Source organism: Stegodyphus dumicola, chromosome 1 (genome assembly GCF_044657685.1).
Source record: "Stegodyphus dumicola isolate Sdum_Otavi_A_Nest chromosome 1, ASM4465768v1".
Lineage (NCBI taxonomy): Eukaryota > Metazoa > Arthropoda > Arachnida > Araneae > Eresidae > Stegodyphus > Stegodyphus dumicola.
Window position 1 is genome coordinate 113,068,329 of NC_140768.1, and position 72,089 is coordinate 113,140,417.

A 72,089-nucleotide genomic window follows, 5' to 3' on the forward strand; every position below is an offset into this window, starting at 1 on the left:
AGTAAAAAGGTTTTAATTTAATTAACAAATTTTGTTTTGTTAAAAAGTAAATCCCAATTTAAAAAAAAAAATTGTAGCATTTACCTGTGTGCAATGTAAGTTTGAGACCACTGCTGTAAAGTATGTTTATGTAATATGCCTTCTTGCATTGTAGCAGAGTGCTATGAAATTCACTGAAATGAGAAAGATAGTGATATTATATTTCATATTTTCCAAAGGACAATTTGCTTTTGGCAAAAAAATGGATACTTGTGTCGAAGACAGGATTAATATGAAAAATGCAAGAAATAGCAGTGCAGATAAAAATTGCAGATAGTAGAATTATCTATGCAGTGATTGTGAAGATGATATAAAAAATGGCTTGCCGCAAAAGAAACTGTTAAAATTCAATACTGTCCCGAGAAAAGAAAAATAATGCAGAGTACTTTTGAAAGATTACACAAATCAGAGTTGAAAAAAATTCATTTTGAAACCGATTACGAAATGATGATAGAAATAATAAATCAAATACGAATGATTTTAAAATAGAACTCACAAATGATGATGTAAATATTGCTGAATGCTGTAACTGTAAAAATAAACAAGAATGCATTGATAATTTTTTAAAAACATAGTTACCTCGGCATTTTAGGTAATTTATAAATGTATAAAACATCAAAGTAATTTTGCATAAAGAAGAGTTTCCTCCTTCGCCCTACTTTTGAAAGATTAAGTAATTCTCTTTAGATACTGTGAGCAAAATTGTTTAGTCAAACTTTAGACAACAATCTTGTATTTATTTAATGTTATGTAATGTATGTGTATAAATGTCAGTCAGGCAATTATTTTTACAACAGATGTTATTCTATCAAATCGGAAGAGAAACATGCCAATGTACAAATATAATTAGGTCAAAAAAGCAATCTCAGATTAGATTAAATTTTTAATAAAACTATTGATTTCAAGGGCAATGAAACACAGATTTCTCATCTTTAGCTGCAGGAACAAAAATTGACATATTTATTCAAACTAAGCCAAACTAAGGTATTTTTTTAGGCCCGACGTTAAAGAGCTGTTATTACAGTTATCTTAAAAAGAGTAAAAGAATTCCCCCCACTTAGTATGCAGATTAAGAAAAGATAATGAATGCGTAGTTTTTTTCCTTCATCATTTAAAAATAAAAGCATGGGGGGGGGGACCTACAACTTTTAAGAAAACATAGCATACTTTACCTATTATTTTTTAATTAATAAATAAGTATTATTAATGTTTTTAACATTATAAATGCTAATGGTAAAGACATGTTCTCTTCTGAATTAAAAAAGCTATTTTTTCACACACAGTATTTTTAAGGCTCTTTTTTTTCAAGTTTAAACATACCTTTCCTTGCTGCGAATTGTGTCTTTGGAATCAGTGTCAACATGACCATATGACCATATCATGACTCCTCACTTCCTGTTTCAGGGGGTAAAGCTGTATGAACCAGCACTTCTCTTCTGAGTACTGCTTGGATATGTGTTTTGCTGATACATATTTATGCCTATATTTCTGCATGCATTTCCATACTGAATTATATGCAATATCATGAGTATTATAAACATATAATAAAACTAGCATTTACAGTGAATGACAAAAATTCTCTCACTGCTTATGAAATATGACATATACATTATTTCAAATTATTTTTCAGTATATCTTAGTCAGTAGAGGCAGCATTAATGATATTACCAGAGTTTCATGCAAATTTAGCTAATTTTTGCATATGAACAATTATATATCTCAATGTATACATGTAAGATGAGAAGCACATTAAAACAGTCTTATTTTGAGCCAGATTTAATTCAACAGAATCAGGAAAATCAATAAAAATGCATTATATGTGAATAAAAAATGCATATTTAGAATCCGTATAAAGAAATAAGAAAAACTAAAATAGCCATAAACTAAAATCATATACAAAAAATCAATGCACAAACCTAAAGTTATTTAATTGTCAACTTATAGTAAAGTGACATATGCAAAACTCAATCCACAAGCTGTGTTTTCTACAACACATTAGTTAACATTTTCTTTAACCCGGGAGCACGCGCGCTATTTTGAGTTACATGAGCGTGCGCCCTGGGTTTAAAAGACTCGGCTCATGTTTTTTTGAAGAAAAAAACTGTTACTCTTCAGGTAAAAGTGTTACAGTTATGCTAAAATTTTATGATCAAACTTAAAAAATATTCAAACTATAAAAATTAAAATTTTATTTCAATTTCTATAATATTTTTATAAAATAAAATTTTTTAAAGAAATAGAAAAATTCATATTAATATTTAATTTATTAGGAATTCATTATACTATTCAGATTATTCAGGAATTATTATTCATGTTTATTTATCAGGAATATACTGTTTAAAAGAACATTTTCCTCGGAAGGCTCCAAATTTTTCATTAATTGTTATGAACTCACCGACAGTGTCATATTTCTGGCAGTTATTCACAAAATCTTCAAAAAACTCTCTTATAGGTGCAAGTTTATCTGATTCTTTCTTGACGACGCGAGTTTCTATGTTATCAAAACGCAAACATCTTGATAAAAATGAAAACGGTTAATCTTTGATTTATGGTAACTTGGCGATTTTTTGACGAAAATTTGGCGACCAACCCTGCTACAGCAACCTGCAAGTTTTTGTTTGGACGCCATTTTGTTTTCACAAAGTAAAGGCATTTTTTTTTTTTTTTCTCTCAGCATTTTTTTCCAACAATCTGCTAACCAAATTACGCTTATGCTAGAACTTTTGTGGAACAAAAGTGCTTAATCATGACGAAGATTAGGCCCACTGCTTACCGCATCTTCAAGAATTGCACATACACAGTATCATCCATGTACACATCGACCTATTTTCACTTAAAAAAAAATCCCAGAATTGCACAAAAATGGCATTGCACACACTCTTTACTTTATCCATGTACACTGCTAAAGTCCTAGCTAGTAACCTTTATCGCCTTACCAAAATGTCGCCAAACTACCTGTTACCATATTCCAAAGATTAGCCATGTAAACATTTGTAGGACATAGTTTTGTAGAAAATTTCCAAGCCGATTCTGTCTGTTGCCTGTAGATCCCACACATTTACATGAGATGAGGGTACTATTCAGTTTCGAGGGCCGTAAAATGTCGCCAAACTATTGTTGATGCCAATGCTGCCAAAAATAATTGCGGCAACCCTAATAATTGCGGCAAGAAAGGAGGCATAATAGTAAATAACTATCTAAAGATTGATGTTTTAATTTAGATGAAAGGTTAATTTCATATAATACTTTTTATTATTATAATTTATATGAAAAAGGCTAAACATTACTGAATGGAAGCATAAGAGTAAATAACTATTTCAAATCATTATTATGATTTATATAAAAATTGTTAAACATAACTGCTGCATCGCTATTTCGCTACCGACTTATCGCTAAAGCATAATTTCATCTCGTTGGTTGTTCAGACGTAATTTTCTATAATGAATGATGCTTTTTCTTTGAAAATATTCTCGGTAAAGTGCAGAATCGCTAACTTATTTGTTTGCCGCTTTTTACAAGGGTAAAAACAATTGGATTTTTGTCAATTTTCTTTTACTTTTTAAGTGAAAATAGGTCGATGTGTACATAGATAAAGCCAAGGGTGTGCGCAGTGCCATTTTTGTGCAATTCTGGGATTTTTTTTAAAGTGAAAATAGGTCGATGTGCACATTGATACCGAGTATGTGCAATTCTTAAAAACGCGTCAAACAGTGGGTGATTCTGCACTTTACCCAAAATTCTATTTCCAACTTTTCGTCATGGGCAATTCCCAAATTGTTAAATCCATGGGATATTAAAAAAGGATTTAAATTCAAAAAAGGATTAAAAAATTAAACTAGTATTTCAGTGGCTTCGTAAGAAATATAGAACTATATAAACTTACGTAATCTGAAATCAGCGCGTACGCTAGATTTGGAGCGCTGTTAAATGGGCACGTTTGCTAGATTTGGCGCTTTTGCGCATACATTTTCGCTGCAATTTTTTACGGTCCTCGAAACGGAATAGTACCGAGATGAGTTATGTCACAAAAATAAAAAAGACCTATAAAAGTGTGAATTTCAGTTAGAATTGTGTTACGAACATATTTTTCTCTCTTTGAAAGCTGTCACAAATAGATGCAATATAAATATTTGTATAACTGATGACTTTCAGCAACATTTTTTCACTTAGTTCCCACGATTCATTTGGGGTCTGCACATATTTTGCCTTGCCGATGTTTCCAGGCAATTTAGTAATAATATTATGAGCAGGAGTTCTAACATCAGCTTTAGGAATTTTTTTTTTTTTTTTTTTTTTTTACCATTGAGCCTTTTCCAATAAAGCAATAAATGTCATTCTCATTTTTGTTTTCAGAATGCATCTCGATTTCTGAATCAGTATCATGAGAACTAAAAAATTCATTATAACTTTCATCATCAGTTTCTTCAATTGAGTCTTCAACAGTTGATATATTTAATAATTTTTGCAAACGTAACATTTCTTCCTTATAGGATAAATTATGCGACATGTTTGCAGCTTTGTGTGCTACCAGAAATGAACTATCTTACCGAATAGGCGCGCTGGGTCTAAATGACCCGATCCGATTAAAACAAAACTTTGAATAAAATTTCCGGCGAAAAACGTCGGACACATAAGGAGAATGGCCTTGGAAGAGACTACACTGAACCACAACCACTTGGGAAAAATAGGGGCGCTTTTAGAAAGGTTTATTTAATCGGGCGGGTCTATTCATTGCACGCTCGTGGGTTAAATCTTGATAAATTTTTCAAGGAAGTTAAAAACTATTTAAAATATGCAATTTCAAATATTTATATAAAAATTTTTGTAAAAGTTTATAATAGTGTGCCTTTGATATTTTTGGTGATTTTTTTAGGATGCCATGAATGGCTTAACCCTTTTGCTTTAAATCATGGGAGGAAAAAAGAGCACTTATCTTCCCAAATGTATTTTTTCATGGAAGTTATGGGATATTGATTAATTTGAACTAGCCAGCAAACAAAAATCAAAGTTCAATTAACAGCAATTAAAATTCTAATAACTCAAAATATGTGATTTACAGTACATGATACATGTACTACAAATCATGTAGCCTCGATCACTTTGCACCACTGAGAGGGCTTCTGACCTAAGATGATACCTAATGAAAAAAGCCCACCCAGTGGAAATTATTCATTGAGAAGATCATTCTTACAATGAATATTTTTACATGACAGTGAAAGTTATTAACAGTCTTCTTTGCATTTACATGCTACATTGAGCTAAATTTTGATATACATTTCAATTTGATTTTAATAAATTTCATTAGTTCAAGATTAAGTGAAAGTTCTATAGCTGAATAAAGTTTAATAGATTAAAAGTTTCCAAGAGTTCTAATCAGATTCAATAAGAAGTTCTACTCAGATTAAACTTAAGAAGAATATTGGCAGATAACAATAAAATGGCTGCCATATTGTTGGGGAAACTGATTCGATTTTGGATTACCTGAAAACTGGTAGCATTGTCGTAGCACCAAATCAAAAGGCCTTCTTTTGTACACTGAAACAATATTTTTTAAAAGAATACCTTCAAATTTCAATATTATAAACATATTTAACTTTTTTATGATTATAATTATATAATATTCATTTATTATGACATTATTTTAAGAAAATAAGATTTAATCAATAAAAATATTATAAAATACATGCAAAATTACTGCAATGAATACTATACATATGCAATAAAGCTAGGAATAAGACTGATTTTAATACAACACACAAGGCTAGACAATGAATACTGACTATTACATAAAAACATTTAAGAGTCACAAGGAAGAGGGAAAAGAACTTGTATTTCCTCAATCTGTATATTATTATTGTGGCACAACCTGAAACTGACTTTTTAACCATAACTTTGACGTTGCAATATCCAATTTATGGATAATTTAATGTACATATGCATACATATTTAGTATACATATGTACACTGCACAAAAGAAAAATGGGACAGTTCTGTATCGCCCGTTCTACTGGGCTTATTGACGAAATTCAAATTGCGTTTTCCATGTCTCAAAAGCACGACTTAGGATATATATTATATTTGCACATAGCATTATTCTAACATAGGTATTTTGACACAAAATTAGACTTTTCCTGAAATAATACATAACTTTTTTTCCATATTTCAATTCTACAACTCAAATTATGCCTAGATATTAAATTTGGTACTATTCGGTTTTGAGGGCCATAAAAAATAGCCAAACTATTCTTGATGCCAATGCTGCCAAAAATAATTGCGGCAAGAAAGGAAGTATAATAGTAAATAACTATCTAAGATTGATATTTTAATTTAGATGAAAGGTTAATTTCATATACTACTTTTTTATTATTATAATTTATGTGAAAAAGGCTAAACACGACTGAATGGAAGCATAAGAGTAAATAACTACTTCAGATCATTATTATAATTTATATAAAAATTGCTAAACATAACTGAATGGATGCCTGCATCGCTATTTTGCTACTGACTTACCGCTAAAGCATAATTTCATCTCGTTGGTTGTTCAAACGTAATTTTCTATAATGAATGATGCCTTTTCTTTGAAAACATTATCGGTAAAGTGCAGAATCGCTCACTTATTTGTTTGCCGCTTTTTACAAGAGTAAAAAAAATTTGATTTTTCTCAATTTTCTTTTATTTTTTAAGTGGAAATAAGTCGATGTGTACATAAATAAAGAAAAGGGTGTGCGCAGTGCCATTTTTGTGCAACTCTAGGTTTTCTTTTTAAGTGAAAATAGGTCGATGTGCACATGGATACTGAGTATGTGCAATTCTTAAAAATGCGTCAAGCAGTGGGTGACTCTGCACTTTACCCAAAATTTTATTGCCGACTTTTCGTCATGACAATTCCCAAATTGTTAAATCCATAGGATATCAAAAAAGGATTTAAAAATTAAATTAGTATTTCAATGGCTTCTAAGAAATACAGAACTATCTAAACTTACGCAATCTGAAATCAGCGCGTACGCTAGATTTGGCTCGCTGTTAAATGGGCCCGTTTGCTAGATTTGGTGCTTTTGCGCATACATTTTCGCTGCAATTTTTTTACGGCCCTCAAAACGGAATAGTACCTTAAATTTTTGTGAGAAATTTATGGCAAAATTTCAAAATTTATCTTGGCAGATTTTTTTTAGTTTGCACCAAGAATAATTCACTTGGCGGAATTCTTAATTTATAGTAACCTTACTTTCCTCATTTTTAATTGATGCATGAAAGGAATAGAGGTCCATCATTCATTCTTTCAAATAATCTTATTCATATTTTAAGTGCATAAACCACATTTTCGTTATTATTCGCTTATATTAAATACCCCAAATTTCAAAACGCGCCAAAATGTAAATTCGCGTACTATCTCAGGGAATTTTGAATATAAAACTCTAATTTTTTTATAGATACGCTTAGAAATACATGTACTTTAAGATGATATTAAAAATTTTATAGGTCAAAACAAAACAAAACGTTTTTGAAAAATTTATAAAAAATACAAATTTTTATAATAAAAAATTAAAAATGTATGAATTATATTTGGATTAAGCCTAAATTTCAAATTCTGGAAGAAGGAATCAAGTACATTTGATAAAATAAGAGATAGTAATAAATATATATCAAATTCAATTAACACCGAGGAGCTAAAATTTTTAAAGCTAATTTTTAAAAAAACTACTTACAAAATTTGGTATAATTTGAGTCGTAAAATCGAAATATGGAAAAAAAGGAGCATGTCATTTCAGAAAAAATCCGATTTTGTGTCAAAGTACCTATATTAAAACAATGCTATATATAAATCTAATACATATCCCCATTTCATGCTTTCGAGACATGAAAAACGCAATTTGAATTTGGCCCAGTAGAACGGGAGATACAGAACTGTCCCTTTTTTTGTGTGTGCAATGTATATGCATTAATTCAAATTATGTTCTGTGTAAAGAAGTGTGTCTATCCCAATTCTCCCGATCAAATGAATGATTACAAACATAAACTATTTGCTCTTTATCCTGTACAAGTAAGCACTTATTTGTTTAAATCCTTCTTATATCTAAAGGCTTGCTATATACTTATACATATGAGATTTATTTTAAGTGTCGTTTTTGTCGTAATTAAGTTTTGCAACCAAGCACAATGCAGTGTCCAAACATCCTGCATTCAAATAAGCTATTAGAAAGAAATATTTTAGTCAAAATAAAGAATTCCTAATATTCTATACGAAACAAATACTCAAAACAATGCTATGTAAAATGTGCAAACTAGAGTAAATGCATTCGATGTTTAAACGAATACGGATGAATATGGAAATCTAGCACGCAAAACTATATAATGTACTATTACATAAAATTAATATTGTATAAAGCTTAAGTTATTAAAATCACTTAGAATAGCAAAAGTAACTACTTATTAACACTATTAGTAAAAAATATTTTAAAAAATCCAGGACCACGCATTCACAAAAACACACTGCCACTAAAAGATGATTACAAATATAAACTATGTGCTCCTCCTGTACAGTAAGTATATGTTAGTTTAAATCCCTCTTGTATCTAAGCTATATACCTGCACACAAGAGATTTATCTTAAGTGTGCACAACCATGTGTCTGTTTAAATGACTCTTTCGTGAAAATGCCTTGTTACATAACTCACACACATGAGGTTTCTCTCCTGTATGGACAAGCACATGCTTGTTTAAAGTACTGTTTTCTCTAAATGACTTTGCACATAATTCACATGAATAAGGTTTCTCTCCTGTGTGAAGACGAATATGTTTGTTTAAACTACCCTTATGTGAAAATGACTTGCTACACACTTCACATACATGAGTTTTCACTCCAGTGTGGATGAGCATGTGTGCTTTTAAACCATTTTTTTGTCGAAATGCTTTGTTACATACCTTGCACACATGAGGTTTCTCTCCTGTATGAACAAGCATATGCTCGCTTAAACTACGTTTACGTCTAAATGAAGTATTACATACTTCACACAGATAAATTTTCTCTCCAGCATGGATAAACCTATGTGTCTTTAATGCACTCTTCTCTGTAAATGACATATTACAGACATCACACACAACAGATTTCTGTTCTGTGTGGATATGCATATGAGAATTTAATTGCATTTTCAGCCTAAAGGATTTATTACATACTTCACATGAATGTGGTTTCTCTCCCGTGTGAAGAAGCATATGTACGTTTAAATCATACTTTTGCCTAAATGACTTATTACAAATATCACAGACATGAGGCTTCTCTCTGGTATGAATAAGCACATGCATATTTAAAACTCGCTTTAGTCTGAATGACTTGTCACATACCTCACACACAAAAGATTCTTTCAAGTGAATATGCTCATAAGAATTCGAATCACATTTTACATTACATGACTTCTCACTCACATGAGACTTTTTTGTGTGAATAAGCACATGCAAATTTAAATCATGTTTTAGACTAAATGACATGTTACATACCTCACACACATGTCGTTTGTCTAACATGTGAACAAACATATGCTGGTTTAACTGATCCTTTCGTGAGAATGAATTTTTACATACATCACACATATGAGGTGTCTGCCCTGTGTGAATAAGTAGATGCTTCTGTAAATGACCCTTTTGTCTAAATGACTTATTGCACACATCACAAACATGAGGCTTCAATCCAGTATGGATAAGCATATGATCATTTAACTGACCTTTTAGTTTAAAGGATTTGTTACATACTTCACACACATGAGGTTTCCTTTCTGTGTGAATTAGGATATGTGTCTTTAAATTACACTTAAACCTAAAATACTTGTTGCATATATCACACGCATAAGACTTCACCCCTGTGTGAATAAGCATATGCTGCTTTAAATTACGCTTTGATTTAAACGACCGTTTGCATTCCTCACACACATGCGATTTCTCTCCCAAGTCGATATCCATAAGCTCTTTTAAATCTTCTTCTTTCCAAATAACTTCTTACATAATGTTTCCTATATATATAGGTAAGTAGCCTTAATATCATACAAATTTCAGTAGTAACACTTTATGAAAACAAATTTTCAAACAGCAAATTTACTTTCTGCTGGAACATGGGGGATAGCTTTTATTATCAAATTAGGCAATTAAGTTATTAGGTAAATTAGGTTTTACAATTTGATTAAATTTTGCTTTATCTAGATCTGTGAGGCAACTGACACATTGTATTTTGAAGAAGGTATTAGTATAAAACTACTACACGGATTCAGACAGACGAACTAGACAGATCCAAAGATTGTCTATGTACATATTCTGAATCTGTCTGATATCTGAGTCCCGACGAAGGAGGTTTACCCGGATATTTACCGGCCTCAGGGCAAATACTCTCGACACACGAGTGCTACTGACGAATGAAGGGTTATTGTAATTGGCTATTTATCGCCGTACTGGTTATTTTTTGTTATCATACTTACCAATATCATATCATACCAACCAATGCGTATGTTGCAAATGCTATGTGAATGGGTTTGGGGAAGTTTTTACAAAATATTTACGACTCTTCTCTTTAGTGTTATAGTATAGTAGCAAGAACTTATGATTATCGTTGTACATATGCGTGCATTAAAACTAATCAGTCTACTCAAAAAATGAATTAGATATGTGATTTTACTCATGCATTATTTCTTCGTACATACACAAATAGAAATATATATTTCTGGCATATATGTATATAATATTTGGAGTGTGCAGTAATTTTTAAAATGCATGATATTTATGAAATCAGATTGAAATCTGTGTTGTATTTTGTTATCTATTTAATGGAGAGATACTTATTACTTATTTATTATTGAATTAATGGAGAGAGACGTTTTATTATATTACGTTTTTATTGTCAAGTGGAGTAATCTTTGAAATATTATAAAAACTGTATAATGGATTGTTTTGCTAAGCAAGTTTTTTCCGAACATTACGCTCTGTTAACTCTTTGTTGAATATGTCCACTGTATTAGGAAAAGAAACCTGACATTGTATTAAAAACATATTTCCCTAAAAGATTTAAGGAAAGCAATTATTATTCATTTTCTCAAATATTTGTTTTTATATATTATGTAATGAATGTGGAATTTTTAAAATTCCGCATAAAAATTCCACATTCATTACATACATAAAAATTCCACATTCATTACATAATATATAAAAAAATCAAAAATAAATATTTAGGTCAAAAGAAAAATCAAAAATAAATATTTTTTTTGATAAATTTATTTGAAATTAATCAAAAATAAATATTTAAGTCAAAAGAATTGTGTATGTAAAAAAACTTGTCCACATATGTATTTTCATGTTAACAGAATTTGTTTTTATGTATAATGAACAATTATGTCAGAGTTCATCAATGCAGAGATTCTGTGTTGATTTCTACAATATTTGTCCTTACAATCATAAAACTGCATATTTGCAAAAAGTATAGATATATTTTCTTTGAAAATAAAAATAAGACTGTTAAGTAGTGTCTTAGATATCAATTGTTTTATCTTTATTTACAAATTAGGGCGTAATCGGCAGATTACTGAGAAAATTTAGATGACTGAAAACTAAAGAATTTTGAGTGCGAGAATGTTAGATAATTTTAGATACAGGTTTTATTGCTTATTACTATATTTAACTACACTTATTATTGCAGCTTATGTAAAATTTACTGTTTCTGGTTAAAAAGTTGTTCTTTTTTACATCTTTTCACTTTTATGAAGAAAGTTGGAAAGCAGAATTATGGTGCAACATTTATTTCATATAATGCCTGCAGAGGACCAATTATAATGTAACAGGAAAAACAAGGAAACCAACAATTTTAAGAAAGTATCTGCAGATATCAATTTTAACAGCTAGGTATATTATCCTAAACATTAGTCAAAGTGTAACAAATTTTTAACTTTTTGACCCATTTGGGCACCTAAATTATAGACATAGTGATCTTATGGATTCAAATACTTAGATATTAATAAGTGGTCTTCAGCCTGTCTCCTATATCTTGCACAACCAGATATTTCACAACTCACTTTACATTTTCACTGCCATCTCCTTTACAGTTTCCAATGGACTCATTTTTTTTACACCGAATATACATGTACTTCTATCTACATAATCTATGTATTCATCATATGATTGTTTCTTTTATTTATGTTTTATTTCTTAAGAAATTAATATGATTTTAAAAAAGGACAACATTTATATTATAAGAAAATGATTTAATGAAGGTGACCCTTTTCTTTTTACAATGAAAAAGAGGACAAAAAGCGAACAAAGCAGGACATTTGCGTCTTCACAAAATTTTTTTAAAGCAGTCACACGAACCGTAAAACGACTAAAATACAAATAAATTGTTGTTATTATTACTTCTACATCAAATGGCATGGCAGATGATGCCATGTTTATTGTATTTGACAAAATATGTGTATTACAACCTATGCCTAGTGTCTTTTAGAGTAAATCTGGTCATAGACATTATTTACTCCTTTTGCATCTTTTCCCACCAAAATTTATATTTGTATTATCTGCTGTTAGTGCAACAACTTTATATTTCAAATTGTTTTCATTTATTACTCTGTATAGATGGTTCACCAAAATTTCTTCGCCCTCAATAGATTTTAAATTAAAAATTCTTATGTGAGTGCCCTTGTTAACATTATAATATCTTACTAGTATTGAATACAATTTTGTTTCATTATGATTCGATGCCTCAGATAAAACTGTTACAAATACTGCATTTTTCAAGTCTTCTGCAAGTATATTGTCACAATTATTATATTCAGAGTATAATAATTATACAGTGAAAGGAAATTTGTATTTGCATCAGATGTAAATGCGAACTATAATATTATAGACACATTAAAATAAAGTGCGCAAAAATGCGAGGGTAAAGTGTGCAAAAATTTGAGGGTGCATGACAAGTGTGGCTGCGTGATGTTTTGATATGCCCAGAATGTTCTGTCTGTGCATTTTATAATCATGTTTTTTCGAACTGCACCATCACATGACCATTGATGTGTAACATTTCAAAGCAGCATCTTAAACTAATACAGAGATAAACAGATTAGTTTAAAATATTGAAAAGGAAGACAGTTGGGAGGACACTTCTTGAAGAAGGACAGAGTCTACCAAAGGAGGACAATTGGTCACCTTAATTTAATTAATGCATGGTGGTTCACATGTCACATTCTTTTCATTGTTACCTCCTGGGGCATAGCTAGAGGGGAGTGAGGGTGGATATCTGTCCCTTGCCCCCCCCAGGGGAGCCAAACTGATGTTACTAAATTTTAAAATTAAATATTTTCCGTTCTTAGCAAACAAAAGGGGGTGCGAGAACTTCAGCTGGGCACTGAAAACCTTACCTATGACTTTGGTTACATTATCAGCTTTAAGATTTTCCCCAGGCAGATTATTATAATTCTCATACTGTCTTCGGACTAGTTGTAAGACATTTTAGCTCTGCATATTCCTAAGCATTCATGATTTCATTTGTGATAAAATTTTCGTGGTGAATCATTTCCATAAGTTTCTTCAGAGTATCAGGTATGAGCCAACATTTCAGACATTAGCATCATATTCTGAAACACAAGCACAGAAGCTAACCATACAGAAATAAATGCCAATGATGATTTAATAGCTGTCCTTTTTTTTTAAAAAAAAGGATTCTGTATAATATCCTTTAATAAAGATTAATTTTTCTATATAAATTCACCTTAGCTGCTTTATTACTTTTTACCATTTTGTCTTATTAAAGATTTTACAGCAGTGCTGTTCTTTTGCAAAGTGGAGATCTGTATTAAATTTATATTTTTTTAGAATATTTAACAGAAATTCAATTATCCTTCATCCTCTCAACATCAGTTTTTACTATTCACTTATATATTCTGATGGACAGAATGAAACCCCTAAAAGGCGAAAAATAAAAATAAGTGCTAATAATAAAAAAAAAAAAAAATTAAAAAAAAAAGGGGGGATTTAAAATAAACCATATTGTGATAAATATGATTATTTTGTCATTTTATTTATAATAAAGGAATAAAATACTGTTTTAAAAACAAAACAGTACTATGGAATAAAATTACATAGAAAAACATTTTTATAAAAAATGACAAATGGTCAAATCAATAGTCGTGTTTTTCCTGAATATATAAACCTTCATATTCAGCATATAAAATTTTAATAGAAATTTCTATCCAGCAGTAAGAAATAATATTGACCTAACATGGCGAGGATGAGTCATGTTAAAGATGTTTGATATTTATTGTATTTTGTGTAACGATTGTAAGTTATATATTTCTTAAATGCAACTGACTTTTATCATAAGAGCTTGCTTTTGTTTGCATAAAGGCACAAATCCACATACTATTGAAATTTCACCTTGATAACAAATTCAGATTTTACACGTACATCCATTTTGATGTTTTCAATGAAAGCAAAAATACCAATCTGCAGTTTGAAAAATTAATCTGGCATTTAATTATGATCTGTACATTACTTATAATAAGTATAACAAAGTTAACATATAACACATATGAAATTTTATTATTGTACAAAATCTTTGGTAAAACAATGTTGGAAACTTCTGAAAGTTAACAGTAATTCTGAGAACATAAAAAAGCGGTACTTATGTATTATCGCAACCAGGTTGGCGCGATTTGTGAGTTTGAGTAAAAAAGTTTGAATAGAAAGAAAATGTACATTTATTAATTACAGATAATTTTTAATACAGTTTTTTATATTATTTTGTTTTAAAATATAAAATAGCAATTAAACCCTTCCGGTTTCGAATTTGAATAAGTTGCAGAATTATTTTTTCAGCGGAAATCTTTTGGCTATTGCTTTTAGCACTGATTGAAAACCGTCTTCGCCATTAACAGCTTGAGCTTGGTGCCATATAAATTCGATAAGGTATGAGTCAAGATGATGATGGGCTGTTCCTCACTGTTGCGCGCCATTTGGCTGAGCCCCACATGCGCTCTACATGTTGTGTGTGAACGCCCGTGTTGGGATCCACAAAGTTATATTTGTGATTAACAGTTCCATGCAGAAATCCAGCATTTTCGAACTCACTTGTATTGTATCTTTTCCAGCAATCCGAATAAATGATGCTTCCTTCCTTGATATTTTTGCAAATTTTTTCCATGAGGGTAACGGCGCTTCTGTTAGGTACAGTAACCAAAAAAAGTCTCTTTCTTTTCTCGGCAAATTCCGCCGAAAACCCATTGCTGTGGTAGTACACGCCAAGTGTTATTTTTTCTTTTTACAAATAAACTTTCGTCTAAACACGTAGGGTTGCCGTAAGTAGGGTCGCCAAATTTGGCGATTTATGCGAATTTCGGCCTGGTTGCGTTAATAAAGTACCAAAAAAGCTTTATTATTGGGCATTAGTAATAGTTATTCTCTTGTTTGAGCAATCTAAAAGCTATTAAAAGAAACAGAAATTGAAAAATCATCAGGAATCATATATGGTCATCTTAGGGAGATTTCATTACATTTAATATAACTTATGTAATAGTTTAATATTTATATATGTATATGTGCTATTTCATCACTGTGTGCTAACATAAGTTGTCAATAACAATTATTAAATGCAGTGGTTTGTGAAATGGGCAGAAGTTTTGATTTTACTGCTTACTTATTTATAATTATTGATCATTTTTAACAGGTACAGTGAAATCATTGGGGCAACCACTTACTTCCTGAAAATGAGTAATGTTTCTAAGATCATAAATCAAACTTCACAGAATTCATTTTTAAATATTAAACTTTAAATATCTCTAGAAGGTGATGGATTTTATGAAAGATAAGAGCCATGGATGCCCTTCTTGCAGATATTTAGTTATTGCTATTTCACTACTCATTATTTGCTTCTGCTCTCTCACATAAACTATATGCATGATGCTTAAAAGGTTTTCAGAAATATGTTTAATAAAAATTTATAATTTTAATTCAATAGTATATATTATTACATTTTTTCACATTTCAGAAATGTTTAATATGGAATTTTTATTTACTTTCTCAAAAGGGAAAAAACTTAGCATCATGATGTGTTAATGAAATAAACATCCTGAATTTTTTATTCGTACATAATTTGTCGATGCATGATCTCATAAAAAAAGTTTTCAGATTTAATATTTAAAAATTATGGAAATTTTTAACTTTTTTTAAAATATAAATTCTTGTTTTTAATGTAATGAATCTCATTGCTAATGTTGGAAATAAAGATAAAATTGTACCTAACAGATGGGAGATTTCACTGATATAAAGTTATGGCATTAAAAATTACTCCTGTCAGTATAGAGCTTCTGATAATAGTATTCAGACTTACTAATACTATTTCTAATATCTAATAGTTTGAAAAGACAATAGAACTTTGTTAATTCAAAATTTGTGATAATTTAAATTTAGATATCTCTTTCCCTGATGAGTTGTTTTAAAAATGGATACTATTTTTTCTTCATAAATCAAACATAACTTTGATAATTTAAATTCCTCTTTCCCTGATGAGTTTGTAGAGGCATTAAGTTATTTTAAAACAGGAGACATGAAAAATGAGCAATGCCCTCGTCGGGAATCGAACCACGGACCTCTCGAATACCTGCCAAGCATGCAGACCACTAAACCACGAAGGCACGCTAAGAAGCTGGGAGAAATACGTTGTATACTCCACCTTTTAAAGGGCACTGGGGATTAAGGGATCCAATCGCCAAATTCTGATGGTGGCGAATCGTCATCAACCATCATTTTTAGTTCAAGCAGCACTGTAGATATATATATTATAAATTTCTTTTCTTTTTTTTTTAAAAAATGCAGGAGAAGTGAAAAATTAGCAATGCCTTCACAGGGAATCGAACCACGTACCTCTGGAATACGCGCCCAGCGTGCTGACCACTACACTACGAAAGCATGTTAAGAAGCTGGGAGAATTACCTTATACACTCCCCCTTTTAAAAGGTGACTGAGGTTTTATGGGACCCACTCGCCAAATCCTGGGTGTGGAGAATCATCATCCACCACTCTTTTAGTTTGAGCACCACTTTAGAGACATTATGTATTTTTTTGGAAGCAGAAAAGATGAAAAATGAGCAATGCTCTCGCCGGGAATCCAACCACGGACCTCTGGAATACGCGCCCAGTGTGTAGACCATTACATCATGAAGGCATGCCAAGAAAGTCGGAGAAATACCTTAAAAGTTTTATCAAAAATGGATACTAACTTTTCTTAATAAGTCAAATTTCCTTGGATGCTGTAATCAAATTTTCAATTTACTCAAAATTCAGAATTTTGAGTAAGTTTATTTTTCCCCCTACTTTTTCCTATTTATCCTAAATTCATAGAAGTTGTTCTAACTTCTCAGGAGATTCTAATCTATTTAGATTGAAACCTGGAATGTTAACAAATATGTAGAAGTCTTCGGTAAAAAGTGAACTTCCCCTTTTCGTCCTGACAAGCAACTAAAATATTGTAACATGAATACAAGCCTCTATCTCAAAAATTCTCCACAAAAGCATCCCTTCCATTAGCAGATGTCCCTTACACACTTTAAGTTAAATGAAACACTTCGAAAAACTTAAATTACCTCGGTATGTAATTTAAGTTTTTCGATGGCAGTGTTTCGTAAATATTCAAATTTTTTACACATAACAGTAATATTTGTAATAAATATTTAGAGATATCATGTATCATACAGCATTATTTATTAGGAAAGAACACAGTTCTTGGTTTGAGGATGCTAGCATATGAGAACACTGCAGTTTGGTTTCCTTGATCAATGCTATATCTTTTGGTACCTCTAAATTTTAATAGTAAATTATTAGTGCTGTGTAACTCTTGATCACCTTGGCATTAATTAAATCACACTGTTTCCTTTGCTTGGTCTTAATACTTATATAATGTGCCGTATATGACTTCAGAAAAAAAATCCAAGCTGTTGTCAAACTGAAATGAGAAGCAATGATAGAAGCATGATTGCCAGTGCCCGACTTAGTCTAAATGGGGACTTTACCAAAAACTTTTTTGGGACCCTCCTATGCTTCACTGCTTCAGTAATAAACACGCGAACTTTTTAGATATATTTAAATTTTTATAGTAATAAACTTTCTAGTCGATTAAGGGCGCTTCTGTGATGTGGGGGCCTGGGGCAGCTGCTCCGTATGTCCTTGCCTTAGTCAGGATCTGATGATTACATAACCTTCAAAGTACATATTTGAGGACTATATTTCCCACCTATTTGAGTCCCTACTGTCATACTTTGCTTTCTTCCTTGAAATTGGTATTATACTGCTAGCTGCTAAACTTGCTATACCATGACTGCGGCATGCAACAAATGTCAAATTTGCCTAAAGTACTACATGGTGGGATGTGCAAATAGTTAATGATCAGCATTCTAGCGCATGCACACAAAGCAGGTATGCATAACATCTGCATTGTGTATAATTGTAAAGTCACACAGCGATTTTCGTTTAGAAATCAAAACTGAACATCGGTCGTTTGAGTATTACGCCTACATATTATAAACGAAAAACTCCTAGCAGCACCTGTCAGAATTCGACTGCTCCAGGATTGGAGGGTTTATCGGTCCACTAGCACCCAGAGGACAGCCATATCATCTCGGCTTTTGTGGGATTGTACAGTCACTTCACGTGCCCGAGTCAGGAATTTGGCTCCTCATGTTCAGGACTACAAGTGCCTGCACAGACCGCGCTATGACGTCTGCAGCACCACGAACTGTTAGGACTGCAACCGTTACTGCGGGTTTCAATTGATGACGCAGCAGAGACAGGCGTACGTACCAGTAGATTGACGAACGACGATATTGGACACAAGAGTGCCACCACATCCTCTTTGTAGAGGTTCTGCTTCAACATCATGATGAAACTCGGTTCTGCGTCAGCCATCATGATGGACGTATCCATATATGGAAGTGTAGCAATTTTAACGCCCAAAAGCAGAGTACTTTAACCATCAGCTGTGTGCATTTAGAAAAATTATATGATCATCATGAAACATGCAAGAGGAATGAGAATACAGAAATGAAAATACGATGGAAGCCTATGAGTCTACTCTTAGTCACCATGCATGATTGGTTTCAAATTGATTGAAGAGCATACTTCGGAACACAAACTACACTCTTTTGCAAAAAATCCAAGCACCATGAAGGAAGTGGTTGTTTTTGATGAAATTGAATATATGTATAACTCATACACAGGTAATAAACTGATTAAAAGGTCAAGGTTATAGTACCTGTTAATGGCTCACAATCACCCATTGAGTGTTCAAGTTAGTAGTTGGTCGAATCTCCTCTGGCGGCAATGCATGTTTGAATTCGTCGAGGCAAGGAATGGTAGAGGTTCCTAATGTCATCCTGCGACACATTCTGCCAAGCATTCATCAGTTGTCGCTCCAGATCTGCGATATTTTGTTCTGCCCGAATTTGGCGGCCTACCATGCCATAAAGATTAAAATATTTCCGACCCAGCAATAAGCCATACAGTATTGAATGCTGTGACACCAAAGGGTGTCTAAAAACTATTTAGTAATCACTCAGCCCGAGTCAGACCTTGGTAGTATCATTACGAATCCCTACCGCGCCTGAGCGCGCACTGAACAGAACGGTGCTTCTAGTCCTGTGAAGGCCGCTAATTTTCTCCATATTCCACTCCCAACGTATGCGCAGAATAAGTGAGCAGCGTGGGGATGGTCAGGTCCGATTAACTCGCATAAGTAGAGCAGCCAACTCATGCATTGCCGCCTCTTCCCTACGTCGACGAAGGACTCACGGAGAGGTACTGATAAACATAGCCCAAGAGCCCTAAAAGTGAACTCCTGACGATTGAAAAAAAGACAACTGTAAAAGAGACAACTATTCACTGACGGCAATGAAATTATGCTCTCGGAAATATCTCTCTGCAGTACAGTGTTTTCTTGATAAGTCTGAAAACAGCTATTAGCACTACAGCTTATCACAATATCGCTGCCGATCACATTCACTCAGGACCAGGATCGGAGCCTGTGTAGCCGTACCGGGCGGTAGCACTTAGGGAAGACAAATTTTTTAGAATTTTGGGAGTCACTGGGTGGCAGAAGTTAAGACAGCAAAGACTGCCCCGTGCGGCAAAGAACCTACCATTGGCCCTGCGTACACTCCTTCATTGATGCTATTCCACCAGATGCTAATGTTAACTTTCAAGAGAACGATAGTCACCGTGCATAATTGATCTCATATTGGCTGAAGAGCATATTTTGGAACACAGTTTCCGTGCCAACTCAATTCTTTGGTTTCAATCCTATAAGCACTTTGAGAAACAAAACTGAAACATAATTTCGAAACTTGCTGACAAGAGTTTTTAATTGTTGATCAGGTTTATGCGCGTTGTCAAATGGTTGTAACTGTCGTCCTAACACGCCTCATGCATATCACTTTTGGGAAAAAAACTGAAGATCTGGCAAGCAAAAGGGAGGTTGTTGGCAATATAGAAGTTGGCAGGATCTTGTCCATAAATCACTGGGCTCTTAAAGTGCTGCGAAAGATCAGTAAAAATTTGGTTATTATAGAATTTGGCTGCCTAGATAATAATGCCAGTATATACAGAGGTATGGTTGTTTTACGTTGACAAAGGGTACACAGCTCACTGGGACTTCTATGCTGAATTAAGGTAAGCCAATCTTCTTTCACGTATGAATCCAAAGCTAACGAAAATCATAATTCATCGCAGAACATGATCCAGTTCTAAACCGATACATTTGAAAATTATCAGCCGCAACACCAGAATAAACGTTGCTCTCAATGCCCCCTCTCCGGGAATCTACGTCAGAAAATCGGGAAGCTACTGTCTAAGATCTATACATAGGCATTTTCGGCCACATATAATCAGTCTTTACAGGACTAGAACCTACGTTCATTCAGAGGATGGTTCAGGACCATATGGCACCATTCAGGACCTGCAGGGACCATATGGCACTGTCTTGTCTGCCTATTGACTGTAGGTAGCAACATGGTTAGATATGAGGCGTTTTCATTGGGTCATTGGCTCTTCGGTCCTCTGGTGCACTTAGTAGATGGAACAACACATCAAATATAATCATTGCAACCAGACTGGTACCCAGTTGGAACTTTTATTGACTGAGCGTTATCTTTCCTCCAATGTTATATATATAAAGCCCGTAGGAGACCGCGGGAGTTACGTCCGCTTGAATAGTCTCCTGCAGATCTGAGGATTTTTTCTGAAAGTTAATCCAGGGCAGGAGTTCGTCTCCAGTGTTCTGTTCTGCTCTCCATGCCTCCTCTGTTGCAATATCCATAACAATAGAGTTATACCTGACTTACGCAACCTGAAGTTACATGTTTTTTTAAATCATTTTTTAAACTCCAATATATGCGTACAACCAATGATTGCATAAGAACTCTGATGGACAAGTGGTATAAGCAAAGTACTAACTTACATTTCACAAAAATTTAGACCAGATTTTATGACAGCAATATAACTAAGAATGCTTTAAATGTATGGAAAAAATTGAATGCTGTAAAGAGCAAAATGATTTTGTTTCCCAGTTGCTTAATGATTTCACTCCTATATATACATATGCCAGTATTGGGCTCAAACACTACTCCTGCATATACATGCAGGAGTAATGTCTACATGAGAGTGGAGTAGGTCAAACACTACTCCTGCATGTATATTTAGTTTATTAAATGAAAACTTTAGTTATCTTCCCTTTTTTAAGTGTATTATGTAAATATAAATAAATATATATATATTCAGAAACAGGTTTGAAACATATTCACATAGATATTAGATTTTTTTTATATGAGGAAAAAGAAAACAGTTATGTAATCAAATTTTAATAATAAACAAAAATAAAACATGGAACTAAAAAAATATTACAAAATTTAATATTTGCATAAATTTTTCAAAACAATAATTAATAACTATTTCTGTTCCTCTGTATTGGATATTTTTTTTTGTCAAATTATGACACTTTATTGTTAATAGCAATTCGCATATCTGCTTGTGCATCCAAGTGATTTCTGAATTTTGTTTTGATTGACAAAAGAGCATACTTCACAAAGAATTACTTCACATGCAGAAAGGCATCTTTTTCTTTTGTGATTGTTTTCATGTCTTCACAGAACAAGGCATCTTCCATTATAGCAACACTATGCTGTAGCACCCAGACAGGATAGTAGTTAATGACGCTGCCTACCATACCAAAAGGTTCGAGTTCAAATCCCAAAGAAGGCATGGATGTTGTAATGTAAGTGTGTAATGGTTGTTTAGCAAGGAGCACTAAAAGCAGAAGGTGAGGCAAAATCCTTGAGAAGTTGGTGGTAGGAGACTTTCTGACCAAATTCAGAGCATTCTTCTTCAAAATTCCATTTTGGTGGAAGCTTAGTACTTAGAAAGGCCCAGCAATACCTAAAGTACCCACTTAGATACACAGGTGCTGGTTTTCCTTCAATCTGTCAGGTACTAAAACAAGCTTATTTTTGTTGCCCATCAGTTATTATGAAGGGACAAACAAACATAAGCTTGATTTAGGTAATTCTGATTATAGATGTTAAAATATACATTATGAACATAAACTCTTTAGAACAAAACAATTTCAATAAATAACTATTTGATTTGAATATATTCAAACATCATATATACTAATATTTTCAGATTTTTTACCATACAATGTTTACAAGAGAAGGATTCGCGAGACAATTAAAAATTATTATTATTTTACAAATCTCTGAAAGCTTTTTATCAGTTTCAAATTATTTGAATGAAACTATTTTGAATTTACTTAAAAAGCCATATTTTCATCCTTTAACTGAGATGCTCGCATGTATGTATTCTGACTCAACACAAATTCAAACATTAAAATAAAAATAACATCAGAAACATATATTATAAAATTTAATTCAATCTAATACATTATTACTAGATGTAAATTAAAGAGTATAAAATTCTAAAATACACATGCAAAATCTGATGTGCACATCACATTACTTATTAAATTCTACAAAAACTGCAGATTTTGAAATTTAAACACTGCTCAGTCTTTGTCACATGGGAGTCAAACTTCTTATAATTTCATTTTTTATAATGAGTATAAAAATGTCCCAAATATTTTTGCAGACATAAGGAAGCTGGAGATCGCATTAAAATAGATTTCGTTATTCGTCAAAAATAATTTTAAAAAAAAAGTTTTACATTGCAAAAACACAACTATTTTCATCATTTAAAGCATTTCAATGATAATTGGGAGTATAGACTAGGACCAATGATTGTGAAAATTAAGGCTAGGTAAAGGTGTGTGTGTGTATACATACACATTTGGTTCTGGCAATTACAATAAAAAGAGAGATGCACAACTATAGCAGTTCCGTATACAACAAACATTCTATAGCTAATCTTTTTTAGTTATGTGAGATAAATACATACACTGGTGTGCAAAAATTAAGGACGAGACGGTTTTTTCAATATAACTTTGTACAAAAGCTTTCCAAATCAACACATTTAATACCGTAAGATCCCCAATACTTAAGGACATGAGTAATATAAGCAACACTTACTAAAAGAGAAATCAGAGGGATAAAAAGAAGCTTTATTGAAAAAGTAGCATGGAGCGCAATGCGTCTGAAAGCCGAAACATCCTGTGATGGGTGTCCAGAAAGAAACATCTGGTCTTTAATAGGGGATATGATCTCCCCTGACTGCTAGGCAGGTTTCACAGCGTCTGCCCATGCTGAGAATGAGGGTGTCAATGAGTTGTTGAGGCATTGCTGCCCATTCGTCTTGCAGCGCCAATCAAAGCTCCGGAATCGTTACTGGTGGTAAGGTACGAGCTGCCAAGCATCTGCCTAGAAAATCCCATACATGCTCGATGGGATTGAGATCCGGAGATCGTGCCGGACAATCCATACGTTCAATATCCTCACTCTCTAAGAGCTGTTTGGCAGCTACTGTGCGATGACATGGTGCATTGTCGTCCATGAAAACGAACTGCGGACCCATAGCGCCTCTAAAAAGATGCACATATGGAAGAAGAATCTCGTTACAATAACGGGTCCCGTTGACTGAACCTGCGTCGAAGATGTGAAGGTCTGTACGACCACCAAGCATGATGCCTCCTCAAAAGAGAACACCGCAACCTCCATACCTGTCCCTTTCAATGATGTTCGAGGGATGATTGCGGCTTCCCCGCTCTCTCCAGATGAGTATGCGATAAGAATCGCTACTCAGACTGAATCTGCTCTCATCTGTAAAGAGTACTCGTCCCCATTCATTGTCTCTCCAATTCCGGTGTTCCTGGCACCACAGATAACGCCTTCTCCGATGGGCAGGCGTTAGAGGTACACACCATACAGGGCGTCGTGCAAACAGACCACCACCGTGCAGTATTCTGGCCACGGTAAAACGCGATATCGGTCGTCCAGTCGCCTGTGTCGTGTGTATAGCGATTTCTCCCGCTGTCTGCCGCCTGTTTCTTCTGGCCTGTAAGGCAATATACCGGTCATCTGCGAGTGTGGTTCCTCGTGGACGACCACTACAAACCCCCCCCCCGGATAGCTTTTCCTGTAGTTTGAAATTATCTCCAAAGTCGTGAAGCATTGTTGTGAGCAATTCCGAACTCTGCAGCCACACTTGTCACACTGCGGCCTTCCTCCAACTTCCCAATGATTCGACCTCGGGTAAAAGCATCCAGATGTCGTCTAACAGATTGATTATTCGCCATTTCTCGCTGAGGCAGCAACTCGGTGTGATTTTTAACTGCTATACGGCGTGTAATCTCTTTGCCAGAAATACTGATCTTACACCGACAACATGCTTTATACTACTCAGACACTCCCCCATTACGTCTACCTGCATATCTGCGCATGTGCTACCGTACATCACCTTACTTAATCTCCTGATTGGTCTTCCTGTCTGCTCTGCCTCTTCGTTCAGCTGATATGCTAATTTTTCAACTTCGTCCTTAATTTTTGCACACCAGTGTATGTATGTACAGACATCATTGAAAAAATTCCTTTTGGAAAAGAAGTCGTTTATTCTGTGCGTATATACAGATGTTATGCAAAATTATGCATGACTGTTTGCCAGGAAATGCTCCAACGGTTGAATGTTGATCTGAACTTTCTGGAGAAAAAGGTGACTGGTGATGAGACCTGGGTCTATGAGTATGATCCTGAGTCGAAGTGTCAAAGCTCAGAATAACACACTGCTTCCTCTCCGAAGCCCAAGAAAGCTCGCATGAGCAAGTCGCGTGTGAAGTGCCTGATTGTTTTTTTTTATGGTGAAGGAGTGATTCAAAAGGGTTTGTTGCTCGTGGACAGACTGTCACAGGTGACATTTACGTTGGAGTGCTCCGCCGCTTGAGGGATCGAGTCCGACTGGCATCTGGATTCTGCACCCGCCAACGTTTGGGGCAAGTTCAATGTGACAACACTGACGCAGCCACCCTACAGTCCCGACTTGGCTCCAAGTGACTTCTTCCTCTTTCCCCGAATCAAGACAGTCCTAAAAGGAAAGCGATTCGACCCCATCCAACAGGCTTCGACGAGAGCCCTTCACAGCATGACACTCGAGGCCTTCCAGAAGGGCTACGAACAGTGGAAGGCACGCTGTGTTGATGCTGAAGTATTATATTTTGAAGAATTTTAGTCCGCTGTACTTAAATATCCAATAAATTTCTATTTTGAGGTAAGTCTTTAAACTTTTGATTCACACCCTGTATAATGATTGCATTACATTAAGATATATATATATTTCTTACTTTGAGCTAAGTGGGTCATCAGCAGAAAACTGAATATTGAACTGAGCTGCCCAATATTCAGCCGGGACCAATCCATTAAAATGGATTCCCACATGCCAGCTCTAACAACATTTTTCAGTCCCTTTTTCTGAAAATGTGTTTGGTTACTTGTGTGCTTTCCTAATTTATAACATTAAATATGGTGTATTATATTTTTAAAATTTATTTAACTTTATGATAACTCTTATGTATGCTCTAACTTTTAAACTCTTATGACAATGCATAGATCGGCAGAAATTTTAAATAAAACTATTAATTTTTTGGGAATATGACACAGGAGCTAAAAAAATTTTTTTTAGACAGTAATGGTCAAAAGTAGTTTTATTTAAATTTTCTGTTAAAGGTTGTTCTCAAATTTTGTATTTTCTTAATACAATATTTTGATTTACAGTATAAAATGGGTCTATAACCAGAACATTTTAAAGTTTTTAGTCACTCTCAGTTTTACTTGGGACAACAAATTAACAAATGATATTTATTAAAAAAAAATGTCATTGTAACTTTTTAAGTTTATTTTTTAACAGTTTTAAGATATTAATATATATTTATTTGGTTTAATAAAAAGATACAGTTTAATTTAAATATTACAAAAGCCTGATGAACAAAACTGAATTAAGAGTATTAATGAACTATTAAAGCAACAGATTAATAACATATTTAATTTTATAGCATACTTCATTTAAAATCTTTCCTAAAGCAGTTTTGAATAATGAGAATAAATATGGCACTAGTTTCAATTCACTCAGCATCATCAATTTAAAATTTTTTCTCTCACAGTTTTCCTCAAAGCAGCTGTTTTACATAATAGGAATAATTATGCCTATGAACCTATTGGCCTTTCTATACATCTAACTTTTTTAATCTATTTTAAAAGGGTCAACTTTGTGGAAAACTTCTGACTCGTATTCACGTTACACATGAGGAAAACCACAAAAACCTCATGCAGCCAGTATTTTCAATCCCTAAGAAGACTATTTGGGTTAAACTACAAATATTCTGTAGCCACTGATTAGCTTTCCTACATTACAGTTAACTTCTTATAGGAAATAAGTTTTCAATTTTTTTGAGGGGGTAAGATGTGTTGAACAAAGATACACACAACAAACTTTTTTATTAATATTTTATTACATCATATAAATAAATTAATGATACTGATATTACATAAATATATGAAAACTGCATAAAAAACTACCCTTGCATTACTAAGATAACAATTTTTTTAAAACATTTAATTTTAAGAATAATAAAATAAAAAGTTTTTAACAAGCTAAATTTTCAGGATATGACTTGCATTCTGACACTTCAAAGCAACTTTTTTGTAAATTATTACTGGAATTTATTATATATTTTTAGCTTTGGTATTATAATGCTAGTTAACAGAATTTCTCACTTATTCAGGGTCCATATCAACTCAAACACCTCCTAATTATTATCTATCATTTTGCTCATACTTGCATAAATAATTTTCTAAAATTGCATGAATTGAAATTTTCACTTACATCTAAACCCTTCAGAATCTGATAAGCAAAATAGCAAATAAACACACCACAGCTCATGCTGTCATCTTGGCTTGTGTGTTTAGGGAAGGAGATTCTCCAATTGTCAGTTACATTTAAAATATTGTTAAGTAAATTTTTCCATAATGAAATTAACATTCTGTCCAGAATGTACATCTAATGGATCATAAAACTCAAACTTCCTTTCTTGAATATAGGCAACTAATAAAACCCAATGGTTATTATTAATAAGAGCTGGAATGAAAACAAATTTAGCACACAATAGCTTATCTTTCGTCCATAAATTTTGATACAAAATGTCTGACTGAAATAAAACTGAATGGATACACATAGCAGCTAAAGAACTTGAATTTAAAAGAACATGATGTAAGAAAGCATCAATTACATTATCAGTGAGCCATCCAAGCTGAAAAGAATTCGAAGTTGCAGTTTTTAATAATAAAATTTCTTGTTTAGGAATAAAAGGATCTAAAGACTTTATATCTCTTAATGTAAGGGGAATGTTACCAACACGGATAATACACTTTCCAACATCATCAACATTATTAATCTTTGGAGTAAAAGATGCATATTTATTTGTATTACCTAACTAGTTACTATTAACACTTGATATGGTAGTAATACATTTATTTACAGGAGGCTTATATGCATTAGGCAAATATAACAAATCTTCTTTAATATTTTCTTTATCATAAGAGGAAGGAAAATCTGGAGTTTTGCGCTTAAGACCTTTCTTGCTTGTCGTTCGGAACAATGGTTGTTGCGTTATTTTTTGATTGGGAGCGATGCGGGGGGCACGGCAATTTATCAGAGAATTCTTGCAGATGCTTTAACTGTAACACACCTCTACAGTTAGACACCATATTTTTAAAATTTTTTGTAATATCTGATAAGAGCACTTTTTGAACTGTTGGATTAGGTAACATGCTCAGCAGTTCGGACATTAATGCTCCACAATTTTCTATTTTATTTTCAGTACAATTCGGCACAGAAAGTGTAGAAACTAATTTTGAATTAAATTTAATTTCAGGGTAATTATTTTCTATTCTAATGGGAGATTGACTCTTGATGGAAAGATTACATGCTTGTCTGCATGCAAAAGAATGAATTTTGTGTATATGCTTGCATAACCGGCTAACATCTCCACAATCACAAAAATACATATGACTACACAAATTTAAACATGGAAGTTTAATACAGTTTAAATAACAATGGTCAATTAAAGGGCACACTTCATCAATAAGTTTAACGCTATATTGAATACTGTTATTACTTTGAGATTTGATAACCCAAGAAGAAGTATCACATCTAATGATAGAATCATCAGGAATCTTCATTCCAGATTCATGTCTATTATGGTACAAAGGAGGATATACGCTTGGTTTGCAGTTAATTTTTATTTTATAATTATAGGCAATAAATATATCTTCTTCAATTTTCAAAAGCAAATTTATCAAATTATCTAACCTTCTATTAAATTTACGTTTAAAATACATAGTTTTTATTTTGTTATGGAAAGATTCACAATACATATTTGTATCTGTAAATGCATGAGGAAAATTCCTATATGACATAGCCCAGAGATTAGCCCTACAGTAATACTGTTCCTCAAAATATTTAATGAATGATGGTGCACGAGTCAAAAACTTCTGCAAGAAATTATCCATCATGATTGCAAATTCACCTGAATTATTTTCTTCCATTAATGTTGTCAAATTTAAATAAAGTTCTTTTCGTAGATCGCAATCTGGAACCATTGAAAACAATTTACGATGCCAAGTGTGGTGTACATGCCATTTACATAATAGATGCTTAATATCTGGACCAAAAACTTGATTAAAAGCAGAAAAACTAGTCTTATCATCATCTGTCATGATACAATTTACGCTTAGTTCAGGTACTGCACATTTGATGCTTAAAAACAAATGATACATTGTGTTATAATCTAAATGATTAGTGATGAAATGGGCTACAGGATATCCAGCACCAAATTCATCAGGAACAATTAAATTTATCAGAAAGAAATCATACTGATTTGTTTTATGAGTTGAATCTATGCAAAGAATTCTATTACAACCTTGGATCATCATGGCTTTTTGTTCTTCAGTCTGCAAACCAAGTGCAAAAGATTCATGAGCAAAAGGTAATTCATCCAGACCTTTAGGACCATACAATGTACATCTTCCCTGAGGTTTATAAAGAAGTACAGGATTGTACGATTCTTGCTTAAGTTTTTCAACCATAATGGCAACTGAAAGTGAATCATTACTATGGGAATGCAACGACGATGCTGACAATTTTGTATAATAATTTATACGCTTTCGTGTTATAAAAAACCTCTTTAACATCTAAGCTATCTCTATTTCCACGAGATCCCAGCCCATCTCTAATAATATCCTGAATTTGTTCAGTAGGGACACCTAACTGTGCATAGGCTTTAATCTGATCACGACAACTTTGACTTAATTGTTGAAATTTTGTATTTTCAAAGCACAACTCATGATTACGACTTGAATGAAAAATAACTTTAACGAGATTAGCTTCCTCCCACACAAAAATTCTTGAAGGACATTTCATATCCACAGGTATAGTGCCTTTAACATTTTTTCTGCTAGACAGCCTTGTTGTTTTAGTCTGCGTTACATAAAACTGACAACAGTAATAGTGATATGTTTTATTGGCTTTAATTTTCTTCCCACAACACTTTTTAAATGAACTGAACGAATTAGCACTTTCTCTTTCTAACCACAAATGAAAGTCTGATAAAGATTTAAAAGTATGCTCTAGTAAAGGCATATTTATATTATGGGCATCAACTAAATGTTTATTACATTGACTAATAAATCGAAAAGTCAGTTGACAATCAGGAAAGATGCATGGAACATAGTTATCTTTATTGTTCTCGCCATTACAAACTTTTATATGATTAAAAAACTTACCACGTGTCTCACAATTTTTGTTACATTTATTACAAATGAAATTTATTAAAGTTTTAATCTCATCAGAATCACGTTTACAAGAATTTCTTTTATGCTTGGAAAATGATTGCTTACATGAATAGGATTTCATACACAACCCACATGTTCTTGGATACTTCATCTGTTCAGTTACTGAACCAGATGAAGCTTTACATTTACTCTTATGATTATAAAAAGACTGCTTTGAAGCATAAGACCTCTTACAAACATCACAAAATTTTAAATACTTACTTTTAATCTCTTTTGTACAACTGCTAGTTCCTTCACGAGAATCTGTGTGAAACTTACCTACTATTGAACAGCTGGCATTTGCATTAGAACTTTCATTTACATCTCCAGAACCGCCAAACATAATAATTGCAGATGAAGGAAAATATTCATGATCAGCAACAGAGTTCCCTTTTTTTTGCCTTTTGCAGCTAAAATCAGATAATGAATATTATTCATTTGTGAGGGTGAATAAAAAAGCATTGACAAAAAATAATGATATTAGCCATTTTATAAAAATTCAAAGTCTTCTGACATTATCGTAAAAAATTATACGGGCATATGAAGATGTTACCATCTTTTGGTTATATTATACAGGGTGATTCAAAATGAGTTTAGTGATTACAAATGGCTATAATTATTTAACAGAAAAGATAAAAATTAATTATCCATAAGAATTACACAGAATGTAGAAGTAAGTTCAAACTTTTGTTTATGTACTTTATAAATGTTCTGTGCGACTCCCCTTTGGTAACATGGACAACATCTAAGGAGTAGTCAATTTCATGTCAAACAGTCTGAAGTATATTTGGAGTCACCACCACAAGTGCATTAGAAAAGCACATTCTAAGTTCTGGATGCAGATACATCCTGCGATTTCTTTCTATGGGATTATGTGTGAAAAACTTTGTGTATGTGCTTTGCTGAAAAACATTCCAGATCTAAGAATGCACATTTATAATGGATGACTGCTCAGATGTACGTGTTAAGAAAAGGAGTCACATAGAATATTTATAAAGTATGTAAGCAAAATTTTGAACTTTCTTTTACATACTGGGTAATATTTATAAACTCTTTTCAATTAAATAGATATACTGATTTGAAATCACTATACTATATTCATTCTGAATCACCCTGTATAATCAATATTAATTAAAAATTCACTCCTAATCAATTTATTTATTTATTTGCAGGTGTAAAAATTATATATATATTTTTAATTAAATTAATTTTTTGGACACACAAAAACTCCTTATCAGTATTTCACAAAGTTTCAGATTTGCTAAAATGAAAAAATTTCATATCTAAATGAAAAATACAAGATTAACATGATATAAATAATCATCTTCAAACTAACTTTATTTAATTGCGAGTTTAAAGACTCGCTACATTTTGGAGAACTCGAGCAGAATTTCTCACAAAATAAGAAAGATTACTTCAATGAAAAATTTACTAAATGTCCACATACATGGACAGGAAAATCTGAACCTAAGTATGATTTTCCACAATATTTAGAAAGCTAGGAACAAATCTCTTACCTCAACTGATCTGATTTTTCCACTTTTAGATTGGAATGGATCTGTTGAACAGGAATCCAGTGATTTGGAACTGGTGTGACACTTTTCCTTAAAAAAAGGAGGGAGGGAATTAAAAATATTTATTGACATAAAACAATTTCACCACTTTTGGTCAGAATTTTACTAAATTCCAGAAATGTTAGTTTTAAGCAATATTTTAATGAAAAACTGATCATACAATATAAATAGTCATGTTTGATCAAGCATAAGTAATTCATCACTTACCTTGTGTCTGATTCACAGCTTGAATTTCGAACATCGTTCTCAGGAGAAATTAGGCAACATTTTCTGTGCAAGATAAAGGATTATATTAGTAAATAATACAGATATGCAATGAATTTCGAGCATTGTTCTCAGGAGAAATTAGGCAACATTTTCTGTGCAAGATAAAGGATTATATTAGTAAATAATACAGATATGCAATGAAGAATAATAATTTAATGAAATGTACACGACTTGCAAATATAAATAATAATGTTTGATTAAGCATACAAGAATTTATGATTTACCTTGGATCCGTTTCATAGCTCAAAGATGCTACATGCTTTGGTGAAACCAGGCAAGGCTTCCTATGGAAGATAGAAGCATTATGTTTATGAGTAATTTCATATCCACATCCTAAGAAATTAATCTTGATAAAAGCTCTAATTTATTGTCCTTGGAAAGTTAGAAACAATATCTCACCTCAACTGACAACCCTGTTCTATATTTTGAGTGAAACGTTTTCGCCCTACATGAATCCAACCATTAGGATCTGGATGAGCAGATTTCCTGAAAGGTGGAGGAAACATATCTTGTTTACCGTTGCACAAAAAGAAATTTACTAATTCTTTAATAATTCACGAAATGTCAAAATTACTAAAAAGGAATAACTGTTATGAAAAATGGATGCCGCATAGGGTACAAATGATTACGATTCACCACTAATGAATTATCATTTACCTCAAGAAAGAAGACAATTCAGAATTTTCCTTTAGGTTCTTTTGAGTAACAGCAGCAGATGAACACTGTTGAAATTCTCTGTTGAAAAAATTAATTTATATGCAATGAAGTATAATAAATATCAATTTAGAGAAAAGAGTTCATGAACAAAAATTTATAGATTTTGTAGTACTTTATGGATTTGCATAAAAAAGCTACCTTGTTTGAAGTTGCTGTTCAGTTTCTGAAGGAGCTTTCACATTCAACTGTGATGGCAGTTTCCTGTGGAATAAAATAATTATGATTACACTTTTCTGCATTATTTTGTAAAAAAACAATTTTAGAGCATCAAAGCTAAAGTCAAGCTGTAAAATGCACTGCAAACTATTCTGTATGCTGTTTTTTCCCTTTATTCTGTAGCTTATATATGTTACTGTTTAAATACTATTTTTCCATAAGCAATTTATTAAATAGAACAGCCACACAGTTTTTGAGGTAAGTTTGACAGCTATGCAAAAATTAAGGCCATGGGGGGATGCGTTTTCTCCCCTCAGCAGTGATGATTCATTAGAAGATGCGGTTGATCTTTACATTATGGTAACTTGGCGATTTTTTGGCGAAAATTTGGCAACCAATAATTTGTAGTACTTTATGGATTTGCATAAAAAAGCTACCTTGTTTGAAGTTGCTGTTCAGTTTCTGAAGGAGCTTTTGGCAACCAACTCTCCTACAGCAACCCTCTATTTTTTTTTCCCCGCCGACATTTTGTCTTCACAAAGTAAAGACGTTTCTTTTCTTCTTATCTACTGAACACTTCTTCCAACAATCTACTAGCCGAATTACACTTATGCTATAAATTTTATCAAACAAAACTGCTTAATCATGACAAATATTCACTGCAAAATTGGGAAAAAGTGCACAATACCATACTCCTTACGCGTTTTTCAAAATAACACATACACATAAACCATGTACACGCCGACTTATTTTTACTTAAAAAAACATCCCAGAAGTGCACAAAAATGGCATTGTGCACACTCTTCACTATATCCATGTACACTGCTTTTTTCTCATAAATTAGAAAAATTTCACAAAAATACATGACAATTTTCTCAATCTTTAAACCCGGTAAAAAGAACATATATGAAATTACCTGATCGCGAAAAAGTATTTACCCTTTACAAATATGAACATTTCCACATATAAAATAAATAAAATATCCAAAAACTTTTACCTCTAAATCATCTATTACATTATACACGTCACCAACGAATTCATACCGCAAGCATTACAAATACTTAGTATCAAATATTTAAATTATTTCCATGCACGTTTATTTCAACTTAAACGTATACCAAATTCCTACAAACATAAAATTCACAAAATAACTATCATTTCATTAAAATATAATTAAATTCAAAAACACTACTTAAAATATAAATGAGCACATACATTAAATTAATAAAAATTACCTTACAATCCTAATTACTTTAAACTAAATCATTGCTAATAACAATTTTCCCAATAATACCAAATTCCTTTCCACCTTACATTTAGAACAATGCATAAAAATAATATCCTCAAATAATTAAAAATACTAACTTACCTAATCTTCTTCAGAATCTTGATTACGTGGCGGATACACTTTTCTAATTCATTCAATAAAATTATTGAAAGATTTTTTCTGCGAATTTTTCCTCCATACTTCCTCCGCTAAATAAAAAGCAAACTTCTCTTTATCACAATGCTTAAATACCCATTTCGAATTCACTTAGGGCCATGAGATCCAAAAATTACACAACACTGTTTCACACAACACAGAATAAAGCTAAATACAAAATTTCCACATTTTTCCCGATTTCCCCCCCTTTTCCGATTAAAGAACCGTAATTCGTCCATTAATATCACATGACATATCCCACGATCTCTCATTTCCCTCACGCAAAATAATGCGTAATCGGAACTGAGTACTGCTCACATTATTACCAACGTCCCAGGTAGTAACCTTTATCGCCTCCAAAATGTCGCCAAACTACCAGTTACCATATTGTAAAGATCAACCGAAGATGCTCTCCTCTGCAGTGACTTAGGCAATATTTTCAGCAATCAGAAGATTAACTGCCTGGTAGGCTGTATTATTTTCTTAACAAATATTAAATGAGCAGCAGGTAAGTTATAACATATATATATAAACACTAACAATAATGCATATAGTTAATAAACTCAGATTCATGGACAATATTTGGTATTAGCATGACGTTCATATTTTCAGAAACCAGAAGAAACACATACTAATCACTAGCAAAAATGCCATTTATTAAATTCAGACTGGCAAAGGACTGATTCTTTTGTACCAAAATATCCTACATGTACAAATAAAAATTCTCTGTGCTTCGTCATTCACTTTCAAATTTGCCGTTATCTTAATAGATGCGTCATTTGCAGCATGTTAGAATCATAGGACAAGGACTGATTTCAAAGTGATGCACTTTAAAAAGATTTATTATAAACACACACACATATTTATCTGATTGTAATTCTTTGTGCATGAAAGTGATCTGTAGTCACAAGGTTAATGTCTTTTAAACAGCTACAGTTTGAAACAAATTGATGTTTATCACCTGTGTAATCCCAACAGAACATATAAGACAAATAAAATTTACTTGCCTAATTTTTTATTGTGAATGGAAAAATTACTTATTTTCCAAGAAAATATCTCAAGCTTGCCACAGAAATAAAGAATTTATTTCAGAGTTTGGCAAAGTGAAATTTAAAAGTGTTTATTATCAAGTAGATTACATGCAAATGTGATTTCTTGCATTACAGCTTTCAAATAACATGGGAATGGATAGCAAGTTAAACTTTTTTTTGTGTGAAACAGAACTTTGCACTGAGTATCTCTAACCAAATTTCTACAGAAATAATTTTGCAGTTGAATATGGATTTTCTTTTCTAGTGTTTGAGCTTGCATGAGAATAGTTGTGTCATCAACAAAGAAAATTTGAATTTTACAGTGTTGGGAAGAATTATAAGCACATATATAATAAAATAAGGAACTCAGTCTTGGGCCTCTTGTTCTGTAATCTGCCTCTGCACTGAAATGATCCATGACAGATAAAAATTCCTCATTAAAGAAGCCACTACATAAGCCTTTGAGAACATTAGAAATTTGAATGTTATTGACTAGGCGATTATGTTCTCCAGCTGTCACAAGTAAGTGCAATAGCTGCTTTATCAAGAAAGCATTAAGTTTTTTCAAGAAAACAATATACAAGTTGTATTCTTAGGCATTGAATTTTACTTGTCAAATTTCATTACTTTAAAAAGAAAAATGAATAAAGATTTTGATAGTTCAACAGTTGCTTAGTGTGATTCAGAAATTCATAGCTTGGCTGACAAACAGATTGCTTAAATATTTAATGCCTTGCTGTAAAAATATTTCTTTGTGTTTGAATTTCGAAGAAGGAAAGAAATTATATATATATATATACATACCTGGACAGAGCTGATTCAGCAACAACTTCAGAATACAGACGAGAGGCTGAAGATGTTAAAATATCGCTGCCGCCATCACAGAGAGGAGGAAAATCCAATGAACTTCGAAGCTCTATTTTACTGGTACTTTTGGAAGTCTCAGTTAAAAGTTGCATCAAAACTTGAACAAACAGTGTAGCTAACTGCCGTGTTCCTGCTGCATTCAAATGCAGCCCATCCAGAGCCATGCATCCACTCCAGGCACGAGATGACATGCAGAAGGTTACATTATCCAGCTCTTCACAGAGATCAATCATTTTTTCATTAAACTGAGAACTCTTGTTGTTGACAGAGCGCAGTCGAGGTCGCAATTCGTCTCTCTCATTATAAGTTAAATACTTCGAATCCACTCTGGGCAAAATTCCTGATATGACTACCCGCGCATACGGATTCACTCTACTCACTTCCTGAATTAAACTTTTATATTTTAAGACACTGTCATCCACAGTAGAATCCATATTATTGGTCCCTACATAAAAAAGGATACAATCGTATTCGTTAAAGGATGAAATTTTTTTGGTCAATCTTTCTATTGTTATGCCCGGAAACGCGAGAGCATGCAGTTTATTATCATACAGCTGAGACGGTAAATATTGGTACACATATTTAATCATGGAATCACCGGTTATCAGAACCTTCATAGTCGATTACAAGTTATAAAAACTTTAAAATTACAAGCCCGTTACACCACACCGAACGACCTAATATTAATAATACTACTACGAACAAAGACAGATTGAACAAAAGCTTGGCTACTTTTGAACAATGCACTTGGCTCTAAAATTTATTCTGGTAACCTTACATTGCATCAGCGATTTCGAAAGGCATCATGGGAAAAAGTACACATCTTTCGGTAAACTTCCGGTATCAGGGACTCAGTTATCTGTAAAATTCACATATTCTTTGCAGATGTCAGACAAGCGTCTAGCCCCTCAGATGCTAGTTTCCTCCTGATTCCTCCTTGATCGTTTGCGCAGATTCACGCGCAGCGTGTTTACCCCAAGGAACTGGGAGTGGTCAAAGCCGATTTTTTTAAAACGCCAGGCGTTTAAAACGTTTAAAAAAATAAAAATTAATTAATTTTATTAGTTTTTCAGAAATTCTTTTTAATTGGTATATATATTTATTTGTTCAGATGTTTTATTATAAATCTATACATAAAGGAAGAATTCCTGATTTATTCATTTATTCACGTACAGATCATCGCCCGAAGCTATTAGAGATACAGATATCAAAACTTAGGAGCTTATTACTTTTGTATCGAAGATGTTATTTAAGAAGCGATTTTTTAAGATTTGGCGTGCAAAACATGTTTTTATGTTTTTTCATATAAGGAAGAAACAGATGTACATAAGATTCTTGCTTTAAAATGTATGCAATATGAATACATAAAAACTAATTTCAAACGTTTTCAAAATTCGGCAACGAAGGGGGGGAGAACGTGTTCTTCACATATTCCTTCATACCTCAGATATCCATAAGACACACTTATGAATTATTGCTGTAAAATGTAAGGAATACAAATAAATGCTGACATCAACATGTGTGCGGAGGGGGACTGATTGGCGTAAAATACAAGTTTACATAATGTACAAGTAAGCCTTATTAAAGGTGCAAACCAGATATGTAAAGCTAGTTAGTATTAAAAAAAAACTTAAGGTTTCTATCCGTTCCGCCGGCGCAAATCTCGCCAAGCAGACTTTATTGGCGACAACATACAGTATACAGGTAAATTTTATTAAAAAAATGTTAGTTCTAAGAATTCTTTTTAAAAAAAAAAGGCATAAACATTTTAATGTCGCTTAAAATTTTATAAAAAGCCAATAAATAAAGACAACAAATTTGTAAAAAGACATTAAGAATTTACTATGCTTTCATGGTTCAACATCCTGATTCGCTGGTTCATATCACGTGACCCCAAGCGATCTCATCTCACGTAAACTACTCTACAAAAATCTAATGCTCTTAGTAATTATCCACATTAATTTCAAGTTAAATCTTAATTTGGAACACAAGTTTAAATGCAAGAAATATTTCAATTCGTACGAATAGCTTACTCAGAAATTATGTAAAACTGCAGTGCTTTACTTCGCTAATGCATTCTCATTAGAATTGATGAATTTAAGCCTTGACTTTTCTATATTTTTCGGCTTCGGGTAAGTGCTGTGATTGCATCCTAATTAACTTAATTACCGAAAATTGCCTTAAACATAAAACTGAACTATCTGATAAAAATTATATGTAATGATATGCCAGTATTGAAAGAAACAATCAATCTGATAAGAAAAAGCTGCGACTTGTTTTGAAAATGAGGCGTAAAAGGTTACCAGCGAGAATATTTCGTTTGGCATGGGTTGTACCATTATTGGCGACTTTATCGCTTGCGCCGGCAAAACGGAAAAGTACCGGTTTCTATTATTTAATGCTATTAATAATTAAAACTCCAAAATAAAAATGTAGCAGCATGTGGCAATTCACAAAACTGTTATGAGTTTGTTACCATGTTCAATTAGTTTTAAACAATTCTACACATAATAAAATGGCCAGTGCACAACATGTGAATGTACATGGGGTTGAATAATTAGAAAATAAAAAACTTGACATATATTAAATAGCAAGTATTGAATAGTAGAAAATATTGCTTACCGTTCAAATTTGGACAAATATTAAATAGCAAATATTGAATAGTAGAAAATATTGCTTACCATTCAAATTTGGGATTGAATCAGTTTCACCAAAATATATTTATCTACATTAAAAATGTTTGGTAATAATCTATTTACTGAACACTTTAAAAGTCAATGAATGATTGATTGTATGGACAATATTTGGTATTGTTGCACTTGGGGGGGAAGAAAGACAGTAATGCAAAGAGGATGAACAAAAATAGACTTACTCATTAATCACAGAATATATCAGTCTATCACGAGGCCCTGAGATAAAGGTTCAAAACCCTGTTCTGACCTTCTACATCTGTTCCCGATCATTTTAAGGATTAGAGTTGGAATTTTCTTATTATTAAAGAGAAGTTCTAAAGAAAGAGATAGTATTATATAAATAAGAAAAAAATATCACCTGACACATATAAAACACTTACAGGCAGTTGAAAGATGTTTTAGATGATAAAAATGAACAAAAGGAATTGTGAATAGGTACTAATGACTATTGTTAAAATATATATTTTTCAATAGATGTATTAAGTTTCTTCAGTGGAATTATGTGTAAAATTTTTGTGATCCAAAATAATTTTTAGAATTGTATTATTGTCTTCATTCTGTGAAGTTATTGTAGAAGTTTTTGTCAGTTTCCTTTTCGTTTTGTATTTGAGAATCTTTTGGGTATTATATTTTTATTAGATGGAATATCTTTATTAGCAGTTGGGAAATGTATTTCGGGTAGAGTAGACTTTAAGGTACCCCTTGTATTTTGGCGAAGTTGTTGTTTGATTTATCGCCAAGTTGTTGTTTCATTTATGGTAGCCTGAATAGTTGAATGTTATGGAAACCTTATTGTGACGTAATCGGGTGCATGCATGATTCAGGGAAATTTTTAATCATGGGATGTTTTGTAAGCGTTTTTGTGGTGTGTGTTTAGACAGTAGAATGGCTAAATGTAGTAAGATTAATTTGAAGTTTCTGTACAATTTGGAGCAAAAGGGGAAAAGAGCTTTAATTGACTGGTGTGTAAATGAAGGTTTACTTAGTAGCCATTATAAGTGTTCTGTATGTACAGGGTGATCAGCGAATAAGCCCTGATTTCAAAATTAAATATCTCTACAACAAAAATCGATAGAATTATGCGGTAAACTGTACATTTATTAGCAAAACTGTAAAAATAGTGTACAAAAGTGTAGAAATTTAGTTACGAAAATCGTTAACAGATGGCGCTCTGCATTGAAAATTATTTCTGAAAGGAGTCAAAAAAATAATTAAAAAAATAAAGCAGCCCTTGCAATCATAATACAATTTTTTCAAAATGTTCACCATTCGAAACAATGAGGTGGCGTAAATGAACAATGAAATTTGACATCACGTCTTGCAATGTCTCGACGGAAATGGAATAACATGCAACACTAATGAACGATTCAAGCTCATCTAGAGTAGCAGAATTGATTCGATAGACAGCATCTTTCAATGCGCCCCACAGAAAGAAGTCACATGGACTCAGATCGGGAGAATATGGAGGCCAAGCTATTCCTGTGTCAGTAAATTGAGGATAATCTAACGCAATTACTCTATTCTCAAAGTATTCATGAAGAAAGTGAAAAGCTTTATTTGTTCGATGTGGTCGAGCCCCATCTTGCAGGAACCAGTCGATACCTGGTTGACCCTCCAACACTAGTTGAGTGCTGACAAATTGTTCTAAAATTGTAACGTAACGTTCAGTAGTTATCGTTTCTCATATGAAAAAGGGTCCGATAATGCCTCTGGTGCATACCACAGCCCATGTTACAACTTTAGGCGAATGCAGTGCTTTTTCTTCACACAATGAGGATTTTCAGTACATCAAAAGCTCCAGTTTTGTTTATTAACGATTCCATTCAAATGAAAATGTGCTTCATCTGTGAACCAGATGCAGCTCCCATCAAATCTGTCGTTGTTGATCATTGTTAGAATCTGATTCGCAAAGTCAACCCTTTGTTGCACAGCTTTCATGGGTATGGCCTGATGACTTTGGATTTTGTATGGAAACAGCCGTAGGCTATTTTTAAATATTTTTTTGTGTGCCCATTCAAACCTGTCTCTGATGCTTTTCTTAGGATTTTGCTGAACAAATCCAGAAGCTTTGGTTGCATTTTCAGGAGTGACTATAGTTTGCTTAGGCCCAACGTTTCCCTTTCGATCATCAGCCATGCTGCCAGTCCATTCGAATTTCGTGAAGAGCATGAGAATGTTTTTCGCATCGGGTCCAACTGGAAGATTCCACAGGACTGTGTTCTAATGGGCAAAATTCCAGAACCAAAATACACATTGTTCAATGAAATACATTATTTCACTTTCTACGCTAGCCTCTTTTCACTAGCCAACAGTTGTACTGATCACTTTCGACTTCGAAGCACATTCTAAAGGCTATTGTTAGGTCATTGTGATTACAGCGCCATCTGTTAGCGATTTTCATAACTAAATTTTATAAACTTTTGCACACCATTTTTACAGTTTTTCTAATAAACGTACAGTTTACCGCATAATTCTATCGATTTTTGTTGTAGAGTTATTTAATTTTGAAATCAGGGCTTATTCGCTGATCACCCTGTAGGAAGGATATGAGTCTAGTCGAACGTAAACACCGCTTAGATGGATGTGAATGAGTTTGTAGGAAGAAAGGTTCAGATGGTCACTATGTGGAGCGTTCGACCAGAAAGAGTACTTGGTTTGAAAAAAGTCATTTGAGTATGATTGATATTTTGATTTTTACGTGACTCTGGGTGTACGAAGTGAATTCGAAAATCATGATAAGCGAATATTTGCTTTCGGCAGTGCTTAAATGTATAACATGTTTTTCCTTTTTTATGTTATTTTATTGTTTGGTTTAAAATGTATTTTATTGAGATTATGTCTTTTTTGTTTGCCTATATTGTAGAATTTGGTACTCCTTTGACTTTTTAAGTGAAAATATATCGATGTGTACGTGGACAAAGTAAAGGGAGAGCGCAATGCAAGTTCCTGCAATTCTGGGATTTTTTATCAAGTGAAAATAGGTCGATGTGTACATGGATAAAGTTAAAAGAGTGCGCAATGCCACTTTTTTAACTTTATCCATGTACTCAATTTTTGAGCAATTCGAGGAATTATTTTTAAGTGAAAATAGGTCGACGTGTATATGGATAAAGTCAAAGGAGTGGAGTGCGCAATGCCATTTTTATGCAATTCAAGGATTTTTTTTCAAGTGAAAATAAGTCGATGTGTACATGGATACCGAGTTTCTGCAATTGTTTGTCTTGTTATTTTCGGCAAAAATCGCCGCTTCGCAAGCCAAAATTAACGAGCCAAAGAATTGCACAAAATCAGTATCCATGTACCAGTAAAAATCGCCGAGGAGCACCCTAAAATATACTTTTACCTGTATTTCTTGTGCATTTAACATATCATATATTATCTAGTTGTAGTGGTGCTGATTTTAGAATCCTGTCTAACACGTCACATTGTTTGTCAGATTTTAATGAATCTACTTATTCTAAACATGTTTGATTTAGTTCATTCTTTGTGTTCCAGTGAGAGGGTCTGTGATTTTTTTTTTTTTTGGCTACTTAATTCAAAATTCATTTTTATCATCTTTAATAAGTGGATAATTCATTATGTATTGTAGTTGTAGTATAAGTAGCAGTATTTCTAGTGTGCTGATGTCAGTTATGTATTTAACAAGTAGCAGTATTTCTAGTGTGCTTGCACATACTCTACATAACTTATAAGGTATTTCTCCCGCGTTCTTGAAGTGGTGATTTGCACACTGGGCGCATATTCCAGAGGTCCGCAGTTCGATTCCCGGCGAAGGCATTGCTAATTTTTCATTCTCTCTTGCTTCCAATGTAAAATTCTAATGTCTGTACAGTGGCGCCCGAACTAAAAGGGTGTTAGATGATTGTTCTCCACACCCAGGATTTGGCAATTAATTCCCCCAAAAACCTCAGTCGCCCTTTAAAAGGAGGAGTATATAAAGTATTTCTCCCATCTTCTCGGCATGTCTTCATGGTGTGATGTGTATCCAGAGGTCCGTGGTTTGATTCCTGACAAAGGCATTGCATATTTTTCATCTTACCTGCTTCCAAAAAAATACCTAATGCCTCTACAAACTGATGAATCAATACAGCTGCATATATATCAATGAATGCATATCAGTGCACTGTATGTGACATGTACAAGTTTTGTTACTTTCATGTATAGTGTATATTTCTGTATTATGTGTTGATGAAACAGACCACCCATTCTCAGCTACATATAAACAGTGTTTCATTTGTTTTATGTTTGATTCTTAAATTCCAAATCTTACTTGTTAATTTACCTTTATTTGCTGTAATTAAGCGATGAATCATTTTATCTCTTGCAAATCTCATAATACCATGTACAGTCAAAAGTCGTTAATTCGGAATGATCTATAATCCGGACCTCAAAACTAAAAACTTTCTGCGCATGCGCCGCGTTGACACATGCGCATAGGCGTTGACACATGCGCATGCGCATGTGCGCGTAAGACCTTTTACGACTGCGCATATGAGTGTGCGCAAGTGCAGAATACATTTTCGCGTGCGCGTTTTATGTATAATGGACGTATAAGCTAAAATTATCTATTTCAGTTAATGTTGATGATTGCGTTGTTCCTTAATTTTCGAATTGGATCCGGCTTATTATTTTTTGCAGACTGTAAGAGCAATTTTATAAAAGTAAGCTTAAACTTTCGATCATATCAAATAGAATTTCCGATATATATTTGCTAACATGTAAAGGATCTAAAGCGAAAGTATGTTTTGAAATCAGAAATCTGTTTATCAATTTCACGCTGCTCGGCGGGGGGAACGCCGCGCGTAATGAATTGGAAGTTGATTTGTCAGCACTATCCTTATCTTGCGCAGATGTTTTTATTTGGCTTATAATTCCTTACCAAATGTAGTATTTCATCTCGATATGCTCCATCTTTGATATGATTTAAAACAAGTTCCTCATCATTATAATTTGCTTCCGATAGCGAAGAAAAGTAACAGAGGTTGTTGAAAACGAAAAAATTTCGATTGACAAATTAGTCGGTGTTCTTCACACAGCAATTATAGGACTTGAACAGCGGAACTTTGTAACTGAACAAGAAATTATGTCTGTTTAATAGAATTAAAGAGAAAGTATTATCACATGAAACGAAGCAAAACTTAAAACAACTTACATTGAAAGAAATGTTTAATAAAGTAAACAAATAAATATTAAGCTTTTTCTTTTTGCAAATTTTGATACCCTTTAGATCATAATTGTTCTTTATTTCATAAATTACGGTTTCATATTTTTAATTTTAGAATTTCTGCATGCCATCTTACGAGATTTAAACTGATGATCTATAATCCGGAATCGCCGAAGTCCCGACGAGTCCGGATTAACGACTTTTGACTGTATAGTGTTATCCAATCTCTTAACATTTTTTCCATCAAGGTAAATATATTTTAATGTTCGGTGCATTCGTTCAATGTGCATGTTTGTGTTAACACCACTGTGAAGTCTAAAACAGTATGCCCAGCTAGATCTATTTTGTAAATAATATGTTTCAAAGTAATTTGCAAATTCAATAATGTCCGGATCTTCTTCAAGTAATTTTATTGCTGCTTCTTTCAGTGTATGAAAAGTATGAATGTCTTGTTCTTCTAAGTGAGACCTACCGTATTTGACGGCAAAACACACTTTTTTTCTTAAATTTGGTCTCTAAAAAGTTACCTGCGTCTTATACGTGAAGGACACAGTCTTATACATGAAGGTAATTGCATTCAATAATTGTTTATTTGGCTTTTATGAAACGTGAGAACTAAAAGAAACCATGCTATTGAAACTTTTTTCCTTGTGTGTGGCCATGTAAATAAGGGTGCATCTTATATGCCATCAAATACAGTAATAATTTTATATGTTTTTGCCTGTTTTTCAACACCATTGATTTTTTTTTTTAATTGTTTCTCCGGGTTCTATCAATATGCCATGCACAAAAAAGATGTTTCTGTAGTAAACCCATTTCAGACTTCCAAGCATTAAAAAAAGATTCAGCCATATCAGACATAAATATTTGTGGTTGTATTTGCCCAATTTTTTCTTCAATGCATGAAAAAAAAATTGATAGCACAGGTTGGTCACATCGATTAGAAATTAAAAATGCACACAGGAATCCTTGGTGCAAATCATTCATTGTAAGTAAAGTTATGAGTTCAAATCTGTATGCATTAACCCCATGTGTACCATCAATACATATACAAGTCAGAACTAAATTTTTTCACTCTCTCTCTTTGTGCTTCTGTCATCATTATCAAAACAAAATCATTTCCTTTTAGAAATTAATATTGTGTACAATATTCATTCATGCTATGTTGATCCCTGGGTTTTATAAAATGAAATGCATTGATGTTCAGAATTTTGCATTTCAGGTACCCGTGTATCTACACAAACCCAATCATTTTCATGTTTAACAGAATTAGAAGACAAATTGAAAGATTTTTTGATGTTATGTAAATCTTGTTTTGTAAGAAAAGGAAACCTCTCAAGCCGGGCATCTCATAGAGAATTTCTAATTTCATCTAAAATATTATCCAGAGAAATTTTTGCTGCTATCTTTGATGCAATATTTTTTATTTCATCTGTTGTTAAAAATAAGTGACCTAAATCATTCCGATGCCCAGTATGTATTTTCTGATATGACACTACACATTTGCCATCTGTATGTTCTGTTACTTTTAATGCAGCTGCACAATATGTATTTATTTTATTGCTACCAAGGGTTTTTAAGTGACACAAACCTTTACTTTCTGATATAAAATTTCCTGAACAATGGCATTACACCATGTATATTAAATATGCTTACTCCATAAGAAATTTTGACTTCGTACTATTTTCAATTTCTGCCTCCCATGCCAAAAAATCATTAAATGAATTAAATTCTAGTTCAGTATGATTCAAATCAACATCATGAACATTATTGAAATGAAATATTATTTCTCGCTTTTAAAAATTAGCATAACATACAGGACACACATAATTACCTGTTAGAAGTATGAATTTTATTTTGATGATATTTCCAATTTTTTAGGTCACTAAATTTCAGATGGCAGTCCTCACATTTGTAGTTTGGTGATTGACCACTTTTTAAAGAATGATTAATGTAGTATTATTAGAGTGTAATGTGTTGGTATGGCGTTTCAAACTGCATTTGGTTGATCTTTACATTATGGTAACTTGGCGTTTTTTTGGCGAAAATTTGGCGACCAACTCTCCTACAGCAACCCTCTATTTTTTTTCCCCGCCACCATTTTGTCTTCACGAAGTAAAGACATGTTTCTTTTCTTTTTATCTACTGAACACTTCTTCCAACAATCTACTAGCCGAATTACACTTATGCTAGAAATTTTATCTAACAAAACTACTTAATCATGACAAATATTCACTGCAAAATTGGGAAAGAGTGCACAATACCATACTCCTTACGCGTTTTTCAAAATAACACATACACATAAACCATGTACACGCCGACTTATTTTTACTTAAAAAAACATCCCAGAATTGCACAAAAATGGCATTGCGCACACTCTTCACTATATCCATGTACACTGCTTTTTTCTCATAAATTAGAAAAATTTCACGAAAATACATGACAATTTTCTCAATCTTTAAACCCGGTAAAAAGAACATATATGAAATTGCCTGAAAAAGTATTTACCCTTTCCAAATATGAACATTTCCACATATAAAATAAATAAAATATCCAAAAACTTTTACCTCTAAATCATCCATTACATTATACACGTCACCAACGAATTCATACCGCAAGCATTACAAATACTTAATATCAAATATTTAAATTATTTCCATGCACGTTTACTTCAACTTAAACGTATACCAAATTCCTACAAACATAAAATTCACAAAATAACTATCATTTAATTAAAATATCACTAAACCATGTACACGTCGACTTATTTTTACTTAAAAAAAAATCCCAGAATTGCATAAAAATGGCATTGCATCTTTAAACCCGGTAAAAAGAACATATGTGAAATTACCTGATCGCGAAAAAGTATTTACCCTTTCCAAATATGAACATTTCCACATATAAAATAAATAAAATATCCAAAAACTTTTACCTCCAAATCATCTATTACATTATACACGTCACCAACGAATTCATACCGCAAGCATTACAAGTACTTAATATCAAATATTTAAATTATTTCCATGCACGTTTACTTCAACTTAAACGTATACCAAATTCCTACAAACATTAAAATTCACAAAATAACTATCATTTAATTAAAATATCACTAAACCATGTACACGTCGACTTATTTTTACTTAAAAAAACATCCCAGAATTGCACAAAAATGGCATTGCGCACACTTTTCACTACATCCATGTACACTGCTTTTTTCTCATAAATTAGAAAAATTTCACGAAAATACATGACAATTTTCTCAATCTTTAAACCCGGTAAAAAGAACATATATGAAATTACCTGATAACGTATACCAAATTCCTACAAACATAAAATTCACAAAATAACTATCATTTAATTAAAATATAATTAAATTCAAAAACACTACTTAAAATATAAATGAGCACATACATTAAATTAATAAAAATTACCTTACAATGCTAATTACTTTAAACTAAATCATTGCTAATAACAATTTTCCCAATAATACCAAATTCCTTTACTTCCACCTTACATTTAGAACACAATGCATAAAAATAATATCCTCAAGTAATTAAAAATACTAACTTACCTAATCTTCTTCAGAATCTTGATTACGTGTCCAATAAACTTTTCTTTAGTTACGGCCATGGGATCCAAAAATTCACGAACACTGTTTCACACAACACAGAATAAACCAAATACAAAATTTCCAGATTTTTTCCCGATTTCCCCCCTTTTCCGATTCAAGAACCGTAATTCGTCCATTAATATCACATGACATATCCCATGATCTCTCATTTCCCTCACACAAAATAATGCGTAATCGGAACTGAGTCAGTATATCAGTATATCTCATTGGAGCGGGGAATTTCAAAAGGAAAAGACGTCGTGCCGGTCTCGTGCCTGCCACCAATCCGACTGCGATAAGATCTCCGTGCCTGATAAGATCTCCCTGTCCGGCGTATCTGACTACGATCTTTTGACTAACTGACTTTCGCTGCCATGAATGCTCAGTAGCCACCGCGTCTTGTAAGATTATGCCTTTAATTGTTGTGACTTTTTATGCCACTGCGTATCTGCGGCGCGTTTTAATTTATTTTGGTTGCTAATCTATCTAGTAACCCCCAAGCTCACTTAGTTAGGAGTGAGTCAGGGGCCTGATAGATTTCCTCCTGCCCATCCGTCTGCCGGAACGGCGTCGAGCGGGTCCGGTTCCGGGGCGCAGGCTCTTTCTCTTGCTGGGGCGCAGGATCTATGGATTCAAAGCGTCGACATGGATGCGAACCAGACAATTGAAAAACTCATAAAATTTTACAACATACAAATTAGAGAGTTAGAAAAATCGAAACAACTCAATGGATCCTTTACCGAAATTGAGGAGAAATTTCATTCCTTTCTAATCAGCTCACTGGGCATGATTAAGATTCTCAATGAGGAGAACCTTAAAAAATGCCAAGAGCACATTAACACTCATCATAATCTTGATGTACAAAATGATAATCATTCCTTTTCAGATAACGATAGAGGACGTAGCCCTATCAAGCTACACGATACTTCGTCAAATAACACCGACGATGAAATTACTTTAGACAAAGATATATCTTCGGACGAAGATATAACTTGTAAGCGCAGAGGCGACCAAACTGTTAGAATCAGAAATTCGCACCTTGCGGCAAAAAAGCTGAAACTTAGCATAAAGCATGCTAATTCTTCACAGCCGATCAATAATAAAAATCAAGAGACAAAAAACACTGCTAATGACCAAACCAACGACAATACCAAGCAACCAATTACTAAAACCATCAGAGAACAAGAGGATAATCCAATCATGGACACTTCCAACCAGGAAGATACCAATATCAATCTTGATAATACATCGACCAATTCCATCAACAAAAACCAGGAAATCAAATCAAACAAACTCCCACCGATCATACTTAGAGAAAACAAATTCTCATATAGCAAAATTAGGAACATCTTTAATCAAAAGCATTTCAAATTTATTGGAAATAGTATTCCTGATGGAATTAAAATTACTACTACAGACCCTGATACCTATAGGGCTATGGTTAGAATTCTTAAAGACCTGGGGGTGGAGCACCACTCTTACATTCTCCCCCAGGACAGAAAACTAAAAGTTGTAATCAAAGGACTCCTTAGGAGTACAGAAACAGATGAAATCAGAGAAGAACTTGACGAGCTAAATTTCAAACCTGAAGATATCAAACAGTTAACCAAAAGAAGGAATGGAGAAGTTACCAAACTTCCCTTATTCCTTATCACTCTACCTAAAGACGAAGCCTCCAAAGAAATCTACCAAACCAAGTACTTATGCGGACTTAGGATTAATGTTGAGGAATACAGAGGCAGACAAGGTCCCTTACAGTGCTTCAAATGTCAGGGTTTTAATCATACTCAGATTGGTTGTAATTACCAACCCCGTTGCGTCAGGTGTGCAGGATCGCACGAATCCAGAGACTGCCCTGACAAAAATAATAAGGATAAGCCCCTGCTCTGTGCAAACTGCGGCCAGAACCATACTTCCAGCTTCAAAGGGTGTGTAAAGTTCTCCAAACCTAAGCAGGAAAAACAGAAAACATACCAAAGCCGAATCATCGAAGGCAAATCATATGCGCAAACTTTAGCTTCTGGCACTTACAACGAAACTATCAGTGAAGCAAAAAAGATTTTTTCAGACCTAGCGGAACTAGTTTCCATCATCAAAAGTGCAGGTTTCCTGCAAATAACACAGCAAATCAAACAGATAAACAATACCAATGAGGAAAAGAAAACAAATAACAATCTTAATAATGGGTCTTAACTCTATCATCAAAGCACCCATACAAGTTATGATATGGAACGCTAATAACATCCTTAATAAAATTCTGGAACTTCAAAATTTTCTCCTAACTAAAGATATAGACATTGCGTTAATTACTGAAACGCATGCTAACCCCAGCAAAAGAATAAATATTCCAAACTACCGGTGTGACAGACTTAGCCATAAAGGTGGAGGAGTAGCCATATTTGTCAAAAGCTCTATTCAATCCTGTCTCATTCAGGAAGATAGATCCAATAACCACGAATTAGTAACGGTTTCTGTTGTACTACCTTCTTACGGCATCATCTACTTCAATTCTCTGTACAACCCTCCACATAACCCTCTCGACGAAGATTTTCTGAAGAGCATCTTATGTACCAATAATAACAATATACTGGCTGGAGACCTTAATGCAAAAAATACTGAATGGGCCTGCCGACAGACAAACAGCAATGGCAATATGCTCAAGAATTTCATTACTAACTACCCTGTTTATTTATACGCTCCCGATAACTATACCTACCTCCCTGAGAATGTGAGAGAAGGAGATATTCTCGACATTCTCCTCACCAATATTTCCATACCTATCTTCATCGACTCTACAATAGACCTCACCTCGGATCATATTCCTGTTATTGCTACCCTTGGCACCAACAAAACTGCCAATGAAAAATCCATCAATAAAACTGACTGGAAACGATTCTATGAAATTCTCGAAAATAACCCTCCTAAGCTTAATAGCCTCAAAACTACCTATGATATCGAAGTAGCCATTGATATGGTTACTAACAGTATCAAGAATGCCTATAACTCTGCTACACAGAAGATTCCTGCAAACAAATTCCAGGAGATTCTCCCCCATAGCATTAGAACAATGATTAAAGAGAGAAATAAACTCAGGAAACGCTGGAACCGGTCCTGGGACCCTCAAATTAAATCTGACCTGAATAAAATTAACAGATTAATCAAGAAAGATATTACTAACTACAAGGCTGAGCTTTGGCAAAATAAAATTCAAAAATTTAATGAACCTGGAAATGAATTCTGGAGCTTTGCCAAACGCCTCAGAATTACTCACACCTGTAATAAGCCCATCAAAAAAGATGACAAAATTGCAATAACCAACAAGGAGAAAGCTACCCCCATAGCACAAAACATCCCCAGGATGTCCTATTTAAGTCGCAATATCCCGGGACATACTTAGGATGTCCTAAGGATGTTGATTCTCAGATGTCCTGAGGAGATCGTAATTTAACATCCTGAGGATGTCTTATTTAAGTCGCTATGTCCCGGGATATGACAGGATGTCCTGAAGATGTTGATTCTCATATGTCCTGAGGAGTTCACCAATTTCACATCCTGAGGACACTCATTCTGCATTGTCCGGAGGACTTTCGTTGTCAAACATTTTGAGGATATTTGTTCTCAAATTTACCAGTTTTAATTTTTTGACATTGCACATCTGAAACTTGCACATTATTTTATTTTTCATATGTATTTTACTAAGTTGTTTCTAAATGCTGTACATTAAAAATATTGATATGATTGATGATTTATTCTTGTTATTTTGTTATTAATTTTAACTGCTATTTTTTCTAACGTTTTTAAAAATTTATTTAGTCATGGAAAAGATTTTTTTCAATGGATTAGCATTTTCTAGAATATTTGCAAAATTCTATATAACATATATTTTTTTTTATAAAAAATGTATAAATTACATGTATAATTACTTACAGATTACAAACCCTACTACAAATATAGGTAAAATTAGATATAGATATATTTAATTACGGAAACGAACTTTTTTTTAAATTTGGGTATAGAGACATTAGGTATTTTTTTTTGGAAGCAGGAAACATGAAAAATTAGCAACTGCCTTCGCCGGGAATCGAAGGACGGACCTCTGGAATACCGGCCCAGTGTGCAGAACCACTACACCACGAAGACACGCTAGGTGTGGTGGTGGTGGTGTATTTAATTATGGCAAAGCACACTAGGGCTATCTGCCTAAGGGGAGGGATGTCTTCGTGGAGGACTTTCTAAGGAAAACTGGCTCGTATACACGTTACACTTGGGGAAAACACCCATGCAGCCAGCCCGTTCGCGGGATTCGAACCTCGGATCGCACTACCAGGGTTCAGCGACTTTACCGCTGCCGAAGACACGCTAGGAAAGCGGAAGAAATACCTTATATTACTTCTCTTTTTAAAGGCCGACTTTTTTTTTAAGGGGATCCAATCACTAAATCCTGGGTGTGGATATACCTCATCCAACACCTTTTTAGTTCGGGCGCCACTGTAGAGACATTAGGATTTTTTTGGGAAGCCGTAGAGATGAAAAATTAGCAACCGCCTTCGCCGTGAATCGAACCACGGACCTCTGAAATACCGGCCCAGCGTGCAGAACTATTACACCACGAAGGCACGCTAGGAAAGCGGGAGAAATACCTCATAAGGAAAATTTTTTTCCTCTAATTACAGGACAGAAAATGTTTTTCAATCGCGCGATCTGTTATTGATATTGAATTACAGTCGTGCGATAATTTCGCAGTAAAGATACATCTCTGATGATTATCCAAGATTCTAGAAACTTTGGTCTTATATAGAGACGGTCGTCTTATAGAAATAATGCTTAATATCAATATTTATTTATAATCTCAGAACTATTGGTCACTTTCAGAAGCGGTCGTTTGAAAGGCGATATTCTATATATTTATTTACTGATACTCTCAGATTCCAAAATTTGTTTATATTCTCAGAAATATTGGACGGAAGGTGGTCGTCCCATACATGCAAAATTTTACATTTCATTAAAAATGAATTCGGCATTATTTAACTATTTCCCTATTAATTAATTAATTAGATAAAGAAAAAATTAGGAAATAGTACTGTTTATTACGGAATAATGTAGGAAGTTCTACAGAACTATATTCTTTCGCGTCATTGCACATTGTATCCGGCAAACTACTAGTTCCTCGTATTCTTCCGCAAATCCGTAAACATTTGTCTGATTTGAAACGAAATCCAAAATGGCTGCGCCATGAGGTTAACTTGTATGGATATTTTTTGTTGCATGAAAGGTAAGTTCAGTTGCAATACTTGTATGTTTACTTTTTTTGCTTTTCGAATTTATGTTATTAATGTCATTTTGACAGTTAAATGTTTCACAGCTTTATGAATTGTTACCATTCTGTCGTGAATTACGTGTATCTCAATGGCTGGCTGTCTTTTCAAATATCTAATTTGCCCTGCTATCCAAATGTTTATGACTGAATTTTTTTTACTCTAGTTTATGCATTCAGTTTCAAAATAATATGTGTGATCAGATTGCTTATTATTTTATTGCAGGAATAAATGTTAAATAGTTTGAACAATTGTATAAAAATAAGAGTTTGCATTGTTTTGTCCAAAATATGTATGGTTGAAACATTATCTTAATCTAGTTTGTAATTCAAGTTTTTTGGGGGGTACTGTTCTGTTATTGGGACCAGAATCGGAAATGTATGAACCTGTGTTCGTAAGTATGTGCATAGATGTGTATATGTAGACATACAAATATACAAGCATACATAAATACAATTCTGAACCCGATCCTGATAACAGAACAGTACCTTTTTTTAATCTTTTTTGAATATTTTATAAAAGGATTAAGCATTTTTCAAACTGCATATCATTTTAAGATTCGACATGCAGGAAGACAAAATATGGTCATTCAATCAAATGCTTATGATTGCTTTTAACATTTTCTCATAAATATTGTTTGCATTTTTATTGTGTTTTAGATACTTTAGTTATGTAAAGTGAACATGAGAATATTAGGAAAGCTGAAGAATATGAATAGCTACCATAATACATGTATTTTTTCATCGAGCCCATTGTTTTAGAAACCAATGCACCATTATTATATGCTGGCTTATTTTATAGTTATATGCAGTTTAATTTTATGTTCATGTTACTGTAGTGTTGTCATTATAATAAAAGTATTGATAATTTTTGTTGAATCTTGCAAGTTGCCTAACATTCAGAATTATTACTACCGAATTTTACTGATAGGTTTTTTTCGAGTTGACATAATCTGTCTGATAAATAAAATAAACTGGTGTTTAAATTATATGCATTTCTCTTAATGTTTCATTGAAAGTGAGATGGAAATATAAATGCTATCCAGAAAAGTGAATTCTTTTTGCCTGAAATAACAAACTGTACTAAATGATTAATGTTTATATAATTTTAGAAATGTCAATATTAAAGTTTCTCCCCCTTCTCTTCTTTGATTTTGAAATAATTTATAATAAAATAATATATGCATAAGTGTAATTAATGTAAAGTGTCATTCAATAATATAATTTATTTTTACTGATATTTTTATATTTCTTATCTGGGTTTTCTTTTGGTGTTAGAAGGAGGAAAAGACTGTAATGTTTTAATTAAGGAAATAATTAAAACATTACAGTCTTAAGTAACACAGTTACAGTAATGTTCATTGAAGCAATCAGTACTGTGTGATTGCCAGTGATTGAATAATGTTAAAATGCATTGTTCATAAGAAAATTTGCTTATCTTTGTGTTATAGATTTTATTTTGACACAAGCTGAAATTTGAATTATTGGAAGCACTTTGAAAACCCGAATTATTTCCTGAATCATTAATCAGGCCAATATATAACATACAAATTTTCATACAAAATTATTTCTTTGAGCACATTATAAAGAGCTCATTTAATTTTATTATTTGTTAGACAAAAGTAGCATGTAACAGTTAAAGATTTATTGAAGCCTACTTGTTACTTGTGGTAACAAAGAAGTGTGAAAGATATTGTCACATTAGGGAACATGACGATCATTGATGCTTAGTTTAGTAATTTAATAATATATTGAGAAATGCTGGGAACTTTCAGAAGTAGACATTTTAGAAATGATGGGCTTGATAAGAAATTTACATGGTTTTATTATTTATTCTTTAGTTAAGAATGGATTTTAGATGTTCATGTGAAAGAATTCTGTTTAATTATATGTGAAAGAATTGTTAAAGTTTGGCATTTAAAAAAATGAATCAATAATATGCAATTATCTTTTTATTATACATATATTACTATATATTTCTAATGCGCTATGTAAATGTCAGTGCTAAACAATTGAGATACTATTGTCAGGGCAATCTTTTCTTATACATGAAAAATTCTGATACTTTCTTATCATCTGCCCTCACAGCTTCAACTTATGTTAAAACAGCAAGAGTATACACACGATAATAGCAAACTATGAATATGCATACCACACGCATGTATTTACATGCTTTATATTTAATCTTTATTTCTGAATAGTATTCATTGGATGAAAAATATGTGAATATTGACCCAATGTATATATTTTTGTGTGTGTGCATTCTAAAATTTCTTGTTTCTTATAAAGTGCTTATTTGAATTACTACTTGTGAACAGAGCAGTAGATATGAACAATAAACTAACCGTTTTGCCAATTTTCACAGCTTTGCAGATAGTCAGAAAGCACCAAAATTTGTAATAATGTTAAGTTTAAATGATGTTCTATACTTTTGTGTTAATTTTTCTATTCAATTAATTCTATTACTGTGTTATAAAACTTTCTGCAGGAATTTCAACTGGTTAAGATGTTATTACCATTTGGAGAAGAATTTGGTTTTCAAGCTGGAAAAAATTGCAGCTGAAGGATTTTGTAGAAGGTCAGTCAAACTGGTTTTAGTTAATTATAATTTAATTTTGGGTGAAGAATTCTCAAATTTATTTATCATAAGTGTCTAAAGGTCTTCTAAATTAAATTCTGCTTGTTTTTGAAATTTTTCATGACATTCATTCTTTGATTATTATTATTATTATTATTTTTTTTTTTTTTTTAATTTACTAACTTATATCCAGACACATAATGTTGCATTTAATGCCATACCTTAAATATTGTAAAATGTTAAAATGATACATTTCACTTAAAAATGTGGTTGTGACGGTAAATTTTCTGTTACATTTAATCATATCTATAAACATTGGTATACATCATTTTTCAATAATCTGTATATTATTTTGTGCATTTCTTTTACATCCAAGATCTGGCATATGACTTGCTTTTCAAACTGATAACATGATGTAATAATGTAATCTAATGGTTAAAGTTTACTATGGAACGGGCCAAATTTAATAAATTATTCTTTGATAGAAATTTATTCATGTGTTCAGTGTGTCTCATCTCTTTAAATTGCTAAAGTAAATTTTATGTACTTGCATTTAGAAATTTTGACTGTATCAGAGTAATTTTGTTTCAGTTATTATAACATGCAAGGGAAAAAATTCATTCATAGCTCCGTATTTAAAATTAGTTAATTAAAGTCCTTAATAAAGAGGGACGTTTTGTTGTTTTTAATGTCGATAGAGTTTAATTCAAAAATATGCCATATTAAGGGTTACTTTTTAACCTAATTTAAAATTTTCATTACTTCAACATGTCCAATAATTGTTATTTTAACTCCGATATTGTAATAATATCAAAATTCCTTACTTTTTGATAGGTAATCCAAATGTAAAACAAGAAAAGAAAAAATTAAAATCTAGAAGTATATTTACTTCATACCTCTAACAAATAAAAACAACACAAGCACTTTTTACTGTCTATCTGCATAGTGTGGCATGTCCCGTAAGACTGAGATTTGTATGGTCGAATCCATGTTTCAGTTAAAGGAAAATGCATGCACAGTCTTCTGATTTTCCCTTCGATTAAAGATTCTGTATATACTAGCATAAGAAATATATTAGTTAATGCAGTGTTATACATCAATATTTATAGACAATTATTGTGGCTATGTTTATTATAATTTTGTTCACTGTAATGGCTGGAGTGCCTAAACCATCATGCTGTGTAAACAAAACTCAAATCTTCATCTCTGCATACTGCTCCACTAGTGTTTAAACCACTGAAATGGTGATTATGGTAGAACATCTTTGGTAAAAATTTACTCTACTGTAACCCTTGGCGAATCGTTTCTTTTTTTTTATATCAAGATCGGCACCAATTTCAAGGTGGCCGCTACACAAAACCAAAATAAGAAGTCAAAGACATACACAAACTCTGTGTCTATGTACACATCGACCTATTAAAACAGAGAACTGCACAAACTGGGCATTGTGCACTGCCTTAACTTTGTCCATGTGCACATTGGTCTATTTTCACTTTAAGAAAATCAGAAAGTTAAAAATATCATAGTTACCAGAAAAAATTCGCCACTGTCTTAACACACAGACAACCAAAAATACACAAACAGAGAGGAATAAGTTACCAAAAATACATATTTCCTAACATAAAAACATTAAACAACAAATCTTCTAACAAAAATTAACACACAGAGACAAAAAAATAAATGAAACGTCATTTTTTTTACATGCATATGTTTAGGCTTCCCATCACCATCCTCCAGGTAAGCAATTCAATTAAATTTTTCGTCTCTTAGTCACCTCAGACATACTCAAACGATGGTACCCACACCAAAATAATAGCATGTTCAAAATACAAGACCATACCACTTCCTTGCAACCAAACATAGCAATTGAAAAGAATGGTAAGAACCAAAAACCTGGGACCGTACAAAAGGTTTACTATTAAAAAAAGTAGCCCAAAACTAAATTTATCACTGCACGTTGGCAATATTTGCAGAAATAACTCCTTTTTATTGACAAAAAAAAAAAAGTTTTTTTTTTTTTTTTTTTTCCCCCAAAGGCTACTTTTGCCAACATTATCAACATTAGGGTTACCGAAAAACTTATTTGACGCAATGGGCTTCCACATTTCACAAACAACCAATACAACTTTGCGATTTTTTTTTCAGACAGAAACCAAGGTGTACCATACAGTAAAGATTAGCCACATCTTCATTTACTACTGTTACAAGTACTTCTTTGGTAAATTTCTGCAGTTAAATTCAAAAGTTTAAAATTGCATTAACATGATCAGATTCAGAGTCATAGATAGGGTTTTCAGCATTCAGGGACAACTGAAGATTTCGCACCCCCTACTGCTTGCCAAGAATGGAAAACATTTAATTCTAAAATGTTCTAACATCAGTTTGGTGCCCCTTGAATTCTGCACCCGGGGACAGATGCCCCCCTCTAGCTACGCCCCTGATCAGATTTTATTTTCTGCACGTAGCTAACAATTACTTATGTGTTGTCAGATAAATGTTACCAGATGCAGTTAATTATTTTTTACTTGCCAATCTCATGAGACAAGTTTTTTTTTGCTCCTGCAAGACTTTACTTTGTGTTGCAAAATAAATTCATTCTCACTCTTTCTGGACTTGCCTACACATTAAATTTTAAATTGTTTTATGAATAGGTAAGATGTGGTTATCATAATTTTGTTTCTCTCTTTATCATGGCAACTTTATATGTTGATTCAGTATCCAGGTTGGCTGATTGATAAAACTGCTCATATGTTGAGCTGGTGGTTTGAGTTTATTTTCTGACATAACAAATTTTAAAAGGCATCCCCAATGTTTATTTTACTATAATCGAAAAATCAAATAATTGCACTCTGTTTATAGGTACTAAATGTTTAAATATTTTAAATGCTTCCTTTAATTTGTATTCTAATAGTCATTTGTTTAAATTTAATTATGAATTATATTCACATATAGTAATTGTGAGTGTTTTTTTATTTTAGGTGCTGTGAAAGGCAATGACAGAGATCCAATTTATCAAGAGTTCTTATATACATAAGAATACATGGATATGAGATTGTTTTTCATGAATTCAAATAAAATGTGATAAATTGGATTAATAAAAACTATTTTGAATTTTGAAATGTGTTTTTCCTCTGTTAATCATAATATAGTGCCATAAATTTCTGAATGTGTTTATTTTTCATCCAAATAAATAGCTTTACAAAAATTTGTCATATTAATAGATATTGCATAATTTAGCATTATTATAAATATTTATTATAGCAGATTTAGCTGAACTACTTTTTTAGTCTCTTTGCAGATGAAGTCACAAAGGTAAGTGGGTAGATATTTTTCTGTATTCCCCATTAAGTATTTTATCTGGTAAATTACCATTACTTATATACTAAAGGTGAAAGAATAAGCTTTCCTTGAAGATACAAAAATTTGCAGATATTTCAAAAAATTGCAATACGTAAAGTTCTTAAATTGTCACATATGCGAAACTGAAAATGTTATATATGAAATAGTTCAGAAATATAAATATTTTCACTATTTTTTAACTATAATTCACTGCATTTGTTATATATAATCACAGTTTAAGGTAGCAGTGCTTTTCTCACTGTGATTTCTCATGTATTTTGATTCATAAATACACGTACATAAATCCACGTATTTTGATTTCTCTTTTGAGACCGAATAAAAAATGAACTAAACATTCTCGTTGACATTGAGAGTTGAATAAAAGCTCACCTCAAAATAAAATGAATTAATAAATTTATGAAAAATTTTACATTGCATATATTGAGCAGAAAGAGTAAACTGAATATACTTAATGGAATTAATAATTGGTAGAGTTGATAGCAGAATAAAATGCCTTAATTAAGTGGTAAACAGTAGATCTTTTGAAGTTTTTCTATGTTGCGTAAAATGCAGATTTAAATTTTTGATATTGATTGTCATATAAATAGCAATTACTATTTTATTTTGCTCTGAAATGAATGGTTAGTAATAAAATTCTGGATGAGACAACCTTTAACATGCGCTAGAATTTACAAAGTTTAATTTGGTGCTGATTTCAACGGGTAAATTTCATTTTACTGAATTTTGCGTAAAATAATACCAATGAACCATTGCAAATTATTTTCAGAACTTTTTTTTTTTAATCTAAAAGGGCTGTTAGTTTTGAAATGTGACTTCATATTGTCAGTCAAAAACTTGTTTCGCTTTTCATTCAAGTCTTGCCATTTGGCAAAATTTAACATATTTACCTTTAAAATCTAATATATTATTGACTAACAAGCCAAGCTATTTAAAAGCATTACACACAGTTGTTAACAATGCTTTTTTTTAATTTTTAATCTGATTGATTTAAAATGCATTTAATTCATGATATATCTAATTGAAAATATTTTAATATTTTTACATAATAACATGATATATTTCTTCATTTTTCAAATATATAGAAGATATGTAACTTTCTGGTGTCAGTATCTTATAAAATGTTTTGCTATTTCCACTGCCCCATCTGTATTGATAATCTATGCATTCATAAACTTTTAGCCTCTTTGAGTGACTGCTAAAATCTGAGGCCTTTCAGATTTTTTTTTTAATTGCGTGAGCAGAAAGATAGAATTTTAGAAGGGCTTCTTGAGTTACCTTTTGAATGATATAAAGAATTGTTAACATAATGTCAAATTTTTACAACTAAATATTAAATATATAAAAAAGCCTGCAGCATTCTCATGTTACGAAAACATATTTATTTATTCTGAGGCTAGGAATTGATTTAGTTTTAAAAATACAATTTATTCCTTTTAACAATTTCCCAACAGTGTCATCAAAACACTATAAATTCCTTACATGTTTTAAAGAAAGATGATTCATTTATGTAAAGATTATTAAATGGGTAATTTTATTATTCAATTTTTAATACAAATTAACTGAAATTAGAAACTGATTTTGTAAAATAATTTAATTATGAATAATTCAATTTGGGGGCTATTGGATGTTTAAAAATGATCAAAAGATTTTTAATATCTTAAAAATAAAAGCAAAATTTTCAGTTTTAATATTTTGTATTAATAATTCATTTTAATTTCCTTGCTCAGTTTTAATATATTCACAAATTCAGATTTTAAAACAAAATAAGTTGTATAAATATTTTCAACATTTCTGATTTTTCCATAGTAACCATAGGAGAACGATTTGAGACTATCCGTGTAAAAAAAAGTAGGTTTTAGATCATCACACCTTCACATACTTTCACTGGAATTTTACTTTGTATATATACTGGGATGTGACACTAAGCAGTTGAGAGTATGTATTTAAGAGGTTAAAGGGATATTGTAACTAGTGTTTCAAATCCTGATAACATCCCATACGCTGTCGGTAGGACGTAGATAGGATGTCCTAAGGATATACTGGGATGTGACATTAAGCGCTCAGGAGGATGAGTTTAGGAGGAAATTGGGATATTACGGGATGTCCTGAGGATGTAGTAAGTAGGACTTTAAATCCTAATAACATCCTATATGCTGTCGATGGGACATAGATAGGATGTTTTTAGGATATAATGGGATGTGCTTAGGAGGTTTGCGGGATGTCCTGAGGATGTAGTAAGTAGGAGTTCATATCCTAATAACATCCTGCACGCTGTCAATGGGACTTGGTTAGGATGTCCTGAGGATATCCCGGGATGTGACATTAAGCACTCGGGAGGAGGTTCGCGGGATATTCCGGGATGTCCTGAGGATGTGCGCATATCCCGCGAGCAACATCCTTGGGATATCCCAAGGATGTTTTTGTGCTATGTGGGTACTCTTATGGCAGAACACTTTGAGAATCAATTTACTCCAAATGAGAATCCTTCAGACCCTACCTTCATATACGATGTAAGATACTTTGTTCAAAATTATATCAATAGCCCAACCGCAAAACTCAATACAGATTTTACTAACCCGAATGAAGTCATAGAAATCATTAAAAGGCTCAAAAATGGAAAAGCTCCTGGCTACGATGAAATCAATAACATTGCAATTAAGAATCTATCACCCAGCACCATCTCAAGGCTTATCAGTATTTATAATGCTTCTCTTGATAAGTCCTACTTCCCCATGAATTGGAAAATAGCTAAAATTATTCTCATTCCTAAGCCAGGCAAAGACACCACTTCTCCAGATGGCTACCGACCTATCAGCCTACTGCCCGGACTTGGCAAGATCCTGGAAAGAATTATTCTCAACAGGATGCAACAGTATATTTGTAGACTTCCTCCTGAGCAGTTTGGATTCAGAAAAACATTATCCACTACGAAACAACTCGTTCGACTAGTTGAATTTATAGGCAGTGCTCTTCACAACCACCAGAAAGTTGCTTTACTCATGCTTGACGTGGCCAAAGCTTTTGACCGCGTCTGGCATGAGGGGCTTATTTTCAAATTAATCAAACTAAACTTCTCACCGGATATGACCAAACTCATTTATTCCTTCATCAAAAATAGAAAATTCTACGTTTCTTTTGGACAAGACAAATCAAATTTCAAATACATCCGTGCCTCTGTTGCTCAGGGCTCTATTTTAGGACCCATACTTTATCTCTTTTATGTATCCGACTTCCCAAATCCTGATCATGAAATAAACAGATTCCTTGGCTGCTATGCGGATGATACTGCTCTTGCAGTAAAATCCCTTAGCCCCAACGCTGCAATATTAAAACTTCAAACTATGATGCCCTTGATCGAACAATGGTGCAAGCTATGGCGTATTGTTATTAATGCTGAGAAATCTCAGCTTCTCATTATCAGCAGAAACAGAAAGACTCGTCAAATCCTCACTAATGATCTTAAACTCTTTGACAAAAATATTCCCATCGTCAACAAAGCTAAGTATCTTGGAATCACCATTAATCATAGACTTACCTGGACTAATCACATCAAAATAATTAAAGGCAAGGCCTACGGTAACATAAAAAGCCTCATGCCTCTACTGGGAAAATACTCAGAACTAAATCTCAAAAGTAAAAAACATATATATACAGCTATCATCAGGCCCACCCTTTGTTATGCGTCGCCTGCCTGGGCTACTATCAAAGATAAGGAAATTAAACAACTCCAAATAATACAAAACAAGTTCTTAAGACTCATCACAAATGCGCATTTCTACGTCTCAAATGCCACCCTGCACAAGGACCTAAAGATTGACTTCATCAAAGATTTCATTTTGAAGACAAATGAAAAATTTTTCAATAAGGCTCTTAATTGTCCCTTCATGAACCAATTTCAAGTTTTTAACTACACTCCCTTGCCAGAAGATAGAGACCTGAGGCCCTGGGCGGCCCATCAGTTCAACCAAAATTTCCCGACTTGACATTTCTGTACATATCTGTATATATTTTGCAATTGTATTCACTTTATATTAATCCAGATTTTACATTTTCTCCAGCATTTTATAATTTATTATTTGCCATGTATTACCTTTAATTATAATGTACATATGTATTATACTTAATTTTCTTTATTTTCAGGAACTATATACCTTATGCATGTTTTATCTTTATATATTCCAGAATTGTTTAACGCAAGTATTTTGTTTATTCACTACCTTATCAATTTATGCAAATTTTTATACTATGTATTTCTCCTCAATCTTATATATTATTAGGAAATTATCAGGAAAAGACAATGCTTTCCCACCACCGCGTTTTCCAATAAGTCTGGTTTTCATTCTGTGACGCAGGGTCACCCCCTTTTCTCTTGACCTTTAGTCACCACCACCTAACTGTAAGAACTACTGATTTCAGGTGCCACCACACATCAGGAGCCGGTAAAGCGGCATTCACTAGCTGCACACCGGCCATAGCAAAATGGATGGATGGATGGATGGACGGAACTGAGTACTGCTCACATTATTACCCAAGTCCCAGGTAGTAACCTTTATCGCCTCCAAAATGTCGCCAAACTACCGGTTACCATATTGTAAAGATCAACCCTGCATTTATTATGGTACGTTTTTAAGCAATCAGAACATACAAAATTACTCTCAGTCACACTAAAATTATTTGCACAATCAACCATACTATTAGAACTTAGTTTTCAGAGACTTAATTAATGTAGTATTATTGTAAATATGCATGGCGTTTCAAATTGTATCTATAGTTGAAAGTTTTAAACAATCACGGCAAACAAAATCACTCTCAGCTATACTAAAATCATTTGCACAATGAACCTTATCACTCACAACACAATCAGAATTATCACACAGGATTACACCTTCCTGATTTTGATTCGATTCAGAATCAAAAATACCATCTGGGGAAACAGAAGTACTTGGCCATGAAATAGGCAGTTTTTCTTGATTTTATGCGGAAGATATAATAATCGAAGGAAAATAAAAAAAAGAGAACTGTATCATCAATCACACTTCACCACAGCAGTGCAAACAGTAAGAGTAAATAACAGTAAATACGACGCGCCTTCAGGGAAATGACAACATGCGCAGTAATCTGCGCAGATGTTCAGGCAGGAACCGGGAGGAAACTAGCGTCTGAGGGGCTAGACGCTTGTCAGATGTCAGATGTCTTGTTTTGCACCTGCTAAGTCTTTCTGCAGCGATGGGCGAAAAACCAAGCTTAGGTGCGAAGGAAAGGTAGACAAAAAACGAGCAATTTTGTGTTTCAGAATAGAGAAAAAAGGAACTTCGTACTCTTTATACGAGTTCAAAAGGCCAGGAAGAAAAAATGGGACAAAATAAAATTAAAATAAATGGCCAAAACTTATGTAGGAAAAAAAAATTAAGAAGGGCCTACAGAAAGAAAAGGAAAGAGGTAGAAAATTTCCTAAAAATACGATTTAGTCCATGCGTGTAGTCAAAAGGAGAGGAGGCTGTGTACATTTACCTTAAACAGTGTCTCCCAGGTGTGTGTAGTGAGTGTGTTTGTTAACCGCGATTCAATTCACCTATAGGTGGGGCTTTCACACATTAATGTGGCGGATAAAAACCCGTATTTTGATTTGTGATCTGACTTCGTACATTCAAAAATGGAATTGCTTAGCTTTTCCGAAATGTTTGATTTTTTTCAAGGAGGCGTAAATTCTCGCTGTGTTACTGAAGCATAGAGAAATTTAAAGAGCAGATGATTTGGTAATGCACGGAATTTTGCTTGAAAAATCCAATTTACAAATTTTGGCTTCCTATTTAAGGATAAGTTGTATACTGTCTTGATCGCATGAAATCGAAGGACATTTCATTGTTAAAAAGGAAAAGAAAAATTAGGAAAAAAAATTTCATGTTCATGAAAAGGAGGAACTGCTGGCTGCTGTAGGAAAATGTGTAACTGTTTTATTGTATTGCTACAGGTAGCTGATTTTAACGTTCACTGATTGTCAGCAAATGATTTCATATGTGTTTAACTTGGAATTTCCAGAAAATCTGTTCAGTCAAAAGTGTCTTTTTTTTCCATAAAAATGATGTTGATAAAACTATATTCATCTATTATATTCGTCTATTGTATTTATATCTATTATATACATAATGGCACTAATTATCAGATGCGAATATCAGCAAGCAAAGCACTTAAGAATGAAAAAAAAATTGTAATAGAAATATTAGTATTCTATAGCAGGGGCGTAGCCAGAGGGGGGCATCTGTCCCCGGGCGCAGAATCCAATGGGCGCCAAACTGATGTTACGACATTTTAGAATTAAATGTTTTCCATCCTTGGGAAGCAGTAGGGGGCTCGAAATCTTCAGTTGACCCTGGGGACTGAAAACCCTAGTTTTCAAGTGATCACAATCCTATTAGGATTATTCTGGACCTCAGCAGATATACTACATCAGACACCAGGGCCTTTCGTACAGACTGGCAGGTCTTTGCCAAAGCCCTCTCCAACACCCAGTACACTTTACCCACGATACACAAGAGGAGTGACATTGATAGTTTGGTCAAGGACCTCACTGAAAATATACAAAATGCTTATGAGAAAGCACAAGTTGAAGTTAAACCTGGTATGAAACACAAGCCTCAAGAGCTCAGATTATTGATTAAAGAGAGAAATGCCGCAAGACGAACGTATCAATGTACCAGACACCGTGATGATAAAAGGAACTTCAATCGCCTAAGCGAAGCGGTCAAGTTTCTTACAAATAAACTCACAAGATCGCTGGACTAACTACCTTAGATCTCTTTCTGTAGAGGATAACTCCTCTTGGAAAGCAGTGAAGAGGTACAAAAAATGCTATAACGCCATTCCGCCCCTTCACGGCCCTCAACGGATCCATTACACCGGAAATGAGAAAGCAGAACTTTTAGCTCAGCATCTGGAATCTCAGTTCTGCATTAACAACATTTCAGACTCAGACACTGAACAGCTTATTGCTGACTTCCACTCCAATTTTACAACACAGCCATGCACAGAAAACATTATCTCAGCCATGCCATCGGAGGTCTGTCTCTATATCATGCGAATTGCAAAAAGGAAGAGCCCTGGAGTAGACGGAGTCACAAATAAGATGATCAAGCACTTCCCTGTCAAGATAATACTCTACTTCACCAAGCTAGTGAATATCATACTACGAGGGCAATACTTCCCAACCTGTTGAAAAACGGCCAAGATTGTCCCTCTGCTAAAGCCCAACAAGCCTCCGACTGCTCCTGAGAGTTACCGACAAATCAGTTTGCTAAGCTCAATTTGGAAGCAGTTATTCTCCATAGACTAAACATCTTCCTGGATGAGCAGAAGATCCTCATACCCTATCAGTTTGGGTTCAGGCGTAAGCACTTGACAACGCATCAACTCTACAGAGTTGCTGAGTTAATAAGCAGTGGGATGCAACAACTGGTGGACTTTTCTTAGATGTCGCCAAGGCCTTCGATAGAGTATGGCTAGATGCCCATATATACAAATTACACAACCTGGGACTCCCAGGCTACATCACAAACATAATTAAATCCTACCTAACCGGTAGACACTTTGTCGTTCATGTTTCTGGTTCATTATCCACAAACCGGCCTATACGGGCTGGTGTTCTACAGGGATCCCTTCTGGGCCCTAGCCTATTCAATATTTACGTGAACGACATCCCCACTACACACAACACAACACTAGCCATGTATGCAGACGACACAGCGATCCTTACGCAAAGTGCATTTGTTAGTTCAGCAATACAACAGCTACAACACCACATCCACTCGCTAGAGACTTGGCTGACCAAACGGAAAGTCAAAGTGAATGTCGACAAGACACATGCCATACTGTTTACTACTAAGAAGAATTTCCCGACTCACCCGCAAATGTATGGTGTGGACATTCCCTGGGTCAAGCAGGTCCCTTATCTTGGGGTGATCCTCAGTAAATTTCTTACATGGAACCCACACGTTACACATATTCTCAGGAAGTTTCGAGCTAGTAAAGCTTCACTCTTCCCCTTAATTGCTCGAAACAGTGTTCTATCTATTGATAATAAGTTGCTCATTTACAAAACCATGTTGCGTCCAATTCTTAGTTATGCATGCCTCGTCTGGGCATACTCGTGCAAAAGTTTGAGAAGGCAGTTACAAGCTGCCCACAACGGGGTATTGCGTATGATATGTAATGCCCCCTGGTACATTCGGAATAGCCAAATTCGTAAAGAGTTAAGAATAGAGGATCTTTGTGATTTTTATTGCCGCCTATCTAGGGCATTTTATGATAAACAGGAACTTCTGGACAATCCTGTGGTTGTTAACTATTGTTATGATACTAAGGACCCCAATTTCAGTAAACGCCCAAGGGCGATCCTAAATGTTAGTAACATGTAATTTTGTATATGTGTTATGCAAATTGTTGCTCAGATTCTTTATTGTATATTGTGTTTTTTTCCTCCTGATTATATTTTGTTTTTACTAGTGGCACTAAGGCGTCGCACTTCGTATTTTGTTTCTCTTGTGTGTACATGTATTCTTCTGTGAAATAGTTGTTAAAAAATAGTTAATTATGTATGGATTAGTAATTAGGTACTTAAGGGAAAAATATGTATTTAACTATTAGCAATTATGAATTTAAACTCTTACTCATTTAATTATTTAGCACATTCAGTTATATTTCTTATAATTCGAAACTTTTATCATGTTATTCGATGAGGGGTAGGGCTATGGCGCCCAGGCACCCTGGTGGTTAAGCACCGCAGTTCAATGTATGTAGCTACGACTCTGTTCTATATGTATTATAGAAAATACATGCAATGAATAATACCATGACCAAACATATAAAAAAAGGAGCAGAATTACCTACTTCTCAGTACTTGAGAAAGCAATCCTGGCATATAACATGTAGTTAACTTTTGAAAAATGAAAATGAAAATCGTACTTTCACATCTAGGTCTCAACTACATAATGAGTTTTTACCTATAACTCAGCTAAGTCCGAAGGCCGCTCGGTTTTTGTTAGATAAATCAAAGGTGCGCTTAGCATCCCGCCCGCAGACGAGAGAGTCATGGTCGTGGCGGCAAAAGCCTCGAAATCAAGGTATACATTTCTTCTCCTTTGTAAAGCTCCTCCTCTCTAATTGTCGAAAGTTGATTGGTCAAGGCCAGCCACGTGAGTGGTCACTCACCCAAGTACTGACCCCGACGAAAGCATTTTGAGACAAGAAAGTATGAAATGAAGGAAAATTTGAAGTTTTTTGAAAAATAAGATAATTTTCATTTATCCATGGTCTCTGCGAAGAAATCATAGAAGTTCAAATTTATTCTTCTGCGATTTTTAACAGGAACATTGCTGCTTTGAAGCCTGCTACAAGTTTTTCTGCTGTGGTTTTTGCTTTCTTAATTTTTGCGATGTGATCGATAATGTTACTGAGTAGATCTTGAATCTTTTCATCTTTTAGCCAAGATATAGCTTCTGATATTTCTTCCGGGATTTTTCTGGGTTGAATCTGCGATTTATTATTATCAGGAGGTCTCTGTAATTTTTGAATTTTTTTCCTATTTTCTGAAGTAAGTGTAGAGAAGTCTTTTTTCCACGTAAATGCAGAAGGTTTACTAGGAGCTCTTTTCTTCTCGAATTTTTGACGGTACACTTCGCATCCTCCATAACTACAGACGTGATCTTTTTTGCAGAAAATACAGGTTGGTTTTCCTCTTTTTTCATGGGGCAGGTGTTGCTTCGATGTTGTTCGCCGCATTTGCAGCACATTACTTGATTAGTGCATAGGTGCCGGGAGTGTCCCCACTGCGTATTTCCAAACCCTACCCCATTTTTCGAATTTTTGACGTCACGGAAATATCGACTAATTTCACCTGGCAAGACGGCGTACCGTACTTTTGACGGTCAGCGCTAAATCCCCAAACGCGCAGGGAGGTCACGTGACATCCGAACTACGTGAAATATGATGTCACATCAAAGATACGCCCCTTACGCTCAGAAAATTTCTGCGCATAAATTGGAACATGCTTGTGCAATATGAATTTCAGAAGCAGAGAAAATTTTTCTGAAAATACTACAGATGCTAACTAAATACATACCAAATATTAACATTTTAACGTGTATAGCTTTCCAATATACTCTTGTGTTTATTTTATATCATTGAGAAACATATGAGATTTCTGTTTTAAATTCATTCTGTTAATATTTCCAATACATTTCATCTAATAATTAGTGTTTTGTGCTTTAATTTCATCATTGTATTAGAAAAAAATTAATATTTGTTTCTCTATATATTATTCAAATGAATAATTAATTAATTTAAAATTACGAACATTTTGTAAAAAATGTGACAACTTGTATTATATTCTGAAAGAAATCTGGTTTAAATATAAATTATTTACATAATCTTTGGATGGAAAAACTATCATGTAATTTATTTAAACAAAAGATCTACTGGAAGATTTTTTTTTTAGTTTTTGCATGTTCAGAATTTTTAATGTGTATATACGTTTGTGGTGTTGCGGTGGCTCCAACTTGCCCACAACAATAGTAGTGACTGCTATGAACTGGAAAGTACACAAACTCTTAAGAAGGGTTTAACTCCCTTTTTATTCCACTTTAGAAGTTACAGATGCGTTCACTTGACGCTCACAAACTGCGCCGACCCGGCGGTTAAATAAAAATAAGAAAGTACAACTAAAAATGAATAATAACAAGTCACTACCTATGAGGCTCTCTAAACGTGACTAACTTAACCGCGTTCTAAGAAACAGGTGAGATTTCAGCAAACTTTCTGAATAAAAAGTTGAAAGATTCCACTAACTGCCGAAGCAAGCACACAGGCCGAAATGCGCGGTTTCTAAATTTCTACCTAGCAACCTTCACGCTCGTGAATCAAGAAAGCACACTTACGAACTCATTTCCCTTCTATTTAACTCAAAAATACTTCTGCTAAAAATCTGAATACTTTGCGCGTTCTACTAAAATTTACATACTCTGGCATTGGCAATTCCAGGGGAAAGTAAGGCTTGACAGGGAAGATAGCTTAAACTTAAAATAAATATAAACCCTACATTTGCCGCTGCCAGAATTTGGTAAACTAGGAAGCAGGTCATAGAAACGACCTGTTTAAAAGTTTCCATATTCTGAACTAAAATTCAAGAGCTTCGTTTACATAAAACAAACTGTTTTCTCAAAATTTAGAATAAATTTCTGTAGATAATCATTTTACCATCTCTTCTTAGAGGAACCCTTCCTGGACTTCAGCAATCAATCTGTTCTCTTCCTTCCAGCATCTGGAAGGAATAAGTATCAGTATCTTCTAAATACATTATAATTTACACTTTAACACTGGATAAAGTTTTTGTTTTTGATCGTTTTATTTTCCTTAATTAACTGCTTAATTCACATTCATTCAAGTATTCAAACATGAATTTAACTTTACCCTGGTTCTCCACCATGTGTGGTGTCAAATGGGAATATTCGTGTTTTAGTGTTACAACACTTCCCCTAACCACAATGATTTGTTAGTATTCAGCGACCAAATAGACACACCTTAATCGGCATACTAAAACTCGATGAGCTATGATTCACATTCTTAAAATTCAAGTGTAGGTGTGTAAGGATCTTAAGTTTTACTAACGTTTATTTTATTTTAAATCTTTACTATCACTTCTTATTTTCTACTTCCGGCCAGAATTATAAGCGTGAAGGTTTTTATGCAAAGTTTGTCTGGCGAACGCCAAGTACTTAAGTTGTGGCTTTTTGCCAAGCAAGAGAGAGAGGAAGCAGTAAGTCAACGCAGTCCGCTTACCTTAGAAGTTACGCAGTTGCTGTTCGCCTTCCAGGCCAGAGGTTTTAATCCTCTTGATAAATTAAACGTATTGTAGTGTTCACAGTCTCTGTGCTACATACGCTTCCTGTTATTATAAGGCCAATCTTCCACGTGTATTATTCTAAAGTTAAATTAGAGTTTAGTTTTATTTTTATACTTTTTTACGTTAGACCCCGAGTGGAGGGTCAGTGTATTCCGAAGTACGAAAGTTATTGTATATAGAGAAAAATAAAGGGTTTTGTATACCCTTCGTCTGTATCCTGTCTACTTACCACAATTAGTGAACATAGCTTTAGTAAGCTCTCTGTTCCGAGTCAGGTCCTTGTATGTTCCCGAAGAAGGTTAGAAGGAACATTGAACCTGATAGTGGCGCCCAACGAAGAAGAATAACCATGGCCGAGTTTCAAGAAGAACCTGTGCTGCCTGCAGAAACGGCTCAGAATCCAGAAATGCCAGCTGCCGCCCTGGAAGGATTCGGTTACATCGTACACACCATGCGCGCTTCAATGAAACCAGAAGCAACGTTTAATGGAAACTCACCGGTAACCAGTTTTTTGGAAAAATTGGATGACCACTTCATGCTCTACCCCGTGCACGAGTTTCAAAAAGTTATCTTAGCTACCAGCGCTTTGAGGGGCCAAGCGCTTAACTGGTTCAAATGTATCGGCAGAAGTCTCTTGGGTCAAGCAGGAAGTCCCACCTATACTTACGAAAATTTCAAGACTGCCCTACTAAAAGCCTTCCCTGTTGTAAGGGATCGTGCGAAATTAGAAACGGAACTTTTTAGTATATATCAACAAAGAATCGAAAACCTCTCGAGCTTTATTTTAAGAAAAATTCACGTTTTCAAGCTCTTGTATGGAAACCGTCCGGATCCTGAAATAATTCAAGTGATTTTGCCGAGGTTACTACCCCAAGTGCAAGACTTTATTGAATTAAGAAATCCGACTACACTGGAAAAGTTATTTGAGCTAGCAATCCAGTTTGAAAGTAGAAGAACGGCGGACGTCGAAAGAAGACGCCAATATCAACAGCGAAACCAATTTGGTACGCCAAGACTACAGCAAACTCAAGCACATGGCTACGGAGAAAAAGCGAATCAGTGGGCAAGGAAACCCGAGCAT

General features: G+C 33.4%; 2 protein-coding genes and 1 long non-coding RNA gene across 3 annotated transcripts in view; 1 reads left to right on the forward strand and 2 right to left on the reverse strand.

Annotated features, from left to right (window-relative positions):
* The window catches only part of LOC118202837 (uncharacterized), a 14,582-nt gene extending 4,205 nt beyond the window's left edge, over positions 1-10,377 (reverse strand). Inside the window, exon 1 of the mRNA XM_085819505.1 lies at positions 1-10,377. This exon is cut by the window's left edge and continues 4,205 nt beyond it. Coding sequence (XP_085675631.1) covers positions 8,646-9,992 — 1,347 coding nt within the window. The 5' untranslated portion in view covers positions 9,993-10,377 and the 3' untranslated portion in view covers positions 1-8,645.
* Positions 10,378-25,956: 15,579 nt separating this feature from the next.
* Positions 25,957-37,326, reverse strand: LOC118189031 (uncharacterized). The gene is made up of 8 exons (XM_085819513.1): positions 36,334-37,326; positions 33,058-33,120; positions 32,860-32,937; positions 32,602-32,688; positions 32,427-32,486; positions 32,143-32,205; positions 31,879-31,965; positions 25,957-30,771 (listed from the first exon to the last, which is right to left on the reverse strand). Exons 1-8 carry the CDS (start codon positions 37,011-37,013, stop codon positions 29,643-29,645), a joined length of 2,247 nt encoding a protein of 748 aa, XP_085675639.1. The 5' UTR covers positions 37,014-37,326; the 3' UTR covers positions 25,957-29,642.
* A 15,736-nt stretch (positions 37,327-53,062) lies between these two features.
* On the forward strand, positions 53,063-58,874 carry LOC146999209 (uncharacterized). The gene is made up of 3 exons (XR_015041833.1): positions 53,063-53,135; positions 55,666-55,755; positions 58,734-58,874. It is a non-coding gene; the product is annotated as an uncharacterized LOC146999209 (long non-coding RNA).
* The last annotated feature ends 13,215 nt before the right edge of the window (positions 58,875-72,089 follow it).

What these genes read in the sequence shown, in the direction of transcription:
- LOC118189031 (XM_085819513.1), bottom strand. Translation starts at nt 37,013, where the DNA reads ATGAAGGTTCTGATAACCGGTGATTCCATGATTAAATATGTGTACCAA. An exon ending in AGCTATGAAACGGATCCAAG is followed by an intron (nt 32,206 to 32,426) that starts GTAAATCATAAA and finishes TATCTTGCACAG; the next exon opens with AAAATGTTGCCTAATTTCTC. An exon ending in GAAAAATCAGATCAGTTGAG is followed by an intron (nt 30,772 to 31,878) that starts GTAAGAGATTTG and finishes ATCTGATTTTAG; the next exon opens with CTGCAAAAGGCAAAAAAAAG.